Source organism: Coregonus clupeaformis, chromosome 8 (assembly GCF_020615455.1).
Source record: "Coregonus clupeaformis isolate EN_2021a chromosome 8, ASM2061545v1, whole genome shotgun sequence".
Taxonomy (NCBI): domain Eukaryota; kingdom Metazoa; phylum Chordata; class Actinopteri; order Salmoniformes; family Salmonidae; genus Coregonus; species Coregonus clupeaformis.
The window spans coordinates 17591547-17663635 of record NC_059199.1 but is presented as its reverse complement, the minus strand read 5'-3'; the positions used below and the strand labels follow the sequence as shown (position 1 = coordinate 17663635).

The 72089-nt window shown below is 43.6% G+C and overlaps 1 protein-coding gene and 8 non-coding genes across 11 annotated transcripts; 5 read left to right on the top strand and 4 right to left on the bottom strand.

The window, feature by feature from the left end:
* The first annotated feature begins 8226 nt into the window (after window positions 1-8226).
* Window positions 8227-8297, top strand: trnag-gcc. The gene has a single exon. It is a non-coding gene; the product is annotated as a tRNA-Gly (tRNA).
* A 19924-nt stretch (window positions 8298-28221) lies between these two features.
* trnad-guc lies at window positions 28222-28293 on the bottom strand. Its single transcript has one exon. It is a non-coding gene; the product is annotated as a tRNA-Asp (tRNA).
* A 1432-nt stretch (window positions 28294-29725) lies between these two features.
* trnad-guc lies at window positions 29726-29797 on the bottom strand. The gene has a single exon. It is a non-coding gene; the product is annotated as a tRNA-Asp (tRNA).
* Window positions 29798-32001: 2204 nt separating this feature from the next.
* Window positions 32002-32075, top strand: trnan-guu. The gene has a single exon. It is a non-coding gene; the product is annotated as a tRNA-Asn (tRNA).
* A 636-nt stretch (window positions 32076-32711) lies between these two features.
* On the bottom strand, window positions 32712-32785 carry trnan-guu. Its single transcript has one exon. It is a non-coding gene; the product is annotated as a tRNA-Asn (tRNA).
* Window positions 32786-34547: 1762 nt separating this feature from the next.
* trnak-cuu lies at window positions 34548-34620 on the top strand. Its single transcript has one exon. It is a non-coding gene; the product is annotated as a tRNA-Lys (tRNA).
* A 14643-nt stretch (window positions 34621-49263) lies between these two features.
* On the top strand, window positions 49264-52842 carry LOC121572723. 3 transcript variants are annotated; one of them, XM_045222338.1, is made up of 14 exons: window positions 49264-49337; window positions 50116-50162; window positions 50377-50489; window positions 50591-50662; window positions 50754-50837; window positions 50963-51109; window positions 51199-51279; window positions 51387-51536; window positions 51656-51705; window positions 51814-51883; window positions 51984-52070; window positions 52168-52266; window positions 52391-52471; window positions 52562-52842. In XM_045222338.1, exons 1-14 carry the CDS (start codon window positions 49279-49281, stop codon window positions 52760-52762), a joined length of 1341 nt encoding a protein of 446 aa, XP_045078273.1. In that variant the 5' UTR covers window positions 49264-49278; the 3' UTR covers window positions 52763-52842. The 3 variants fall into 3 exon arrangements, with proteins under 3 accessions (XP_045078273.1, XP_041740679.2, XP_041740680.2); XM_041884745.2 differs by lacking the exon at window positions 49264-49337 and having other exon boundaries at window positions 49928-50162; XM_041884746.2 differs by lacking the exons at window positions 49264-49337; window positions 51984-52070 and having other exon boundaries at window positions 49929-50162.
* Window positions 52843-67619: 14777 nt separating this feature from the next.
* trnak-cuu lies at window positions 67620-67692 on the top strand. The gene has a single exon. It is a non-coding gene; the product is annotated as a tRNA-Lys (tRNA).
* Window positions 67693-68122: 430 nt separating this feature from the next.
* On the bottom strand, window positions 68123-68195 carry trnak-cuu. The gene has a single exon. It is a non-coding gene; the product is annotated as a tRNA-Lys (tRNA).
* Window positions 68196-72089: the final 3894 nt, after the last annotated feature.

The window sequence follows — 72089 nt, the reverse complement described above, 5'->3', positions numbered from 1 at the left end:
CGGGTCTCCCTACTGCCCTACAGACCGCCGAGGCCCTATTTACCCACGTGTTCCGGCACTATGAGGTCCCCGAGGATATTGTGTCTGACCGAGGTCCCCAGTTCACCTCCAGAGTCTGGAGGGCGTTCATGGAACGCTTGGGGGTCTCAGTGAGCCTTACCTCGGGGTACCACCCAGAGAGCAATGGGCAGGTTGAACGAGTCAACCAGGATGTGGGTCGTTTTCTGAGGTACTATTGCCGGGACCGGCCGGAGGAGTGGTCTAGGTGTATCCCCTGGGCAGAGATGGCCCAGAACTCTCTCCGCCACTCCTCCACCAATTTAACACCTTTCCAGTGTGTTTTAGGGTATCAGCCGGTCCTGGCACCGTGGCACGAGAGCCAGATCGAGGCCCCTGCGGTGGACGAGTGGATTCGGCGCTCGGAGGAGACGTGGGACGCTGCCCATGTCCATCTGCAGCGGGCCATCCGTCAACAAAAGGCGGCGCCGATCGCCACCGCAGTGAGGGACCGGTGTACGCACCGGGAGATCGAGTCTGGCTCTCGACTCGAAACCTGCCCCTCCGCCTGCCCTGCCGGAAGCTGGGTCGGCGGTTTGTGGGCCCTTTAAAGTCCTGAGAAGATTGAACGAGGTGTGTTACAGGTTACAACTGCCTATTGAGTACAAGAATATTAACCCCTCGTTCCATGTGTCTCTTCTCAGGCCGGTGGTAGCTGGCCCACTCCAAGAAGATGAGATAGGAGAGACCCCTCCGCCCCCTTTGGACATCGAGGGGGCCCCCGGCGTACAGGGTCCGGACCATCTTGGACTCGAGGCGCCGGATGAGTGGTCTCCAGTATCTCGTGGAGTGGGAGGGGTACGGTCCGGAGGAACGGTGCTGGGTGCCTAGGAGGGACATCCTAGATCCATCCCTCCTGACTGAGTTCCACCGTGGGCATCCCACGCGCCCGGGTCCGCGTCCTCCTGGCCGTCCCCGAGGCCGGGTCGGCGCACGGCTGGAGCCGCCGCGTCAAGGGGGGTACTGTCACGGTTTCGGCCGAGACTGCTCCTCCTCCTGGTTCGGGCAGGCTTCGGCGTTCGCCGTCCCCGGAGTACTAGCTGCCACCGTTGAATGTTTCGTGGTGTGATTGCTTTGGTCTGTCTTGTACACCTGTGTCTGTTTGTGTTCTGATTACGTGTCCTATAAGTTCCCTGTTTTGTATAGGTTAGATTGTGTGTTGTTGTCTGCCTGTATTTCGGAGCTGCGTGTTGACGCTCTGTTTGTTTGTTTAGTGTTTACGCATGGTTTACGTATTCACTCGCCTCTGTTTGTTTTCGAGGCCGTGTATTGTATTTTTGCACTTTTGACTAGTAAAGTCTGTTGGACGAAGCCTCTGTGTCCTGCGCCTGACTCCTCCACCACATCCACATCGGTTCTTCTGACAGGATTAGATATTGATATTGATTATTTTGATTGTTATAATAATTGTGATATGGGTAAAAAAGGTTATGTAAGCTAAAGATGTTGACACTATTCTTAACATGTCCTAGATATTATGGTTAAAACAAAGTTGCATTTATTTCTTATATATTTTGATGTGTTAGGATACTACCACGTATATTGTAAATACAACAAAACAAAAAGGGGAGCAATGGTTACAAAGCTCAACAGCAACAATTGGAGGTTAGCTTAGAGGGAAACCTTCAAGACTTGTAACCAATACCTGACTGGGCTCCTTGTCCTCATCAGGATGGGTCAGACAATGAGGAAGATACATTGGTCTGAATATGTATTCTTATAAACATGTAACCACAGATGGCAAGGCTAAGAATAAGTATATGCACATGCTTACACTCATTTTATGTTAACTTTTGTTTTATTGGTTGGGACATAGAAAGTCCCAAAGGGGGGAATATATATAGATGATTTTCAAGTACATATGTTGTAGAATTAAACACCTATATGCCTTAAAATGTTTATGGATTGAGAACCAGTTGAAGGGTTAATACAGAGCAGAGACATTTATGTGTTTTTCATAACTCCCTGCAGCTGGTCTGGGTATGTCAATGACATGTGATGGAGATACAACTCCTCGTGGTGGCTGTGTGGAGATTGGAGTAACAATGGAACTAGTGTTATCATTTGTTTGTGCTTATGACCTGACACATAGCCACATGCACATAATCTCAAGGGCCAGGGAGGATGGTAAATGATAAATGCTTAAATGTATGTGGTTGAGAATGGGTTATGGATGACATGTTTAAACCATGTTTAAGTATTACTTGATATGTTTTATAATGTGTTATGAAATGATAAAGGTAAAACAGAATGAACATGATTGATACTTTGTACTTCAGATATATGTCTGGATAGTGAATATAGTCAATACAGAGTGTGATTGTTCTTTAATGTACGTATGTACATCATTTTTTGAGTCACGCCACTAATAAGATACAGAGGCCCCATTTAGAGAAGCGCAAGTAGCCCTCGTGAGTAGCCAACATGTGATACTAAAATATGTTATTCATTCACATAGAGAGGAGTGACTATGTGTGTTGTATCAATGTGACTATGCATTTGTGTCTGTATAAAAGGACAGCTCCGGTTCAGGGCAAGCAGTTGCTCCATGGAGCAAGCTCGGCTTTGTTATGCAAATAATACAAGTCTAATTTTTGAATTCACAAGTTCCAGTCTCTTGAGAAATATTTTTAAGTTGACTACTTTTTGAGTCAAATATTTCTACGACATATTCTCTGCCTGGCTGGTTCCTGTCTCTCCATTGGGATTCTCTGCCTCTGACCCTATTACGGGGACTGAGTCACTGGCTTACTGGTGCTTTCCATCCCGTCCCTAGGAGGGGTGCGTCACTTGAGTGGGATGAGTCACTGACGTGATCGTCCTGTCCGGTTTGTCGCCCCCTCGGGCTCGTGCAGTGGAGGAGATCTTCGTGGGCTATACTCAGCCTTGTCTCAGGGTAGTAGGTTGGTGGTCTGTTGATATCCCTCTGGTGGTGTGCGGGCTGTGCTTTGGCATAGTGGGTGGGGTTATATCCTGCCTGGTTGGCCCTGTCCAGGGTTATCTTCGGATGGGGCCACAGTGTCTCCCGACCCGCGCTGTCTCAGCCTCCAGTATCTATGCTGCAATAGTCTATGTGCCGGGGGGCTAGGGTCAGTCTGTTATGTCTGGCGTTATTCTCCTGTCTTATCTGGTGTCCTGTGTGAATTTAAGTATGCTCCCTCTAATTCTCTCTCTCTCCCTCTCCTCCCGGAGGACCTGAGCCCTAGGACCATGCCTCAGGACTACCTGGCCTGATGACTCCTTGCTGTCCCCTTTCCACCTGGTTGGGCTGCTGCTTCAGTTTCAACTCATCTGCCTGCGGCTATGGAACCCTGACCTGTTCACCGGACGTGCTACCTTGTCCCAGACCTGCTGTTTTCAACTTTCTCTCTCTACCGCACCTGCTATTTCAGCCTCTAAATGCCTGGCTATGAAAAGACAAGTGACATTTCTTCCTTATGTACTGACCTGTTGCAACCTCTACAACCACTGTGATTATTATTTGACCCTGCTGGTCATCTATGAACGTTTGAACATCTTGGAGAAAAATCTGGCCTTAATGGCCATGTACTGTTATAATCTCTACCCGGCACAGCCAGAAGGGGACTGGCCACCCCTCAGAGCCTGGTTCCTCTCTAGGTTTCTTCCTAGGTTTCTGCCTTTCTAGGGAGTTTTTCCAAGTCAATGTGCTTCTGCATTGCTTGCTGTTTGGGGTTTTAGACTTGGTTTCTGTATAGCACTTTGTGATATCTGCTGATGTAAAAAGGGTGTTTATAAATACATTTGATGGATTGATTGTTTGACCATCAACGAATACAGTGACTCAGTCACCAAGGTCATAAAAAATGCATATATGTTGTGATACCGATGGTGTCTTTCAAAATGTATCCGAATCAAAAACCGTGGATTGATGGCAGCCTTGTCGGGAAACTGAAGGAGAGAGATGCTGCTCATAAACACGGCAAGGTGACCGGGGATAATTGTACAGTTAAACAGTACAAATACGACCTACGCAGATCGATCAAGATGGCAAGACACAAGTATAGGGACAAAGTGGAGGAGCCATTCAGCGGATCGGATACGAGGCATATGTGGCAGGGGCTTCTAACGATCACAGATTACAAAAAGAAAGCCAGGTCTAGGTCCAAAAGGCTTCTTAACAGCTTCTACCCCCCAAGCCATAAGACTCCTGAACAGCTAATCAAATGGCTACCCAGACTATTTGCATTGTCCCCCCCACCCCCACCCCTCTTTTACACTGCTGCTACTCTCTGTTTATTATCTATGCATAGTCACTTTAGCTCTACCTACATGTACATATTACCTCAATTACCTCAACTAACCTGTGCCCCCGCACATTGACTCTGTACCGGTACCCCCTGTATATAGCCTCGCTACTGTTATTTTACTGCTGCTCTTTAACTATTTTTATTTTTTATTTATCTATTTTTTTACTTAATAACTTATTTTTCTTAGAACAGCATTGTTGGTTAAGGGCTTGTAAGTAAGCATTTCACTGTAAGGTCTACACCTGTTGTATTCGGCGCATGTGACAAATAACATTTGATTGGATTTGATTGGGATCTGCAGACCAGCTAGCTGTTGTGTTTTCTGAAATTTATTTTCATAATGACTGTTCAGGACCTTTAAGAATCTAGACAGGTCATTTGATGCCTTATTGACTAGGGCAGGGATCTCTCCTCTAGGTTTTCGTTCCAACCCCAGTTGTAACTAACTTGTTTCAGTTTAACAACCAGCTAATTATTATAATCAGGTGTGCTAGATTAGCGTTGGAGTGAAAACCTACAGGACTGTTGCTCTCCAGGAAGAGGGCTGGAGAGCCCTGGACTAGGGATTAACATTGACCTTTCCGCATCCTTTTGACCATTTCCGATCACTTGAAAATAAGAGATCTCAGCAATGGTAAGTTCTATCCTCATGAAATAAAGTGTTCTGTGTTCCTGAGTAGATTCTCAATAACATGGAATACATAGTATAATACCAGAACCACCATTTCATTTTGTCCCCTAACACCCTACTATGAGTACCGTACATACTTGTGCTGTTTTGCTGCTAATGTTAGGGACTGGGGTGGGTTAACAGCAGCCTAATGGCAAATCAAATCAAATCAAATGTATTGGTCACTTACACATGGTTAGCAGATGTTATTGCGAGTGTAGTGAAACGCTTGTGCTTCTAGTTTCGACACTGCAGCAATATCTAGCAAGTAATATCTAACAGTTCCACAACACAAATCTAAGTAAAGGAATGGAATAAGAATATATACATATATGGATGAGCAATGTCATTATCATTATCAGAGTGGCATAGTCTAAGATGCAATAGATAGTATAGAATACAGTATATACATATGAGATGGGTAATGCAAGATATGTAAACATTAAGTGACATTATTAAAGTGACTAGTGTTCCATTTATTAATGTGGCCAGTGATTTTCAAGTCTGTATGTAGGCAGCAGCCTCTCTGTACTAGTGATGGCTGTTTAACAGTCTGATGGCCTTGAGATAGAAGCTGTTTTCAGTCTCTCGGTCCCAGCTTTGATGCAGCTGTACTGTCCTCGCCTCCTGGATGATAGCGGGGTGAACAGGCAGTGGCTCGGGTGTAGTTCCTGTGACATCGGGTGCTGTAGGTGTCCTGGAGGGCAAGTACTTTGCCCCCGGTGATGCGTTGTGCAGACCGCACCACCCTCTGGAGAGCCCTGCAGTTGTGGGCGGTGCAGCTGCCGTACCAGGCGGTGATACAGCCGATAGGATGCTCTCAATTGTGCATCTGTAAAGGTTTGTGATGATTTTAGGTGACAGGCCAAATTTCTTCAGCCTCCTGAGATTGAAGAGACGCTGTTGCGCCTTCTTCACCACACTGTCTGTGTGGGTGGACCATTTCAGTTTGTCAGTGATATGTACGCCGAGGAACTTAAAACTTTCCACCTTCTCCACTGCTGTCCCGTCAATGGGGATAGGGGGGTACTCCTTCTGCTGTTTCCTGAAGTCCACGATCATTTCTTTTGTTTTTCTGACGTTGAGTGAGAGGTTATTTTCCTGACACCACACTCCGAGAGCCCTCACCTCCTCCCTGTAGGCTGTCTCATCATTGTTGATAATCAAGCCTACTACTGTTGTGTAATCTGCAAAATTGATGATTGAGTTGGAGGCGTGCATGGCTACGCAGTCGTAGGTGAACAGGGAGTACAGGAGGGGCTGAGCAAACACCCTTGTGGAGCCCCAGTGTTGAGGATCAGCGAATTGGAGATGTTGTTTCCTACCTTCACTACCTGGGGGCGGCCCGTCAGGAAGTCCAGGACCCAATTGCACAGGGCGGGGTTGAGACCCAGGGCCTCAAGCTTGATGATGAGCTTGGAGGGTACTATGGTGTTGAATGCTGAGCTATAGTCAATGAACAGCATTCTTACATAGGTATTCCTCTTGTCCAGATGGGATAGGACAGTGTGCAGTGTGATGGCAATTGCATCGTCTGTGGACCTATTGGGGCGGTATGCAAATTGACGTGGGTCTAGGGTGACAGGTAAGGTGGAGGTGATATGATCCTTGACTAGTCTCTCAAAGCACTTCATGATGACAGAAGTGAGTGCTACGGGGCGATAGTCATTTAGTTCAGTACCTTTGCATTCTTGGGTACAGGAACAATGGTGGCCATCTTGAAGCATGTGGGGACAGCAGACTGGGATAGGGAGAGATTGAATATGTCCATAAACACACCAGCCAGCTGGTCTGCGCATGCTCTGAGGACGTGGCTAGGAATGGTGTCTGGGCCGGCAGCCTTGCGAGGGTTAACACGTTTAAATGTCTTACTCACGTCGGCCACTGAGAAGGAGAGCCCACTGTCCTTGGTAGCTGGCCGCGTCGGTGGCACTGTGTTATCCTCAAAGCGGGCAAAGATCTTGTTTAGCTGGTCTGGCAGCAAGACGTCAGTGTCCGCGATGTGGCTGATTTTCCTGTTGTAGTCCATGATTGTCTGTAAACCCTGCCACATACGTCTCGTGTCTGAGCCATTGAATTGCGACTCCACTTTGTCTCCATATTGACGTTTTGCCTGTTTGATTGCCTTGCGGAGGGAACGACCACTTTGTTTGTATTCTGCCATATTCCCCGTCACCTTGCCATGGTTAAATGCGGTGGTTTGTGCTTTCAGTTCTTCGCGAATGCTGCCATCTATCCACGGTTTATGGTTAGGGTAGGTTTTAATAGTCACAGTGGGTACGACATCTCCTATACACTTCCTTATAAACCCACTCACCGAATCAGCGTGTACGTCTATACTATCCCAGTCCGTGTGATCAAAACAATCTTGAAGCGTGGATTCCAATTGGTCAGACCAGCGTTGAATAGTCCTAAGCACAGGTGCTTCCTGTTTGAGTTTCTGCCTATAGGAAGGGAGGAGCTAAATGGAGTCGTGATCAGATTTGCCGAAAGGAGGGCATTGTATGCATAGCGGAAATTAGTTTAACAATGGTCCAGCGTTTTTCCAGCGCTAGTGCTACAGTCAATATGCTGATAGAATTTAGGTAGCCTTTTTCTCAAATTTGCTTTTTTTAAATCCCTAGCTACAATAAATGCAGCCTCAGGATATTAGGTTTCCAGTTTGCATAGTCCAGTGAAGTTCCTTGAGGGCCGTCGTGGTATCAGCTTGAGGGGGGATATACACAGCTGTAACAATAACCTAAGAGAATTCTCTAGGGAGATAATAGGGTCGGCATTTGATTGTGAGGAATTCGAGGTCAGGTGAACAAAATTACTTGAGTTCCTGTATGTTGTTACAATTACACCATGAGTCGTTAGTCATGAAACTCCCTCTTCTTCCCGGAGAGATGTTTATTCCTGTCGGCGCGTTGTATTGAGAACCCAGATGGCTGTATGGACGGGGACAGCATATCCCGAGAGAGCCATGTTTCCGTGAAACAGAGTATGTTACAATCCTTGATGTCTCTCAAAAAAGCAACCCTTGCCCTGATCTCGTCCACATGTGCAGGTGGGGGAGGGTACGGCTGAGAGCGAGAGAGTGTGTTAGCTGGATGAGAAGAATGACTAATCTCCCTACTTCCCTCACTGTTTCCCCTTAAGGCAGTCCTCCCCCCCTCTCTGGCCAACCTTTGTGACGTGACAATGTCTGCACTGTTCAATACCGCAGGACACACCCAGAGCACTATGTAAGCATTGGTGGTTCAGTGGTAGAATTCTCGCCTGCCACGCGGGAGGCCCGGGTTCGATTCCCGGCCAATGCATGATACTTTTTTTGAGTTCCCTCCTTCCTATATACTGTATAAACCAACCATTCAAAGGCATTAAAGGCACTGTAGCTGAAATATCACACACTTATAAAGTTATCATCACTCCAGATTAAACAACATATTTTGGTTCTCAATGTTGTCCTGGGAGTCCTGACTGAGTTTTTGTCAAATACAAATCTTACCAGGCTAAAACTAGAGGCATAATTTTGATTAATGTACTATAGAGCAAGAAAAAAGTAGAAATGGCCACAGATGTGGATATTATTGGGTGCCTGTCTGAACATTATTCACTTGAATCTCTACAAAGAGCACTTTCAACCATAGACATCAGGAAAATAAATACATCTGCATGTAAATATAAAACAAAGACACCACATAACTAATATAAACACATGGAGCAGGATTTGTGCTAGTGTGTATGAGAGTCAGGCATACACAGAAATGCAAATGGACAATGTTTGAGGTGGATGAATGGTCAAAGCGGATGAAATCATCCTATGATGAAACCAATGATATGTACACTACCGTTCAAAAGTTTGGGGTCACTTAGAAACGTCCTTGTTTTCGAAAGAAAATCAAATTTTTGTCCATTAAAATAACAGCAAATTGATCAGAAATACAGTGTGGACATTGATAATGTTGTAAATGGCTATTGTAGCTGGAAAACGGCAGATTTTTAATGGAATATCTACATAGGCGTACAGAGGCCCATTATCAGCAACCATCAATCCTGTGTTCCAATGGCACGTTGTGTTTGCACATATTAAGTATATGTTGTGAAATTATTAGATATTACTGCACTGTCGGAGCTAGAAGCACATGCATTTTGCTACACCTGCTATAACATCTGCTAAACACATGTATGTGACAAATACAATTTGATTTGATTTGATTTGGAATAGACTGACGAGTTTCAGAAGAAAGTTATTTGTTTCTGGCCATTTTGAGCCTGTAATCGAACCCACAATTGCTGATGCTCCAGATACTCAACTAGTCTCAAGAAGGCCAGTTTTATTGCTTCTTTAATCAGCACAACAGTTTTCAGCTGTGCTAACATAATTACAAAAGGGTTTTCTAATGATCAATTAGCCTTTTAAAATGATAAACTTGGATTAGCAAACACAACGTGCCATTGGAACACAGGACTGATGGTTGCTGATAATGGGCCTCTGTACGCCTATGTAGATATTCCATTAAAAATCAGTCGTTTCCAGCTACAATAGCCATTTACAACATTAACAACGTCTACACTGTATTTCGGATCAATTTGATGTTATTTTAATGGACAACAAAATTGCTTTTCTTTCGAAAACAAGGACATTTCTAAGTGACCCCAAACTTTTGAACGGTAGTGTATGTTACCACACACACAAATCCTACACACACAGTAATACCCCAAAAGCATCCATGCATTGGCCGGAAATCAAATCCAGGCCTCCAGAGTGGCGTGGCAGGAAATAATTTTACCACTGAAACACAAATGCTTAGGTGTTAGAAGTAAGGACAGTTGGTCACGCCAAATTGAAGGGGCATGAACGAAGTGGAGGAGATTTCTGGGAATTGTGGAGGAACAGAGTCTAACGATGAGGCCAAAAGGCTTCTGAGCTGTTCACATTCTGCCAGTTCATGTTCGTTATCATTAGCATTCTCATAGAGAATGACTGGTGGTGTTAGCTAGTTAGCTAATTACACTGTATCAAATGCTCCTTATCCATACAGCTTGTATCCCTTTTTAATCAAAGACAGAATATCAATGACAGAAGTCAGAAACTGTGCTGAAATGTTTTATGTAGATAACATTAGGATATTTGAACTTTGAAGAGTGTACAGGACGTAAATATAGGGTGTGTGTCTATGATATTTGTTTCACTAATTGGTCGTTTGACCAATCAGATCAGCTCTAAAAAAAAGTACCAATTAGTGGAAAAAAGATCAGAATTGAGCTGCCTGTGTAGACACAGCCTTTGTCCATCTATAGAGATGCAGGTTAGCATTTTTCGTCATTAATCTTGTTCTGAAGGCAGCTCTGCAGAATTGGCACAGCCGACAAAGTCATAAAATCTGATTTTAAACCTAACCACACTGCTAACCCTAATGCCTAACCCTAAATCTCTTAGTGTGATTGAGACGCCGGGCAACCCGTCCTCAGTAACCGAGCATTCTACTCGCCAATGTTCAATCATTAGTGAATAAACTTGACGAACTCAGAGCGAGGATCTCCTTCCAGAGGGACATCAGGCGGAGGGCTCTGCTTTATGACCGATAACAGTGTAATGGGGGAAATGTACAGGAACTTGTGAGCTTCTGCTCTCCCGACATGGAATACTTGGTCATCAAATGTCGCCCTTTTTACCTTCCGATAGAGTTCTCAGGGATTATTGCCACAGCTGTGTACATCCCGCCCCAAGCCAACACTAAAAATGCTCTCACAGATTTTAATTGGACTTTGAACAAACTGACAAGTATAGGGACAAAGTGGAGGAGCCATTCAGCGGGTCGGATACGAGGCGTATGTGGCAGGGGCTTCTAACGATCACAGATTACAAAAAGAAAGCCAGTCAGGTCGTGGACACCAACGCCGCCCTACCAGACAAGCTAAACACCTTTTTCTCACAATTCAAGGAAAACGACTGAGCTGCCGAGGAGAACCCCTGAGAACAACGAGGGATAGGTGCTTATAGTCTCCACGGAGACTTTAACTCTACCCACATGTACATATTACTTCAACTACCTCAACTAGCCGGTGCCCCCGCACATTGACTCTGCACTGGTACCCCCCAGTGCCCAAGAAAGGGAATGTAACTGAACTGAATGACTACCGACCCGTAGCACTCACTTCCATCATCAAAAAGTGCTACGAGAGGCTAGTCAAAGTAGTGTTGCAGGGTATACCGAAATGTAGGTACTTTACAGATACAAAAAAAAAGTTTGGTACTACAGTTTTTGTACTCACGTGATTGAGAGAATCAAGTCTGTATCAGCCCAGCCCCCTTATAGCGTGACGAGCAAAGTGCATGCTCCACTTACTCATTAATTGTTAGAGCTGTCTGGGCTACATTACCTCCCCAGTACCCACTCATGCTGCACAAAAGTTTACACACTTAAATAATGCAACATGGCATTTAGAAATGTTGAAACTGTTCATTACTGTTTGCAAAACAATTTCCATACAGACTAGAACACTTTTACACAATGCAAGAAGAAGCCGGTAGCCTCCAGCTTTAATTGGAGGCTAACATTCCTTGCTAGCTTACAGCTGAATTCACTACCCTAGTACTTTGTTTGTGATACCATAACATATGCTGATTTCAAAGCTGACGGTCACCTAAAACTTTATTCATTCACTTTGTCTCCCTCGCCACCAAAAACTCATTAACTTCTTCGTCTTTCTTTGCCTCCCGTCTGGTTTCAACTAGATTCCATAGCCACAAAGTCAGATTCCACAGCCACATTCTGCCTGGCGAATGACGTCATTCATTTCTTAAAGAGACGGCGCACACGTTTAGAAAATAAATGATTGCTTCTTCTATGCAAATGTTTTGAATCAGTAACATATTATTTTATTGTATCTTAGCAGTTGCCAATAAAATAAGTCGTAAATGGAAGGGGTTGTTTGTCATCTGTAGCCCCATGAAATCAGCTAAAACAAGCTCAATAACTCAATGCATGCACACACATTCTTATTGAATAATATGCATTCACCTGTATTTATCCGTTTATCAATATATATTTGTCATTCAAATAAATGATTACCATGATGTTGTTTTGTAGTTAGATTGGTAAAAACAAAATCAAATTGATTGATCAAGTGCCATTCTGTGACTTAGGCTAATATTCTTCTTTGTGTGGTATTGTTTTGGTATTTAGTATCGTGATGGTATTGAGTATTGTGATTCTAAACCTGGTATCGGTATCGTGACAACACTAAGTCAAAGACTACATCACCTCCTCCCTCCCGACACACTCAACCTTCTCCAATTCGCCTACCGCCTGACACATCCAAGGACAACGCAATCGCCATCGCACTGCACAGTGCCCTCATCCCCCTGGACAAGAGGAATGCACGTGAGGATGCTATTAATCGAATACAGCTCGGCCTTCAATACCATAGTGCCCTCTAAGCTCACCACAAAGTTTACAGCCCTGGGACTGAACTTCTCCCTATGCAACTGGGTCCTGGACTTCGTGATGGGCCGCCCCCAGGTTGTAAAGGTAGGCAACATTACCTCCTCCACACAGATCCTCAACACGGGGGTCCCACAAGGGTGTGTCCTCGGTCCCCTCCTGCACTCCCTGTATACCCACAACTGCATGGCCTCACACAGTTCCAACTCTATCATCAAGTTCGCTAACGACACGACAGTAGTAGGCCTGATTACCAACAACAACAAGATGGCCCACAGGGAGGAGGTAAGCACTCTCTCTGACGGTGTGGTGCCAGGTAAACAACCTCTCCCTCAACGTAAGCAAAACAAAGGGACTGATTGTGGACTTCAGGAGGAACCAGGCTGGGCACGCCCCCATCCTCATCAACGGTGGCACCGTGGAGACGGTCAAAAACGTCAAGTTCCTCAGCGTACAGATCCCAGAGGAGCTGAAATGGTCAAACTACATGGACACTGTTGTGAAGAAGGCATGACAGCGACTCTTTGGTATTTTATTAGGATCCCCATTAGCTGTTGCAAAAGCAGCAGCTACTCTTCCTTGGGTCCACACAAAACATGAAACATGACATAATACAGAACATTAATAGACAAGAACAGCTCAAGGACAGAACTACATCAATAAATTACAAATCAATACATACACACAAACTATCTAGGTCAGCCTGCAGCAGATCACAGAGAATCTCCGCCAGCTGACGGTCGCCGTGCAGAGCTGGGTGGACACCCGACCAGCACCGGCAGCCGGCGGAGCGGAAGCCGCTGCAGCGGCACTTCCAGTCTCGCCTGCAACATCGCGGGAACCCCGTCTACCGCCTCCGGAGAGGTACGACGGACGTCCAGAGGGCTGCAGGGAATTCCTCACCTAGCGTTCCCTGATATTCAGCCTACAACCCTTCTCCTTCCCGACGGAGCCTCTCAGGTGGTGTCAGGGCATGAGGCCGGGAGGCGGCTCACGGCCTGTCGGCAGGGTGACCGTTCGGTGGCGGACTACTCCGTGGAGTTCCGGACCTGGGCTCGAGAGGCAGGATGGGAGGAGGCCGCCCTGGTCGTCCTTTATGCTCAGGGGCTATCGGAGGGGATGAAGGACGAACTCTCCTTCAGGGAGCTGCCTGAGCGACTGGACGGCCTCGTCGAACTCTCGGTGCGGGTAGACAATCGGCGTCATGAGAGGGCGCACGAGAGAGGCATGACGCAAGGCGCGCCTCCGCGTCCCCCTATCAGCACGGAGGCTTTCCGCCGATTAAGGGAGGAGACGCCTCAGGAGGAGGCTATGCAGCTGGGTGCGGCGCGCTTGTCCAGGATGGAGAGGCAGAGGCTTCTACGCCAGGGACGTTGCCTGTACTGCGGCCAGACAGGTCACCACTGCGAATCATGCCCGGAGAAGCCGGGAAATGGGAGGGCTCGCTAGTATCAGGAGGGGTGCTAGCAAGTCCGGAGACTCCCAGACTTTTCTCCCCATCAGGGTTCAGTGGGCCTGCACTGCGCGTCGGGCGCATGCACTGGTGGATTCTGGGGCCGCGGGAAACTTGATGGACGCGGAGCTGGCCCAAGGGTGGAGCGTTCCGTTACTCTCCCTCTCCGAGCCGGTTCCGGTCATGGGCCTGGACGGCCGTTGGGATTGGGCTTCATCACAGAGCGCACAGTTCCCTTGCGTGTCCGGGTGGTGGGGGGGCTATGGGAGGATATCCAGATTTTCATTGTGGACTCTCAGGAGTGTCCCCTCATCCTCGGGCACCCCTGGCTGGTCGCCCACAAACCCTGGATAGACTGGTCCACGGGGCGGCTCATCCTGGAGGGAGGCACCACCCAGTCCTGTTCCGGTCTCCACCGACCACTCATTAGCCCAAACCACCGTCCCAGACCACCTACCAGTCCTCACCTCTTCCCCAGGTCCCGCTCTCCGAACTGCCTACCGCCCTAGCGGCAGTTGCCACCGGGAGGACGGCGGCTACAGACTCCTTCACCGGCCCAGACCTGGCAGGCATTCCCCGGGAGTATTGGGATCTGGGTGATGTGTTTAGTAAGAGGTGTGCCATGGGCCTACCTCCTCATAGGCCATACGACTGTGCTATCGATCTCCTGCCAGGCGCCATGCCCACACGAGGGAAATTGCTTTCCTTGTCCCGGCCGGAGACGCTGGCCATGAGGGAGTATTACGACGAGGCACTCGTCGAGGGTCACATCCGTTCCTCTACCTCACCCGCGGGCGCGGGCTTCTTCTTCGTGGGGAAAAAGGACAGTGCCTTACACATACTATATGCATGACAAAACATGTGAAGCTTTTATTCATTTTCACATTGACACGGAACTACTAGTGTACTGTAGGTGTACATATGCTTGCAGAACAATTCTACCCTTGTACCATCTATACCCTTGTTTTTTGTGAACAATAACATCACAGACACAGTCAAACACACACACAGATCCTGCATCTCTACCCTTGTAAAGTACAATCAAACTTAGTCACAATATGCTAACTTTAAAATAGATATATATATTATATGGCTGGAGACATGCAAAATGTAACAGCAGAAACTATTCTAAAATTTGAGTGAAACATATGCTAAGAGCATCCGTTTCATTTGGAATGGTCTGTTTTTGAAAGCATTTAAGGAACAATTATCATCTCCATTGTGAGCCATATTTACAGTTATCCAATCACCTCAGCCCAAATCTGACTGATTAGTTATTAGCTGTATCCAAGTGCATTGCTGGATAATTCTCACTGCACAACCATCACCATGAAAAAGCATAATCCTTGCCTACCCCAGTCACAGTTATTCAAGTCTTAATGTGAACGATTGGTCTGGTCACCTCTCTTGGCAAGGGCATCAAAGTCTGGTGTCATCTTTGATGTAGAGATTCTCAGAACAGCTGACAAGTGGTCATTTGTTAAATTTGACCTGTGACGGGATTTGTTGTAATTCATGACTGAGAACGTTTGTTCATACACATATGTGGACCCGAATAAAACAAGCATCCTTTGGGCGTGCTTTTTAATGTTTGGAAACTTTGTTTCATTCAGTGAGCCATAGAACTGGTCTATTGTTGCTGTTTTGTACTTCTCCTTCAAAGCACTGTCACATTGGATGTCGATGAGCTCCAATTGTGTGTCTGGTGGTGCTTTCTCACTGTCGAAAGACACGGGCCATGATACAAGCTCCAGCTCAGTCTCAATCTTGGTGAAGTCTGAGAAGCGGCGGGAAAACTCAGCATGCAGGTCGATCAAAGTGCTACTGTATGTCTCAGTGCGGCTCTGCGATGTGGGCGCGTTCAGTGCGGACAGTTTCGTAAAATGAGCGAGAGACCGGCTGCTCATTTGTCTGGAGAACAACATAAGTTTGGCCTTGAATGCTTTCACGTTGGAATACAGTTCATGCACAAAAACACAATTTCCCTGCAGTTTCACATTTAGATCGTTCAGATGCCCCAATATGTCCACACCGAAAGCAAAGTCGCCCAGCCAGTCTGTGTCTTTCAACTTGGAGAAGACGTCAGCTTTACCAACCGTATCAAGGAACATACCTATCTCCCCTCTCAGTTCCCACACAAGGCAAAATACTTTTCCCAGGCTTAGCCAGCGCACATTTGAATGGTACAACAAGTGCTGGTGCTCTGCCTCTGTGTCAATGAGCATCTGAATGAACTGACGATGGTTAAGCCCCCTTGCCCGTATAAAGTTCACAAGTTTTACAACCACTTTGACAACATTTTCCAGCTTTAACACACTTTTAGCATGCTTGCTTGAAAAATGACGATTGAGATGATATTCCTTAAAAAAGGCAACACTTTCTTGGTATATCAGACATACCACCTTATGTCCAATATTAGTAAAAAACGTATTTTGCTGTCCATTCTTCTTTAAACACACGACATTCAGAGTCCACTTTTCTCATTTTCGCAGCACTCATTTTTCATGTCAAAAGTCGTCAAGCAATGAAGTGGCTATGATGACTGAACGCATTCTGAATCTGACTGTAGGCCCAAATACAGAGCGCGCTGCCAGGCTACAATGCCATCTATTGGAGGTTGTTTGTATATCATGGAATGAGTAATTTTAGGCCAAAAATCGTAACTCAAATACAATAATATTTAATATGTTTAGAAAATGTCTCGCGGGCCGGGTTTTGAAGTGCCTGGCGGGCCAGTAACGGCCTGCGGGCCGTACTTTGCAGCGATTACAGCTGTGAATCTTTCCAGGTAAGTCTCTAAGAGCTTTGCACACCTGGATTGTACAATATTTGCCCATTATTTTCTTATTTATTCAAAGTCTGTCAGATTGGTTGTTTATCATTGCCAGACAACCATTTTCAAGTCTTGCCATAGATTTTCAAACATTCACTGTCTTCTTGGTAAGCAACTTGTTGTGTTTTAGGTTATTGTCCTGCTGAAAGGTGAATTAATCTCCCAGTGTCTGGTGGAAAGCAATCTGAACCAGGTTTTCCTCTAGGATTTTGCCTGTGCTTAGCTCCATTCCATTAATTTTTTATCCTGAAAAACTCCCCAGTCCTTAATGATTACAAGAATACCCATAACATGATGCAGCCACCACTATGCTTTAAAATATGTGTTGTATTGGATTGGCCCCAAACATAACATATTCAGGACAAAAAGTAATTTCTTTGCCACATTTTTTTTTCAGTATTCCTTAAGTGCCTTGTTGCAAACAGGATGCATGTTTTGGAATACATATTTTTTTCTGTACAGGCTTTCGTCTTTTCACTCTGTCAATTAGGTTAGTATTGTGGAGTAACTACACTGTTGTTGATCCATCCTCAGTTTTCTCCTATCACAGCCATTAAACTCTGTAACTGTTTTAAAGGCACCATTGGCCTCATGGTGAAATCCCTGAGCGGCTTTCTTCCTGTTAAGCAACTGAGTTAGGAAGGACGCCTTTGTAGTGACTGGGTGTATTGATACACTGTCCAAAGTGTAATTAATAACTTCACCATGCTCAAAGAGATATTCAATGTTTGCCTTTTTCTACCAATAGGTACCCATCTTAGTGAGGCATTGGAAAACCTCCCTGGTCTTTGTGGTTAAATCTGTGTTTGAAATGCACTGCTCGACTGAGGGACATTACAGATAATTGTATGTGTGGGGTACAGAGATGAGGTAGTCGTTCAAAAATCATGTTAAACACTATTATTGCACAAAGAGTGAGACCATGCAACATATTACAGTGCATTCGGAAAGTATTCAGACCCCTTGACCTTTTCCACATTTTGTTACATTACAGCCTTATTCTAAAATTGACTAAATTAATTTGTTTCCTCATCAATCTACACACAATACCCCATTATGACAAAGCGAAAACAGGTTTGTAGAATATTTTGCTAATTTATTACAAATAAAAAACAGAAATACCTTATATAGACACACCTGTCTATATAAGGTCCCACAGTTGACAGTGCATGTCAGAGCAAAAACCAAGCCATGAGGTCGAAGGAATTGTCCGTAGAGCTCTGAGACAGGATTGTGTCGAGGCACAGATCTGGGGAAGGGTACCAAAACATTTCTGCAGCATTGAAGGTCCCCAAGAACACAGTGGCCTCCATCATTCTTAAATGGAAGAAGTTTGGAACCACCAAGACTCTTCCTAGAGCTGGCCACCCAACCAAACTGAGCAATCGGGGGAGAAGGGCCTTTGTCAGGGAGGTGACGAAGAACCCGATGGTCACTCTGACAGAGCTCCAGAGTTCCTCTGTGGAGATGGGAGAACCTTCCAGAAGGACAACCATCTCTGCAGCACTCCACCAATCAGGCCTTTATGGTAGAGTGATCAGACAGAAGGCACTCCTCAGTAAAAGGCACATGACAGCCCGCTTGGAGTTTGCCAAAAGGCACCTAAAGGAATCTCAGACTATGAGAAACAAGATTCTCTGGTCTGATGAAATCAAGATTGAACTCTTTGGCCTGAATGCCAAGCGTCACGTCTGGAGGAAACCTGGAACCATCCCTACGGTGAAGCATGGTGGTGGCAGCATTATGCTGTGGGGATGTTTTTCAGCGGCAGGGACTGGGAGACTAGTCAGGATCGAGGGAAAGATGAATGGCGCAAAGTGCAGAGAGATCCTTGATGAAAACCTGCTCCAGAGTGCTCAGGACCTCAGACTGGGGCGAAGGTTCACCTTCCAACAGGACAACGACCCTAAGCACACAGTGACTTCGGGGCAAGTCTCTGAATGTCCTTAAGTGGCCCAGCCAGAGTCCGGACTTCTTTGATATAAACAGCGCCGGAGAAGATGGCTGCCGTTTTACAGCCCTCTAACCAATTGTACTATTATGTGTGTTTTTCCGCGTTATTTGTAATTTATTTTGTACATAATGTTTATGCCATCGTCTCTTATAACCAAAAAGAGCTTCTGGATATCAGGACAGCGATTACTCACCTCGCATTGGACGAAGACTTTTTCTTCAACGAGTCGGACGCGAAGGATATTCTACAGACACCCGGCAAGGCCCAGATCCCCGTCATTCGCCTGAGGAAGAGACGGAGATATCGTGGACGTAGGTCGGGGGTGCCTTGTAAGGATCCGACGGCGAGCGAGTAAACTGCCTCTCCCATCAATACTATTAGCCAACGTTCAATCTTTTGAGAATAAAATTGACGATTTAAGATTACGGTTATCCTACCAACGGGACATTAAAAACTGTAATATCTTATGTTTCACGGAGTCGTGGCTGAACGACAACAATGATACCATTCAGCTAGCAGGCTACACGCTACATCGGCAGGACAGAACGGCTGGCTCCGGTAAGACAAAGGGTGGCGGTCTCTGTATATTTGTAAACAACAGCTGGTGTACAAAATCAAATACTAAGGAAGTCTCGAGGTTTTGCTCGCCTGAGGTAGAGTATCTTATGATAAGCTGTAGACCACACTATTTACCAAGAGAGTTTTCAGCTATATTTTTCATAGCTGTCTATTTACCACCACAAACCAATGCTGGCATTAAGATTGCACTGAATGAGTTGTACAAGGCCATTAATCAACAGGAAAACGCTCATCCAGATGCAGCGCTCCTAGTGGCCGGGGACTTTAATGCAGGGAAACTTAAATCCGTTCTACCTAATTTCTACCAGCATGTCAAATGTGCAACCAGAGGGAAAAAAACTCTAGACCACCTTTACTCCACACACAGAGACGCATACAAAGCTCTCCCTCGCCCTCCATTTGGCAAATCTGACCATAACTCTATCCTCCTGATTCCTGCTTATAAGCAAAAACTGAAGCAGGAAGCACCAGTGATTCGGTTAATAAAAAAGTGGTCAGATGACGCAGATGCCAAGCTACAGGACTGTTTTGCTAGCACAGACTGGAACATGTTCCGGGATTCTTCAGACAGCATTGAGGAGTACACCACATCAGTCACTGGCTTCATCAATAAGTGCATCGATGATGTCGTCCCCACAGTGACCGTACGTACATACCCCAACCAGAAGCCATGGATTACAGGCAACATCCGCACTGAGCTAAAGGGTAGAGCTGCCGCTTTCAAGGAACGGGACTCTAACCCGGAAGCTTATAAGAAATCCCGCTATGACCTCCGACGAACCATCAAACAGGCAAAGAGTCAATACAGGTCTAAGATTGAATCATACTACACTGGCTCTGACGCTCGTCGGATGTGGCAGGGCTTGAAAACTATTACAGACTACAAAGGGAAGCACAGCCGCGAGCTGCCCAGTGACACAAGCCTACCAGACGAGCTAAACCACTTCTATGCTCGCTTCGAGGCAAGCAACACTGAAGCATGCATGAGAGCACCAGCTGTTCCGGACGACTATGTGATCACGCTCTCCGTAGCCGATGTGAGTAAGACTTTTAAGCAAGTCAACATTCACAAGGCCGCTGGGCCAGACGGATTACCAGGGCGTGTACTCCGAGCATGTGCTGACCAACTGGCAAGTGTCTTCACTGACATTTTCAACATGTCCCTGACCGAGTCTGTAATACCAACATGTTTCAAGCAGACCACCATAGTCCCCGTGCCCAAGAACTCTAAGATAACCTGCCTAAATGACTACCGACCCGTGGCACTGACGTCTGTAGCCATGAAGTGCTTTGAAAGACTGGTCATGGCTCACATCAACAGCATAATCCCAGAAACCCTAGACCCACTCCAATTTGCATACCGCCCCAACAGATCCACAGATGATGCAATCTCTATCGCACTCCACACTGCCCTTTCCCACCTGGACAAGAGGAACACCTACGTGAGAATGCTATTCATTGACTACAGCTCAGCATTCAACACCATAGTGCCCTCTAAGCTCATCACTAAGCTAAGGATCCTGGGACTAAACACCTCCCTCTGCAACTGGATCCTGGACTTCCTGACGGGCCGCCCCCAGGTGGTAAGGGTAGGTAACAACACATCTGCCACACTGATCCTCAACACGGGGGGCCCCTCAGGGGTGCGTGCTCAGTCCCCTCCTGTACTCTCTGTTCACCCATGACTGCATGGCCAGGCACGACTCCAACACCATCATTAAGTTTGCCGACGACACAACAGTGGTAGGCCTGATCACCGACAACGATGAGACAGCCTATAGGGAGGAGGTCAGAGATCTGGCCGTGTGGTGCCAGGACAACAACCTCTCCCTCAACGTGACCAAGACAAAGGAGATGATTGTGGACTACAGGAAAAAAAAAGAGGACTGAGCACGCCCCCATTCTCATCGACCGGGGCTGTAGTGGAACAGGTTGAGAGCTTCAAGTTCCTTGGTGTCCACATCACCAACGAACTATCATGGTCCAAGCACACCAAGACAGTCGTGAAGAGGGCACGACAAAGCCTATTCCCCTCAGGAGACTAAAAAGATTTGGCATGGGTCCTCAGATCCTCAAAAATTCTACAGCTGCACCATCGAGAGCATCCTGACTGGTTGCATCACCGCCTGGTATGGCAACTGCTTGGCCTCTGACCGCAAGGCACTACAGAGGGTAGTGCGTACGGCCCAGTACATCACTGGGGCAAAGCTCCCTGCCATCCAAGACCTCTATACCAGGCGGTGTCAGAGGAAGGCCCTCAAAATTGTCAAAGACTCCAGCCACCCTAGTCATAGACTGTTCTCTCTGCTACCGCACGGCAAGCGGTACCGGAGTGCCAAGTCTAGGTCCAAAAGACTTCTCAACAGCTTCTACCCACAAGCCATAAGACTCTGAACAGCTAATCATGGCTACCCGGACTATTTGCACTGCCCCCCACCCCATCCTTTTACGCTGCTGCTACTCTGTTAAGTATTTATGCATAGTCACTTTAACTCTACCCACATGTACATATTACCTCAACTACCTCAACTAGCCGGTGCCCCCCGCACATTGACTCTGCACCGTTACCCCCCTGTATATATAGCCTCCCTACTGTCACTTTATTTTACTTCTGCTCTTTGTTTTTCTCAACACTTTTTTTTTTTGTTGTTGTTTTATTCTTACTTTTTTTGTTTAAAATAAACGCACTGTTGGTTAAGGGCTGTAAGTAAGCATTTCACTGTAATGTCTGCACTTGTTGTATTCGGCGCATGTGACCAATAAAATTTGATTTGATTTGATTTGATTTGACTTGAACCCAATCTAACATCTCTGGAGAGACCTGAAAATAGCTTTGCAGCGACGCTCCCCATCCAACCTGACAGCGCTTGAGAGGATCTGCAGAGAAGAATGGGAGAAAGTCCCCAAATACAGGTGTGCCAAGCTTGTAGCGTCATACCCAAGAAGACTCGAGGCTGTAACCGCTGCAAAAAGGTGCTTCAACAAAGTACTGAGTAAAGGGTCTGAATACTTATGTAAATATATATTTTTGATACATTTGCAAAATTTTCTCAAAACCTGTTTTTTCTTTGTCATTATGGGGTATTGTATGTAGATTGATGAGGAAAAAAACTAATTTAATCCATTTTAGAATAAGGCTGTAACGTAACAAAATGTGGAAAATGTCAAGGGGTCTGAATACTTTCTGAATGCACTGTATGTGACATGTTAAGCACATTTTTACTCCTGAACTTATTTAGGCTTGCCATAACAAAGGCGTTGAATAGTTATTGACTCAAGACATTTCAGCTTTTCATTTTTAATTAAATTTTAATTAAATTCAGGCTGTAACACAACAACATGTGGAAAAAGTCATGGGGTGTGAATACTTTCTGAAGCATTGTACAGTGAGGGAAAAAAGTATTTGATCCCCTGCTGATTTGTACGTTTGCCCACTGACAAATAAATGATCAGTCTATAATTTTAATGGTAGGTTTATTTGAAAAGTGAGAGACAGAATAACAACAAAACAATCCTGAAAAACGCATGTCAAAAATGTTATAAATTGATTTGCATTTTAATGAGGGAAATAAGTATTTGACCCCCTCTCAATCAGAAAGATTTCTGGCTCCCAGGTGTCTTTTATACAGGTAACGAGCTGAGATTAGGAGCACACTCTTAAAGGGAGTGCTCCTAATCTCAGTTTGTTACCTGTATAAAAGGCACCTGTCCACAGAAGCAATCAATCAATCAGATTCCAAACTCTCCACCATGGCCAAGACCAAAGAGCTCTCCAAGGATGTCAGGGACAAGATTGTAGACCTACACAAGGCTGGAATGGGCTACAAGACCATCGCCAATCAGCTTGGTGAGAAGGTGACAACAGTTGGTGCGATTATTCGCAAATGGAAGAAACACAAAATAACTGTCAATCTCCCTCGGCCTGGGGCTCCCATGCAAGATCTCACCTCGTGGAGTTGCAATGATCATGAGAACGGTGAGGAATCATCCCAGAACTACACGAGAGGATCTTGTCAATGATCTCAAGGCAGCTGGGACCATAGTCACCAAGAAAACAATTGGTAACACACTACGCTGTGAAGGACTGAAATCCTGCAGCACCCGCAAGGTCCCCCTGCTCAAGAAAGCACATATACATGCCCGTCTGAAGTTTGCCAATGAACATCTGAATGATTCAGAGGAGAACTGGGTGAAAGTGTTGTGGTCAGATGAGACCAAAATGGAGCTCTTTGGCATCAACTCAACTCGCCGTATTTGGAGGAGGAGGAATGCTGCCTATGACCCCAAGAACACCATCCCCACCGTCAAACATGGAGGTGGAAACATTATGCTTTGGGGGTGTTTTTCTGCTAAGGGGACAGGACAACTTCACCACATCAAAGGGACGATGGACGGGGCCATGTACCGTCAAATCTTGGGTGAGAACCTCCTTCCCTCAGCCAGGGCATTGAAAATGGGTCGTGGATGTGTATTCCAGCATGACAATGACCCAAAACACACGGCCAAGGCAACAAAGGAGTGGCTCAAGAAGAAGCACATTAAGGTCCTGGAGTGGCCTAGCCAGTCTCCAGACCTTAATCCCATAGAAAATCTGTGGAGGGAGCTGAAGGTTCGAGTTGCCAAACGTCAGCCTCGAAACCTTAATGACTTGGAGAAGATCTGCAAAGAGGAGTGGGACAAAATCCCTCCTGAGATGTGTGCAAACCTGGTGGCCAACTACAAGAAACGTCTGACCTCTGTGATTGCCAACAAGGGTTTTGCCACCAAGTACTAAGTCATGTTTTGCAGAGGGGTCAAATACTTATTTCCCTCATTAAAATGCAAATCAATTTATAAAATTTTTGACATGCGTTTTTACATTTACATTTTACATTTTAGTCATTTAGCAGACGCTCTTAACCAGAGCGACTTACAGGAGCAATTAAACTGATCATTTATTTGTCAGTGGGCAAACATACAAAATCAGCAGGGTATCAAATACTTTTTTCCCTCACTGTATAACTCAATTTATTTTGTGAATTTGGTTGGGTCACCCAAAAAGTTACATATTGCATCTTTAACTGGGTTGATAATGGTATACCTCTGAAAGGGGGAAATCTATAAATAAATCACATGGAGATCTAGCTTCGGCTTCAAGTCACTTGTAATGAGTGAGCTGGAAAGCCCTGTGCGCCCTTATAGGAATTCCTAGGTATAACCAAACTCAGTTCAGACATCAATAGAGCACACAGATCGTATTATCAACATACAGATAAATTAGTAGCATATTACTTACTGGTACACATTATGATTCTGTATTATTTCATTATTATTAAGGCATGTTTAATTCTATCAAATTAACAGCGTCCACTCCTATTAAATCAATTGCAGCTAGTTGTAAGACAACCCCCCCATGACACAAGTTCACACCCCTCTTGTTGGCGGATACAACATTTAGAAGGTTTTAAACGTATTTCCTGCAATTCTATACATTTTGCCATTCGGTGGAGAGAAGATTTTGCAGTTCTAACGGTCATTTCTTCCAATTCTACACATTTTGCCATGTCTTATGTGTGTTAATGTGAGATCTGATTGACTCAAACATTACAAAAAAATAAATGGGCTAAAAATCTGAACTAAAAAAGGTTAACAGACATGGGCTAGTTTATCTGGACATTTCTGACAAGTTATAAATAGCTCTTTAAAGTCTGTAATGACTAACAGGGCAATAATAAAAATGCTGATGCACTACCCAATTTGGAAATGTACTACTTTCAAGAATAGATTTTTCAATGTATTGTTAATGCCGTGTTACTTTCTAACAGGATAGCCTTCTAAAAAGGCACTTATTTCCATATTTTTCTATTATTGTCAAAATGAAAAAATGATCCATGAGACTACTAACATGCATTGTAATCTGGGCTGCCTGTCAGATGAACAGTTCTAGTGATCTCATTGATGACATGTTATCAAGATGGTGGCACGCAGTAGTCAGATGAGGCAATTTTCAAACGTTTTAACATAAATTAGTTTTTCAGCAGTTTTAAGGGTAGGAACGTGCTTCTTTATCACATTTGGTTATCAAAATCACTTACTAGTGTTTCAGTTCATCGGCACACATTTCTGCAAATAAACACCTGTTTCAAATAAATGGGGGGTCTAAATGAATTGTTTACGAGTGAACTTCAGTGAGTACTGTAAAGATTGCGCAAAGAAGATAAAGGAGAGCAACATAATTGCCAAGGATGAGAGAACAGTGTGGTTTGACATGGTCGGCTCAACTACAGTGGATATAAGAGGTGCAACGAGTGAAAATTGGTGCAGAAGCACAAAATCGGGGGTGTTGATAGGCAGCCTTTGCAAGTTTGAGCTGCAATGGATTTGTTATTATAATGTTTATACTGGTCAAACTGGAGGTCCAAATGACTTATCATTGCCATAAAACTCTTAAAAATGACCCCTTGAGCTCTATTTCAAAATATATACCTTTATGGCAGAAATACCGCGATTCCATGCGCTCCCCACGTGCACTCAAAACACTCAAAGTACAGTTGAAGTCGGAAGTTTACATACACCTTAGCCAAATACATTTAAACTCAGTTTTTCACAATTCCTGACATTTAATCCTAGTAAAAATTCCCTGTCTTTGGTCAGTTAGGATCACCACTTTATTTTAAGAATGTGAAATGTCAGAATAATAGTAGAGAGAATGATTTATTTCAGCTTTTATTTATTTCATCACATTCCCAGTGGGTCAGAAGTTTACATACACTCAATTAGTATTTAGTAGCATTGCCTTGAAATTGTTTACCTTGGGTCAAACGTTTCGGGTAGCCTTTCACAAGCTTCCCACAATAAGTTGGGTGATTTTTGGCCCATTCCTCCTGACAGAGCTGGTGTAACTGAGTCAGGTTTGTAGGCCTCCTTGCTCGCACATGCTTTTTCAGTTCTGCCCACAAATGTTCTATAGGATTGAGGTCAGGGCTTTGTGATGGCCACTCCAATACCTTGACTTTGTTGTCCTTAAGCCATTTTGCCACAACTTTGGAAGTATGCTTGGGGTCATTGTCCATTTGGAAGACCCATTTGTGACCAAGCTTTAACATCCTGACTGATGTCTTGAGATGTTGCTTCAATATATCCACATAATTTTCCTTCCTCATGATGCCATCTATTCTGTGAAGTGCACCAGTCCCTCCTGCAGCAAAGCACCCCCACAGCATGATGCTGCCACCCCCGTGCTTTACGGTTGGAATGGTGTTCTTCGGTTTGCAATCTCCCCCCTTTTTCCTCCAAACATAACGATGGTCATTATGGCCAAACAGTTCTATTTTTGTTTCATCAGACCAGAGGACATTTCTCCAAAAAGTACGATCTTTGTCCCCATGTGCAGTTGCAAACCGTAGTCTGGCTTTTTATGGTGGTTTTGGAGCAGTGGCTTCTTCCTTGCTGAGCGGCCTTTCAGGTTATGTCGATATAGGACTCGTTTTACTATGGATATAGGTACTTTTGTACCTGTTTCCTCCAACATCTCCACAAGGTCCTTTGCTGTTGTTCTGGGATTGATTTGCACTTTTCGCACCAAAGTACGTTCATCTCTAGAAGACAGAACGCGTATCCTTCCTGAGCGGTATGATGGCTGCGTGGTCCCATGGTGTTTATACTTGCATACTATTGTTTGTACAGATGAACGTGGTACCTTCAGGCGTTTGGAAATTGCTCCCAAGGATGAACCAGACTTGTGGAGGTCTACAATTTCTTTTCTGAGGTCTTGGCTGATTTATTTTGATTTTCCCATGATGTCAAGCAAAGAGGCACTGAGTTTGAAGGTAGGCCTTGAAATACATCCACAGGTAAATCTCCAATTGACTCAAATGATGTCAATTAGCCTATCAGAAGCTTCTAAAGCCATGACATCATTTTCTGGAATTTTCCAAGCTTTTTAAAGGCACAGTCAACTTAGTGTATGTAAACTTCTGACCCACTGGAATTGTGATACAGTGAATTATAAGTGAAATAATCTGTCTGTAAACAATTGTTGGAAAAATTACTTGTGTCATGCACAAAGTAGATGTCCTAGCCGACTTGCCAAAACTATAGTTTGTTAACAAGAAATTTGTGGAGTGGTTGAAAAACAAGTTTTAATGACTACAACTTAAGTGTATGTAAACTTCCGACTTCAACTGTATATTTAAAGGGATACATAGATTTGGGCAATGAAGCCCTTTATCTACTTCCCCAGAGTCAGATGAACTTGTGGATACCATCTCTGCGTCCGGTTTGAAGGAAGTTAAAGGTAGTTTCGCATGCCAATGGTAACTAGCATTAGCGCAATAACTGTTCCCATTGACTTCCAGCTAGTTAGCAATTGCGCTAACGCCAGTTAGCAACTTCCTTCAAACCGCATGCAGAAACACAAAAATGGTATCCACGAGTTCATCTGACTCTGGGGAAGTAGATAAAAGGCTTCATTGCAAAAATCCCGAAGTATCCCTTTAGACTTAAAATATGCCATTCTGTTCTTTTGAAATGCATTATCTTCATTTTGAAAAAATTATGAACAAATTATCTTTGTGATGGTGTTTATTTCATGGGATTTTAAAACTAGCATTTTGGTGTTTTTCGTTTGTACATAGGCTATACCCTACAGTTACATAAACTAATGAAAATGCTATTGTGTTCTTTGAAATACATGTTGTTTTGTATTTTAATGTTACCTATGTCCTTCATAAACACAACCAAATGATTATTTTTGTGATAGCATACATTTAATTTATTTATTAGACTGTTAGAATGTTGACATCAAGAAGAAGTATTATTGGCTTAGGTACTGGGGTATTGAGGCCCGGCTTTTCTAGAGTTAAGGAAATAGAGGCCTGGCTTAAATAGAAGCCTGTCTCTAATAAGTGCTGGTTGTGTTCAGCGATTGAAGCAAATAAACGGCCAGGCTATTAATTGTAGTTTTAGGGTAAATAAAAATACAATTAAAAAGTTCCTCCCCGTCGGGGAATTGAACCCCGGTCTCCCGCGTGACAGGCGGGGATACTGACCACTATACTAACGAGGACAGAATGAATCGTGAAATGCTATGTATTATTAAAAACATATTATCTAATGTGTTTCCCTGGAGCCAAAAGCGATGTTGGGCATGAGTCAACAACACAATAAAAGCTAATTCTACTATTAGCGCACATATAGACTAACACAAAACAAGAAACACACACACAACCAACATTTACAATGAGAGTAGGTATAATGAGACAAAATATACCAAGACAAAAATTTTTTTATATGCAGTTGTTTCTGTACATGTGAAAAATATCTAACAAAGGAGTGGATTATAGGTTCTGAATAGATGTCCCTTGAGCCAAATTAATATGTATTAATGATAGGGTGTTAGGTGAGGCGACAAACAATGGGCGCTATGCGAGAATTCTACAAAAAAAACAGTAAACAAATCTGTTTTCACTAAATGTCAATAACGTGGTTGTCAAAATACATAACAAATAATTTGAAAACATGAATGTGGCAGTTGTTACCCATGTCTAAAAATCCCAATACTGTACGTTACTATATTTACCTGATGAGCTCAAATATAAAGCAAGTGCCGTGCTAAGAACGTTCAAATCTGTAGGACAGCCCTTTTTGTAAAACCTGCGAAATCTGTATGTTTACATTTGCTCTTTGCGATGGGTATTCCTCAACCTATCTGAGTAAGATCGACGTGACATTGTATTGCCAAGCAGTATGGGGAAAGTACTGAGGGTGTTTCACGGTCATCTGACGTCTTTTGACTGAAATATAAGGTAAAACGTTTTTCATTTTCAGAGAAAGGAAAAAAACATCGCAGGTTACAAAGTAGAGCTTCATAGCTACGTAGCTACGTTTTGACGTATGGGTTGTCAGGGATATGTCCAAATTCACATTTTGCCACCCCCACTTCTAGTGCTAGCTTGCTACATGTGTGGGAGTGCCTGAAGCCTGTTCACTGAGGCAAGAAGCCGGGCAAGAGGCAAATTTTATGATTGATGGTTTTAGTCTTTCAAGTAATAACTACCAGAATTCAGTGGCTACAGGCACTTACATCTGTTGTCTTGCCCATTCACCCTTAAGAATCCTTCTTTAACCTATCTCCTCCCCTTCATCTACACTGATTGAAGAGGATTTAACAGGTGACATTAATAAGGGATCATAGCTTTCACCTGGTCAGGCTATGCCATGGAAAGAGCAGCTATTCCTAATGTTTTGTACACCCATGCTTCAGATTAACAGTCTAACGCACTAGCCGATTGCGCCACAAGAGACATAATTGCTGGGACCCTGACCCTTGACGTCTGTGATCTCATTCTACAATAAGTTTCATTCTACATCGGGATATTCTACACCATATTCAGGATGTCGTCAAAGTATAACAAAATATAGAGGGGTAACGTACAGAAATACAGGAATACCCGTATACAATGAGGTTTATCTCACAGTCAGAAGTACAAAATGTTATCCTCCCCGTCGGGGAATTGAACCCCGGTCTCCCGCGTGACAGGCGGGGATACTGACCACTATACTAACGAGGACTGATTTTGTAGTGGAATTTTACCTTTAAAAAAAAAACTTACCCGAGGTGCTACGTCTTCCTGGAACCGATTGTGATTTTTAGCCATGAGTTAAAGTTACTGTCCAGTGAAAATCTCACTTTTAAAAGTTGATATTCTGTTAACTCATACCCAAATAATGTTGTTGACTCATCCTATATATGTGTGGCCAAAGCATACGTTTGAGAAAAAAATCCTTCAAAAACCCCACCTCAAACTTGTGTCTCAAACAGACTGTTTAAAAAATGCTTGCTATTTCCTCATAGAGTATGATGTCATACTCCTGAGGAGGATTAACTGGCCAAGCAGCGGCCTACCTGTATGAATATTTTTTATGACCGGTATATGCCCACGCTATTCCAAAACAGAAAATATGCTTTTTAACATAATTACAATTTTTTTGGAAGGAAAACGATTTCACTCATATTGTATTGAATTGGGTCATATTTCATAGAAATCTGGAAACACTGGACAGTTACTTTAACACATTTCTGGAAACACTGGACAGTTACTTTAACAACACAAAAATGTCCTGTTCCACTGGTTGTCCCTTTTCAATTTATGATGCCCCGCCTACTTGACCCTGTTCCTGATCAAGCGATTGATATCCTCCTTCAGGCCCATTCACAAACAAGCTAAACATGGTTAGATATGAATTCAGTGTAAAAACTATTAAATAATGTGCACAGAATTGGGAAGATATGTTAATTCTATGTTAGCTAGTCTGCATATTAGACTGTATTGAATGGTCGTTATCCATAGAGGCTGTATGCCTTTTTAATCAAAGATCAATACTTCAAATGGCACTGTTGTTAGACACAGAATATCAATGACAAAAATGTGTTTTGCAGATAACATTAGATATATATAATTATGTAAATATTTGCAACCTGTTGTGCCACAAAGCTAACTACCAAACACCGCCAGTAATTATCTAAGAGAATGTTAACAAACGTCACTACAGAGTGCTTATACTAAGTGTAAACAAACGTTTTAATTTTTTCAATAATTTTCCTCAACATAGAATGAACATACCTTTCAAATTCTGTGCATGTTATTTAATAGTTTTGACAAATGTAATTCATATTTAACGTTTTGCTTGTTTATGAATTGGCCGGAAAGAGGAATAAAATTGACAAAATTAATATGTATAAATATGGTCCCTTAAACCAGATGTATTTATTTTGATGGTATTTCGAACCAGATTGATATTTATAAATTATATGGTCCTTCGAGACGGATTCATATTTATATAGATTTTATGGTCCTTCGAGACATATTTATTTTATAAACAGAGCAGGCATGATTTTCAGCGATATAACCACAGACCTTTGCTTTATATACATACCAGGCCACCGTCACCCATTTTGCCAGTGGTTTAAATGCCACAAATGCTGTATGTTCAAACACATAAAACACATAGGATTTTTTGGTCATACACAACGGACAAAGTCACAAGGAAGCTAATTGAATTCCCAGGAAGATCTTCTCACGTCTCAGACACTACAAATGAAAAAATCGTCCCGAGTGGGCTCGAAGCACCAACAGTCTAACGCGCTAGCCAATTGCACCACAAAGACAGAATTGCTATTATTTTTAGGTCAAAGTTATTTTGTATCGGAGGTAAGACTATAGTGTTAAAGTAGGAGCAGAGGGGAGCAGCTGGGTTTATATTACATGCTCCCCTCCCCTCTAAAACCTTAAATCATCTTGGATCATTACACCTTGTAGACATGTAGCCTACTGACTGGGTTTTGACAAATGATTTATATATACACAAGATGACTGATAGGGGGCGCTGTTTTGTACCCACCGCGCCTCCATCTTGGCACTCCCCCACCATAATAAAAAAGATTTTAGAAGGTATAGAAATGCATTTATTAATGTCTCGATTTGTTTTTGCCACGTTCATTCTATTACAGACACTTTAATGCAAAATGTAAAACATTTTCCTTAAAGTACAATTGTTTGAAGGTCTTAATGTTACTGTCTCCACTACAACAAAAAGGAGTACCAATATGGCCGACCGGTGGCTTCAAAGCCTCTCATTGGCCAAAACGTGGGGCTCGACCCACGACCCTGAGATTAAGATTCTCATGCTCTATGGTATGAGTTAGCCTACCTCATGACGCTCATGTGCTAACTCAGAAACAAAATGCTTCAGCTCGGGTACAGTTTGCAACTCTGTCTCTGTGGCGCAATCGGCTAGCGCGTTAGACTGTTAATCTAAAGGTTGGTGGTTCGAGCCCACCCAGGGACGCATTCTTTTCATTTTTGCTTTAGGGATTCATATCATTTTAGCATTAGGGATTCATAACAGTTGTTTTGAAGTCATGAAATTATCCTCAGATTTTTTTTTATGTGTAACTAAGTACTCTACTATTTCAGTGTTACCTAGTTAGTGTGTTAGTAAACCATAAAACCATGTTTTTCCCCCTTCCAAAACAATATCTTAAACTCACACTGTTGACTGCACATATTTACAATGTGAGAGACAGGCACAACACAGCGACAAACAAAAGGCAACATTCAAGAAAGCAGGAAGAACCGGGGAGAGTTGCATTTACTGGGGGAGGGGAGGATTGCTAACAGTTTCTCCATGTGCGACAGGCTACAGACCTCTGATACTCAGTACTACCACATTTTATTTACTCTTTAAGAAAATGAAAATTGGGGTGGCTACTGGCTGCATCAAAGAAAACTTGGCTAATTTACTGTAGAACATTTTTACTGTAGAACATTTTTTGCAATATATGTACAACGAATCCTACAATAGTGAGAGAACATTCCCACAATCTCAGCAGAGGCTAATTCTGATTTAAATTAGAAATTCTGAGGATCATTTCCTGACTTCAAAACAACTGTTGATGAATCCACCGCTAAAATGAAAAGTTACCGTCCCTGGGTGGGCTCGAACCACCAACCTTTAGATTAACAGTCTAACGCGCTAGCCGATTGCGCCACAGAGACAGAGTTACAAATAGTCCTGACCTGAAGCGTTTTGTTTCTGAGTTAGCATATGAGCGTCATGAGGTAGGCTAACTCAATCGGTAGAGCATGAGACTCTTAATCTCAGGGTCGTGTGTTCGAGCCCCACGTTGGGTGCTCCCTTTTGAATAGGAAGTGATTTCACAACCTCCCCAGCAGTAATCTGAAAACATTAAAATGTTCACTAAATAATCAAACTTAAATAAACCAAAAAAATACTATTTATAAATTTGATAATACTATTACATATACTATTATATTTATATTTGTATATCATTTACATTAGTAGAGTTTCTCTGAAACAAACAAAACAATTTTTATTTGATGTTTTATTCTAAATTAAATAAATTAAATAAATTAAATAAATTATATAAATTATATAAAATACTGAACACTGAGGTGAGTGCTACAATCAGGAAGGGTACCGGAGCGCCAAGTCTAGGTCCAAAAGGCTTCTTAACAGCTTTTACCCCCAAGCCATAAGACTCCTGAACAGCTAATCAAATGGCTACCTGGACTATTTGCATTGTCCCCTCCCTTTTTTTATGCTGCTGCTACTCTCTGTTTATTATCTATGCATAGTCACTTTACCTCTACCTACATGTACATATTACCTCAATTACCTCGACTAACCTGTGCCCCCGCACATTGACTCTGTACCGGTACCCCCTGTACATAGCCTCGCTACTGTTACAGGCAACATCCGCACTGAGCTAAAGGGTAGAGCTGCCGCTTTCAAGGAGCGGGACTCTAACCCGGACACTTATAAGAAATCCCGCTATGCCCCCCCCCCGACGAACCATCAAACAGGCAAAGAGTCAATACAGGACTAAGATTGAATCGTACTACACCGGCTCTGACGCTCGTCGGATGTGGCAGGGCTTGAAAACTATTACAGACTACAAAAGGAAGCACAAGCCTACCAGACGAGCTAAATCACTTCTATGCTCGCTTCAAGGCAAGCAACACTGAAGCATGCATGAGAGCATCAGCTGTTCCGGATGACTATGTGATCACGCTCTCCGTAGCCGATGTGAGCAAGACTTTTAAGCAGGTCAACATTTCAACTTGTCCCTGACTGAGTCTGTAATACCAACATGTTTCAAGCAGACCACCATAGTCCCTATGCCCAAGGACACTAAGATAACCTGCCTAAATGACTACCGACCCGTAGCCATGAAGTGCTTTGAAAGGCTGGTCATGGCTCACATCAACACCATTATTCCAGAAACCCTAGCCCCACTCCAATTTGTATACCGCCCCAACAGATCCACAGATCATCCAATCTCTACTGCACTCCACACTGCCCTTCCCATCTGGACTTTACTCCCATTCACTCTCCCTTAAGGAGTGAATGGGAGTAAATTGGGCGCTAGCACAAAAACACAAAATTAGCATGAATTTCGTCAACAAGAAGTACAACATTACAAATCTTTTCCGAGATGTGAGATAATGAACTTGTTCTTTGTAATATCGTATAGCCTTGTTATCGTGATATTATGTACTTTCGAGGAAAACAGGCCGGTGTCTCGACTCATACCCTGTCTTTGAGAAGGGATTACGTGACGATTAGTTTAGCAAATGCGTGACGCAACATGACAACGTGAAAGCGATTGGTCAACAGTCTGACGGGTTAAACGTTCCTCCATGCATTGCCCAATGGGATTTCTATCTCCCTTCTTTAAAATCTTTGGTAGGGGGGGTTGCAGGTTTACAAAGGGAGGGGCTGGTCTATTTGTATACAGCCCGGCTAGCTCAGTCGGTAGAGCATGAGACTCTTAATCTCAGGGTCGTGGGTTCGAGCCCCACGTTGGGCGCTGCCTTTTGAATAGTAGGTAGTTCATATTTTATTTGTCAAATGCTCCGAATACAACAGGTGTAGACTTCACCGTGAAATGCTTACATACGAGCCCTTTCCCAACAATGCAGAGTAAAAAAATAAATAAAAGGAAATAGTAACACAATAAAATAACAATAAGGAGGCTATATACAATTAGTAACGATACCGAGTCAGTATACTGAGGTACGAGGTGATTGAGGTAATATGTACATGTAGGTAGGGTGAAAGTGACTTGCCAATCAGGATTGATAAGAAACAGATAATAAACAGAGTAGCAACAGCGTGTGTGAAGAGTGTGAAAGTGTGTATATGTGTGGCGTCTGTGTGTGAGTGTGAGGCGTCAATATGCATGTGTGTGTAGGTTTTGTGTGTGTGTGTGTGTGTATATGTGTGTGTTGAGGTGTCGCTGTAGTATGTGTGAGTGTGTGGGTAGAGACCAGTCAGTGAGTTTGCATAGAGCCAGTGTAACAGTCTTATATAAAAAATATATTGATCCAAAATATACAAAACCTCCCCAGCAGTAATCTGATAACCTTGCAGCTATGGAACTTAATCCCGATTACATTCTTCACTAAATAATAAAAAATATACTTTTATAAATAAATATTATAAAACTATGAAGCCCACAGTATGAGTCATAATACCCATAAAACCATTCATTTGATCCATTGTGGATTTTAGAAACACTTCAGATAAGGGCTGTGTTTCGTGTAGGCTTAAGGCATCAATCAGCATGCTTCAGTTCGGCTAGGCAAACAGAATGAGTGTGCTTGCATAGTCCCTTAAAAGACCTTCATTTGAAAAACGAGAAAGCATTTTGCTACACCCGCAATAACATCTGCTAAATATGTGTATGTGACCAATAGAATTTGATTTTTATTTTGTTGATACCCTGCTACCAACTAGCCAGCTAGCTAGCTAGCTAGGTTGCAACGGAGCCCGCGTCACCTGGAATAGCTAACTGACATTTTCAGTGCTGTAGAAGCTGTGTTTATTACGCTCTTGTCCGGGACAATATTGGCAATCCGGAGTTCCAATGCGGCAATTGTTTGATAGCGGAGGATTACAGGAATGAGGTGGCTATGCTTAGCAAGCAAATCTCAATTCTGCCCGAATTTATGGGGAAAATGCAAATTGGAACTTTCTCGTTCTCAACTCCTATGGCTGAATGCCGCTTGGGCCTGATGGATGTTTCCCCGCCTTGTCATCTGTTCCTGTCCGAATGGCCTGTGCTACCTGGAACTTGCCTGCCAAGGAAGTCATCTCCATCTGCTTCTCCTCCTCCATCCTGTAATAAAGTAGATGGAGAACAGCAAGAAGATTGTTCCAATCAGCGCTGGTCCCATGTCACAGGTCGTGGAAACTGAATGCAGCTGCATGCTGCTAAGCGGACGGGAGTGACTGTGAGAGGTTCGGAGCAGATTGACATAAGGAATAACTTTGCTGCGCTGGTGCCTGATCTACCTGCACCTTCATTGCTGGGATTGCCTGTTTCTGTGACGGCGGTGCTGACTCCAACTACGGTGACTCCAGTAGCGGCTTCTTCGTCGAGTTAGGCTCCTTTCCCTTTCTCTGGATCTGACGGGGCACTGCCTGTTATTGCCGGGAGCAGCGGGCATACGCTATCCTGCTTCTCGTTGTGTGAGTGGTAGGAATGGGCAGATTTCTCCATTCCCTTCTCCGGCCATTGTATTGGGCAGTTCAATGGTGATACATGTCTCAGTCCCTGGAGCAAAAACGTTGTGCTAACGGGAGCACCAGTACAGGACATCAATAAGCTGCCCCCAAACATTTTAAACCAGCATCAGGAAATTGACTCTATCATAGTTCATGTTGGATTCAATTACATTACGAAGGGCAGCTCAGAACAGCTGAAGATGGATTTTAAAGAACTGATTTGGTCACTGCTTGACACCAACAAACGCCCCATAATATCTGGCCCTCTGCCCTGCCTAAATCCTGGCATTGAATGTTTCAGCAGACTTTTAGCCCTCCATAACTGGCTACAAGACTATTGCAGCTCTGTGGGTGTAACATTTATTGACAATTTTGATACCTTCTGGAAGCGAAGCATTTGGGTTCCTGAATCCTTTCACAGCATTATAAGGCTGCGTTGAGACAATGACTTATCAATGACCCAAGCCCAGCTCAGTTAATCCCTACCATTGTGTCGCTGATTTGTCATATTGCTTCAGCAAATGTACATTATCCCAGGGGCGTTGGAAGTCAATGTAAGTAGCCTAATTTATGTCCCTCTTACTGCCCTGAATGCCTCTGCTGATCCCACAGCTATTGTATGTAATAATCATGTGCCTATGAACCAGAGTTATACTCTTAGCACTGAGGCGGTGTGCCCTAGTAGGAAGTCCACTATGTGCAGCTCACCCTGCACTAACATAAATAACATGAGCATGTCTACTTCTGCTAAGCTTCCCAGTAAAGCAATGAAAACAATCAAGCATCCCAGAAAACGTGGGCTATTTTTAGCACTTAACATATGTAGCTTAAGAAACAATAATTTGTTAGTAACAGATGACATTCATATTCTGACAATCTCTGAAACTCACTTAGATAATCAATTTGATGAGACAGTGGTAGCAATACCTGGTTATAAATCTATAGAAAAGACAGAAGTGCCAAAGGTGGAGGTGTTGCTGTTTATATTCAGAACCATAATCCTGTAAAGCTTAGAGAGGTTCTCATGTTAAATACTGTTGAAGTAATATGGCTACAGGTTCATCTGCCTCACCTAAAGCCCATGCTGGTGGGAGGCTGCTATAGTCCACCAAGTGCTAACAGTCAGTATCTGGATAACGTGTGAAATGCTTGATAATGTATGTGATATCAACAGAGAGGTATATTTTCTGGGTGATTTAAATATTGACTGGCTTTCAATAGGCTGCCCACTCAAGAGAAAGCTTCAAACTGTAACTAGTGCCTGCAACCTGGTTCAGGTTATCAGTCAACCTACCAGGGTAGTTACAAACAGCACAGGAATGAAATGTATTGATCACATTTTTACTCATGCTGCAGAAATTTGCTTTAAAGCAGAATCCAAATTCATCGGATGTAGTGATTAGGGCTGTTACGGTGACCGTATTACCGCCACACTGGCGGTCACGAGTCATGAATGCAGTCAAATTCCATGTGACCGTTTAGTCACGGTAATTAGGCTTCTCCGAGCTCTGATGCTGCTGATGGTCATTAGCAGCCTACCAAACTTGCTAACTGCCTGGTACTCAGCACTCTATTGTCCCTCTAATCACTCTGACATCATTGCAAATGTGACCAAAAATCTAATCAAACACTTAATGAAAGCCCATGAGCTCATGTTGCGCAACATTTATATAGGCTATGCAATTGTGTGAGAAAACAGAGTGATGGCTTCTATTAAAAAGAGGAGGATCCCATCAGCTTTATATAGGCCTACTATATTTATATCTCAACTTTCCTAATATTAAGCACATTGTTTGTCTTTACAACAGGAGTATAGCCTACCTGGCTGGCATGAAAATGAACCACGGGAAAAGCGTCCTCCATTTGCTATTTAAGTGCATAGAAGACATGTTTTTTTTCACCTGCCCTCGTTTCGAGACAGGTGCATGATAATGGTTCATTGTAAATCAAAACAAATTTCCCACATTTTATTTAGTATATGTAAAGACAAGATTAAATCAAGAATAGTCTGATGGGTGACAATATTAGCTTATCACTTGTGAATGATATATTACCACTTCTGAATGATGCCCAGCGTAAGGCAAGAAACAATGCATACTTTTTTTGCGACTTTTTTAAATCATAGTCCCACACCACATGTAGCCTAGCCCATAGGACTATATGTTTTGATAAGGTTTGTATCACAACTAAAGTGGCCAAATAACTTCTTAAAATTAAGCACATGAATCCGCACTGGCATACACACGCAGCGCATGAGTTTCAAGTTTGGGGAAGATCATTTTCACCATAAAAATTATAATAAAAGCATTACATGCATAATTTGCGGTCACTTTTGATAATGGTGTTTTCCGCTAATGGAACACTCGCGCTTATAGCCTACTGCCGTGTGCGCATTGCTGCGCTTATAATGTGAAGAAAAAGCCTAATAGTTTATCAACATTATAAGATAAATGTTCTGATCTGTTGCGTCAGCCTCATTGCGTTAAAAATGTTTTTTGGTGCTAGTGGTTGTATTAATTTGGGATCTATTGCATCCCACAACTGTCCCAGACTATTTTTGGAATATTTATTTCTCGCACAGAATAGGTCAACTTTTGTACTATGGGGGATAGTAGATTGACATAGGCTAGTGCTTTTGCTGTTCGTTAGGCCTACTCATCTTGTTGGCTGACGAAAAGTAAATGTGGACAGTTCTTCCAATATCTTCAATATGCACCTTGGAACTGGATAAGGACGCGCGCAGTTGCGTCCCCCACATGTCTGTCTTCACTTGTAGCCTGTGAGAAAGACCCGATCACGTGACGAAGAGCCATGTGAGTGAGAAGTGCTTCGGAGCATGTAGCACAGCAGGGAGAAGGGAATTTAAATTATTATATTAAGCCCAAGGTCACAACGGACACTGGCCGCAAAAGGCATGGATTTTTTTAGGGGGCATTACGGACACACAAAGGGGATGCCGCTGGGAAATTCGAGGCATTATCAAGTGCTTGTCAAATTGTGAATCACAACTAAAGTTACATAACTCTAAGCATATAGGAGTACCTGTTTCTTTGTTAACCGCTCAACACAGAATAGCCGCATATGTGCACTCCCTCAAATCCTTTTGAGAAAATATCCTTTCTATTTTATTTAGCTTTGTTCAATTGTATTCTTCATACTATAAAATACCATAAAATAATGCCACGGAATTCTAAGCAAATCTTGTCTGCTAAATTAGTGTAACCCACAGCCATATGGCATAGCCAGATCAGGACCTAACATCAGAGTATGCTATTCTGTTCTTATGAAATAGACTACATTTTCTTCATATCATGATTCTTTAGACCTGTCTAAAATAAATAATGGATTTATTGTGAAGGTGTAGAATATATTACATGGATTTATTTTAACTTTTTAAAATGTAGATGTTACAAAGGTCTGCAGCATCAGTGGCTTGTAGGCTATGTGTGGAAGCCAGGAGATGCTTAATTAACAGTCAATTACCGTGAGACTGGCAGTTATTTACTTGACAACCACCGGCTGACGAAATTTAGTGACCGCCACAGCAATAGTAGTGATCACAATATAATAGCCATATCAAGGAAAACCAAAGGTCCAAAGGCTGGGCCTAATATAGTATATAAGAGGTCATACAATACGTTTTATAGTGATTCCTATATTGTTGATGTGAATAATATTTGTTGGTCTGTGGTGTGTAATGAGGAGCAACCAGACGCTGCACTTGACACATTTATGAAATTGCTTATCCCAGTTACTAATAAGCATGCACCCATTAAGAAATGACTGTAAAAACTGTTAAATCCCTGTGGCTTGATGAGGAATTGAAAAATTGTATGTTTGATAGGGATGGCAAATAAGTCTGGCTGCACAACTGACTGGCAAACGTCCTACAAATTGAGAAATCCTGTAACTAAACTGAATAAAAATTAAACTACACTATGAAATCAAGATAAATGACAAAGAATGGTAGTAAAAAGCTTTGGAGCACCTTAAATGAAATTATGGGCAATCATTGAATCAGATGGCTCATTCATCACAAAACCCACTAACTACTTTAATGATTTTTTAATTGGCAAGATTATCCAATTTAGGCATGACATGCCAGCAACAAACGCTGACACTACACATCCAAGTATAACTGATACAATTATGAAAGACAAGCATTGTAATATTTGAATTCCGTAAAGTGAGTATAGAAGAAGTTACATTTTTTGCTGTTGTCTATCAACAATGACAAGCTAACAACTTGGATGGAAAATGACTGAGGATAATAGCGGACGATATTGCCACTCCTATTTGCCATATATTCAATCTAAGCCTATTAGAAAGTGAGTGCCCTCAGGTCTGGAGGGAAGCAAAAGTCATTCCGCTACCCAAGAATAGTAAAGCTCCCTTTACTGGCTCAAATAGCCGACCAATCAGCCTGTTACCAATACTTAGAAAACCTTTGGAAAAAATGGTGTTTGACCAGATACAATGTTATTTTACTGTAAACAAATTGACAACAGACTTTCTGCACGCTTAGGGAAAGACATTCAACAAGCACTTACATTTACATTTACATTTACGTCATTTAGCAGACGCTCTTATCCAGAGCGACTTACAAATAGGTGCATTCACCTTATAGCCAGTGGGATAACAACTTTTTGGGGTTGGAGTAAGGGGGGGGGGGGGGTAGAAGGATTACTTTATCCTGTCCCAGGTATTCCTTAAAGAGGTGGGGTTTCAAATGTCTCCGGAAGGTGGTGAGTGACTCCGCTGTCCTGGCGTCGTGAGGGAGCTTGTTCCACCATTGAGGTGCCAGGGCAGCGAACAGTTTTGACTGGGCTGAGCGGGAACTATGCTTCCGCAGAGGTAGGGGAGCCAGCAGGCCAGAGGTGAATGAACGCAGTGCCCTCGTTTGGGTGTAGGGACTGATCAGAGCCTGAAGGTACGGAGGTGCCGTTCCCCTCACAGCTCCGTAGGCAAGCACCATGGTCTTGTAGCAGATGCGAGCTTCAACTGGAAGCCAGTGGAGGAGGAGCGGGGTGACGTGAGAGAACTTGGGAAGGTTGAACACCAGACGGGCTGCGGCATTCTGGATGAGTTGTAGGGGTTTAATGGCACAGGCAGGGAGCCCAGCCAACAGCGAGTTGCAGTAATCCAGACGGGAGATGACAAGTGCCTGGATTAGGACCTGTGCCGCTTCCTGTGTAAGGCAGGGTCGTACTCTCCGAATGTTGTAGAGCATGAACCTACAGGATCGGGTCACCGCCTTGATGTTAGCGGAGAACGACAGGGTGTTGTCCAGGGTCACGCCAAGGCTCTTCACACTCTGGGAGGAGGACACAACGGAGTTGTCAACCGTGATGGCGAGATCATGGAACAGGCAGTCCTTCCCGGGAGGAAGAGCAGCTCCGTCTTGCCAAGGTTCAGCTTGAGGTGGTGATCCGTCATCCATACTGATATGTCTGCCAGACATGCAGAGATGCGATTCGCCACCTGGTTATCAGAAGGGGGAAAGGAGAAGATTAGTTGTGTGTCGTCAGCGTAGCAATGATAGGAGAGGCCATGTGAGGATATGACAGAGCCAAGTGACTTGGTGTATAGCGAGAATAGGAGAGGGCCTAGAAATGAGCCCTGGGGGACACCAGTGGTGAGAGCACGTGGTGCGGAGACAGCTTCTCGCCATGCCACTTGGTAGGAGCGACCGGTCAGGTAGGACGCAATCCAAGAGTGAGCCGCGCCGGAGATGCCCAGCTCGGAGAGGGTGGAGAGGAGGATCTGATGGTTCACAGTATCAAAGGCAGCAGACAGGTCTAGAAGGACAAGAGCAGAGGAGAGAGAGTTAGCTTTAGCAGTGCGGAGAGCCTCCGTGACACAGAGAAGAGCAGTCTCAGTTGAATGACCAGTCTTGAAACCTGACTGGTTTGGATCAAGAAGGTCATTCTGAGAGAGATAGCAAGAGAGTTGGCTAAAGACGGCACGCTCAATAGTTTTGGAGAGAAAAGAAAGAAGGGATACTGGTCTGTAGTTGTTGACATCAGAGGGATCGAGTGTTGGTTTTTTTGAGAAGGGGTGCAACTCTCGCTCTCTTGAAGACGGAAGGGACATAGCCAGCGGTCAAGGATGAGTTGATCAGCGAGGTGAGGTAAGGGAGAAGGTCACCGGAGATGGTCTGGAGAAGAGAGGAGGGGATAGGGTCAAGCAGGCAGGTTGTTGGGCGGCCTGCCATCACAAGTCGCAAGATTTTATCTGGAGAGAGAGGGGAGAAAGAAGTCAAAGCATAGGGTAGGGCAGTGTGAGCAGGACCAGCGGTGTCATTTGACTTAACAAACGAGGATCGGATGTCGTCAACCTTCTTTTCAAAATGGTTGACGAAGTCATCCACAGAGAGGGAGGGGGGTTCAGCAGGGAGGAGAATGTGGCAAAGAGCTTCCTAGGGTTAGAGGCAGATGCTTGGAATTTAGAGTGGTAGAAAGTGGCCTTAGCAGCAGAAACAGATGAAGAAAATGTAGAGAGGAGGGAGTGAAAAGATGCCAGGTCCGCAGGGAGTCTAGTTTTCTTCCATTTCCGCTCAGCTGCCCGGAGCTCTGTTCTGTGAGCTCGCAATGAGTCATCAAGCCACGGAGCTGGAGGGGAGGAACGAGCCGGCCGGGAGGATAGGGGACATAGAGAGTCAAAGGATGCAGAAAGGGAGGAGAGGAGGGTTGAGGAGGCAGAATCAGGAGATTGGAGGGAGAAGGTTTGAGCAGAGGGAAGAGATGATAGGATGGAAGAGGAGAGAGTAGCGGGAGAGAGAGAGCGACGGTTGCGACGGCGCATTACCATCTGTGTAGGGGCAGAGTGAGTAGTGTTGGAGGAGAGGGAGAGAGAAAAGGATACAAAGTAGTGGTCGGAGACTTGGAGGGGAGTTGCACAAATGACTGATGATTGGCTAAGAGAAATTGATGATAAAAAGATTATGGGGCTGTTTTGTTAGAATTCAGTGCGGCTTTTGACATTATCGATCATAGTCTGCTGCTGGAAAAACGTATGCGTTATGGCTTTACACACCCTGCTATATTGTGGATAAAGAATTACCTGTCTAACAGAACACAGAGGGTGTTCTTTAATGGAAGCCTCTCCAACATAATCCAGGTAGAATCAGGAATTCCCCAGGGCAGCTGTTTAGGCCTTTACTTTTTTCAATCTTTACTAACGACATGCCACTGGCTTTGAGTAAAGCCAATGTGTCTATGTATGCGGATGACTCAACACTATACACATCAGCTACTACAGCGACTGAAATGACTGCATCACTTAACAAAGAGCTGCAGTTAGTTTCAGAATAGGTGTCAAGGAATAAGTTAGTCCTAAATATTTCAAAAACTAAAAGCATTGAATTTGGGACAAGTCATTAACTAAACCCTAAACCTCAACTAAATTTTGTAATGAATAATGTGGAAATTGAGCAAGTTGACATGACTAAACTGCTTAGAGTAAACCTGGATTGTAAACTGTCATGGTCAAAACATGTTGATACAACAATAGCTAAGATGGGGAGAAGTCTGTCCATAATAAAGCGCTGCTCTGCCTTCTTGACAACACTGTCAACAAGACAGGTCCTACAGGCCCAAGTTTTATCGCACCTGGACTACTGTTCAGTTGTGTGGTCAGGTGCCACAGAGAGGGACTTAGGACAATTGCAATTGGCTCAGAACAGGGCGGGGCGGCTGGCCCTTAAATGTACACGGAGAGCTAACATTAATGATATGTCAAACTCTCATGGCTCAAAGTGGAGGAGAGATTGACTTCATCACTACTTGTTTTTGTTAGAGGTGTTGACAAGCTGAATGCACTGAGCTGTCTGTTTAAACTGCTAGCACACAGCTCGGACACTCATGCATACCCCACAAGACATGCCACCAGAGGTCTCTTCACAATCCCCAAGTCCAGAACAGACTATGGGAGGCGCACAGTACTACATAGAGCCATGACTACATGGAACTATATTCCAAATCAGGTAACTGATGCAAGCAGTAGAATCAGATTCAAAAAACATAAAAATACACCTTATGGAACAGCGCGGACTGTGAAGAGACACACACACAGTTAGACACACACATACACACACGGGCGCTAGCACACACACTCTACACACACGTACATTGTAATATTGTTGTATAGTGGTATCATACATTTTGTGTTGTGGATACAGTGGGGGGAAAAAGTATTTAGTTAGCCACCAATTGTGCAAGTTCTCCCACTTAAAAAGATGAGAGAGGCCTGTAATTTTCATCATAGGTACACGTCAACTATGACAGACAAAATGAGAAAAGAAATTCCATAAAATCACATTGTAGGATTTTTAATGAATTTATTTGCAAATTATGGTGGAAAATAAGTATTTTGTCAATAACAAAAGTTTCTCAATACTTTGTTATATACCCTTTGTTGGCAATGATACAGGTCAAACGTTTTCTGTAAGTCTTCACAAGGTTTTCACACACTGTTGCTGGTGTAACCCTCTCACCAGGCTCGAATTTGACTCTCACAATATTACCTTATTTAGAATATCTGAACAGCATGGGATATTAGGTGAGAAGGACATCTCCAATAAGAATCCCTATTGTAAACTTGCTAGGGTGAATGACAAATAGGGTATTAACTTCAGATAGAATGATTATAGACTTGGTTATTATTATAAGGATATGCTTTCCCATGCATTAAATAAAACTGAAACAGTAAATGACTCCACCAATACAACAGACATAAGGTTCAATATCTATATTAATCACATTTTCAATGTATCACATCAAAAGAAATAAAAATAATAAACCCCAATGATTTTTCCACAACCCATGTCCAAATTATTTGCAAGCTTGCTTAAACCCTGGGCGCGCGTTGGAGCTCATAAAAAAAATGACGACATACATAAAGTCCCGAAGTCCACCCCACATTTGTAGTTACTCACTACTTGTAGATAATGCCTCAGCAAAATATAGTAGTTCCGTGCAGGTGTCCTCACAAGATCCACAGCGAACACAGCTATCAATGCAGCCAGTACTCCGTAGCAGCAACAGACATCCGTTGGAAACCCGAACTCGTTGATCGTCACAAGCAATTCTCTCCAAGTCTTGCACGATGCTAGGCTAACCTCTAGGATGTCGAATGTCTCCACAATGCGACGGCAGCTTCAGTCTCTACTAGGTCTTTCTTAACGAAATAATAAACACTCTCTTATATAAATAAAATCAGGATTTCCATTTAAAAAAACTCTGTAGGTATGGTTTTGTTCTCTCTTTATCGTTTCCTTTGGTCGTTTTTCCTTCACCAACCCCACTAACGTCTCTCCTCTCTGTTCTTTCAACCTTTCCCTCTCTTTTTCTTTCCCAGCAACCAGTCCACTCTCCCATTGGCCACAACTTAACAAGTTACCTCATTGGTCAAAACTTTAACGAGATACGTGGGAAACTTAAACTTAAAAGTAAACCAACCTATTCACTTGTACATTTTTTTAAAAACATTGCTTCAAAAGAAATGCATTAATGACATTACAAATCAGGAGCTATTCGATCACCTTTTAAATCTAATACCAATGAATTATAACAAATAAACTCTATACTTGGTTTTAGCAAGGTATTACACTGGTATTTTGGCCCATTCCTCCATGCAGATCTCCTCTAGAGCAGTGATGTTTTGGGGCTGTCGCTGGGCAACACGGACTTTCAACTCCCTCCAAAGATTTTCTATGGGGTTGAGACCTGGAGACTGGCTAGGCCACTCCAGGACCTTGAAATGTTTCTTACGAAGCCACTCCTTCGTTGCCCGGGAAGTGTGTTTGGGATCATTGTCATGCTGAAAGACCCAGCCACGTTTCATCTTCAATGCCCTTGCTGATGGAAGGAGGTTTTCACTCAAAATCTCACGATACATGGCCCCATTCATTCTTTCCTTTACACGGATCAGTCGTCCTGGTCCCTTTGCAGAAAAACAGCCCCAAAGCATGATGTTTCCACCCCCATGCTTCACAGTAGGTATGGTGTTCTTTGGATGCAACTCAGCATTCTTTGTCCTCCAAACACGACAAGTTGAGTTTTTACCAAAAAGTTCTATTTTGGTTTCATCTGACCATATGACAGTCTCCCAATCCTCTTCTGGATCATCCAAATGCACTCTAGCAAACTTCAGACGGGCCTGGACATGTACTGGCTTAAGCAGGGGGGACACGTCTTGCACTGCAGGATTTGAGTCCCTGGCGGCGTAGTGTGTTACTGATGGTAGGCTTTGTTACTTTGGTCCCAGCTCTCTGCAGGTCATTCACTAGGTCCCCCCGTGTGGTTCTGGGATTTTTGTTCACCGTTCTTGTGATCATTTTGACCCCACGGGGTGAGATCTTGGCCCCAGATCGAGGGGAGATTATCAGTGGTCTTGTATGTCTTCCATTTCCTAATAATTGCTCCCACAGTTGATTTCTTCAAACCAAGCTGCTTACCTATTGCAGATTCAGTCTTCCCAGCCTGGTGCAGGTCTACAATTTTGTTTCTGGTGTCCTTTGACAGCTCTTTGGTCTTGGCCATAGTGGAGTTTGGAGTGTGACTGTTTGAGGTTGTGGACAGGTGTCTTTTATACTGATAACAAGTTCAAAAGGTGCCATTAATACAGGTAACGAGTGGAGGACAGAGGAGCCTCTTAAAGAAGAAGTTACAGGTCTGTGAGAGCCAGAAATCTTGCTTGTTTGTAGGTGACCAAATACTTATTTTCCACCATAATTTGCAAATAAATTCATTAAAAATCCTACAATGTGATTTTCTGGAGAAAAAAATTCTCAATTTGTCTGTCATAGTTGACTTGTACCTATGATGAAAATTACAGGCCTCTCTCATCTTTTTAAGTGGGAGAACTTGCACAATTGGTGGCTGACTAAATACTTTATTTCCCCACTGTATGCTGGTTAAAAGTATAATTAAAGAAATGCACACATTTTTTTGCCACGCATATATAGTCCATATATTTAGCTTTTTAATTGAACCATGTGTAGTACATCTAATAGAGACAATGAGAAATTCATGGTTCAACAAGACAACATAGCCATCAAAAGGGTAGAAATTTATCATTGCACTTATGTCACAGTACTTTACAGCTTTGATTGGATACATAGAATATATGACAAAGGGTGATGTAATTATCTGATTTACTGTAGATTTGAATAGTTTAATCAGGAGTGAAGTATGGTTATAAGTCCAATGTGAAAATCTCAATTGAGGATTTCTTTATGAAGGAGGTGTTATTCATATACCCTTCTCACACTAAATAATCAATATATTATACTGAACAAAAATATAAATGCAACATGTAAAGTGTTGGTCCCATGTTTCATGAGCTGAAATAAAAGATCCCAGAAATGTTCAGTTCGCACAAAAAGCTTATTTCTCTCAGAATTGGTGCACCAATTTGTTTACATCCCTGTTAGTGAGTATTTCTCCTTTGCCAAGATAATCCATCCACCTGACAGGTGTGGCATATCAAGAAGCTGATTAAACAGCACACCTTGTGCTGGGGACAATAACAGGCCACTTTAAAATGTGCAGTTTTGTCACACGACACAATGTCACAGATGTCTCAAGTTTTGAGGGAGCGTGCAGTTGGCATGCTGACTGCAGGAATGGCCACCAGAGCTGTTGCAAGATAATTTAATGTTCATTTCTCTACCATAAGCCGCCTCCAATGTCGTTTTAGAGAATTTGGCCGTAAGTGCAACTGGCCTCACAACCGCAGACCACGTGTAACCACGCCAGCCCCTCCACATCCGGCCTCTTCACCTGCGGGATCGTCTGAGATCAGACACCTGGATAGCTGATGAAACTGTGGGATTGCACAACTGAAGAATATCTGCACACACTGTAAGAAAAAGTCGCAGGGAAGCCCATCTGCGTGCTCGTTGTACTCACCAAGGTCTTGACCTGACTGCAGTTCGGCATCGTAACTGACTTCAGTGGGCAAATGCTCACCTTCGATGGCCCCTGGCACGCTGAATAAGTGTGCTCTTCACGGATGAATCTCGCGTTGCGTTGCCGAGTGGTTTGCTGATGTCAATGTTGTGAACAGAGTGCCCCATGGTGGCAGTGGGATTACGGTATGGGCAGGCATAAGCTACGGACAACAAACACAATTGTATTTTATCGATGGCAATTTGAATGCACAGAGATACCGTGACGAGATCCTGAGGCCCATTGTTGTGCCATTCAACAGCTGCCATCACCTCATATTTCAGCATGATAATGCACAGTCCCATGTCGCAAGGATCTGTACACAATTCCTGGGAGCTGAAAATGTCACAATTCTTCCATGGCCTGCATATTCACAAGACATCTCACCCATTGAGCATGTTTGGAATGCTCTGGATCGACGTGCATGACAGCGTGTTCCAGTTCCTGCCAGTATCCAGCAACTTCGCAAAACCATCGAAGAGGAGTGGGTCAACATTCTACAGGCCTCAATCAACAGCTTGATCAACTCTATGCTAAGGAGATGTGTCCCGCTGCATGAGGCAAATGGTGGTCACACCAGATACTGACTGGTTTTCTGATCCACGCACCTATCTTTATTTAAAAAGGTATCTGTGACCAACAGATGCACATCTGCATTCCCAGTCATGTTAAATCCATAGATTAGGGCCTAAAGAATATATTTTAATTGACTGATTTCCTTATATGAACTGTAACACAGTAAATCTTTGAAATTGTTTCGTTTATATTTTTGTTCAGTGTAGATACATACTATTTATACACATATTGCCAGATTATTGCTATCAACTGCTGGCTGCAAGGTATATTACCCCGTTTGTATCTTTTGGAACAATGGTAGTCAAGTTTATAAAAATGATGTAGAATATATGGGCTACCACAGGTGTCACAGGCATCCACAGGTCTTGACCACCATGTTACGATGCTTCTTTAGGATCACATTGTTGTTGTCGTCGTAGAAGAGTCCGGAGATGGGACTGAGCTTGGTGGGTGCGCAGCACGCTTTGGGAACCTCGTCCGGCTTCAGAAGGTGAACCTGCCATGAAAAAAGGTCAATCAGACTTATTTATACATGCACTTTTATATAATCAATGATACTATCCTGTTTATAAAAGAGATATGGATTATTATTATGCAGATACTTCAGTGCTCTCCTACCTCAGTGGGCTGTGGCTTTGCCCCCCTTGTCTGAATTTGGTCAATATATTTTAAACCGGGTTGTCTGTGCTCCACAATACTTTATTATCCACTGAGTCAAAGCCTAGACTTTCAGAAGTTCAACAACAACTTCCATGAAACATGCTAAAACATTTCAATGGGCCATTGACCTAGCTAGTGACTTAAAAAGAAAATTTGGTATTTTTGTTTTATATTATACCAACAACATAGGAAATCCTCTGGTGACAAAATAGGGTCAATAGAATTAGAATGATGAGTAGGAATGGACTTTTTATAGAATTCTAATGGTAAGCATAGAGTTCCAAACTCATTTCTATGGCAACACAGCTGTCAATTTTGTAAACAACAATTTTCAAAAATATGTGTTGCCAAGAGACATCTAACCGATAGAACATCTCGGCGTTCTATTGAACGTTTTCTGTTTGAAAACAACAACAACTTCAGTTTGCTGTTCAACAACAACAAACTTGACAGATTTTTGAGACCTGAGACTGAAAGATCGACTGGAAAATGCCTGGGTGCTTTTCAAAATTGGTGGGGAGAGTGCGTGGACGTCGGCGGTCTACTGCGTCAACAGGTTGTTCAAATTCATTTGTGGGTTGTTTTTGTTGTCTTTTTCCGTTTTGCAGGGTTCGCAATCGTCGGGAGGTGGACAGCGACATCGACTTCGAAGAGGGTATGTTGAGTTTAAACTTCTTATTTTACCACATTTAACAATATAAATGTAATTTGTGAAATGTTGTGTATTTCTGTAATCCATACTTGCAAGCTAACGTTGACTTTAGTGACTTTTGCTAAGAGATGCACTTTTGAACTAGTAGTACTAGCTAGCTCGCTACGTTTTACATCCTAACATTTGTTTGTTTGTATTCCAATGTTCCTAATTTTAGAATCAACTGTCCTGGATGAGGTCCAGTTGGTTGTGCCATTGGATGATGTGCCGGATGTACCACTGCTGCCAGCCATCCTTGAGGAGGTGCCAGATGTGCCGACTATCCTTGAGGTACAATTTTCAGAAAGTTTAATGTTTGAAAAGTATCCCAGATATTCAATTTGTGTCACTTTGACATTCTAAAAATCTTTGTTGTCTGCTTTCTGCTTTAGGAGGCCACTGGTAATTGGCAGTTGATACCGATTAGGTTTAGCTCCCTGTACTGTGGGCCTGTTGTGATCAGGGTAAGAGACCCACACACACAGTCACATCACTGTTGCAATGTTTGCTGTTTCTAACCTGAATGTATTGTAATGTCAACCCCCTCTTGTGCAGAACAATGCCGGTCCGGTGGCTAAAGCTTGGAGAACTTTCCAGTTCATCAGCCCCATTATCACCTACATGCGTGGGGGATCCCAGGTATGTGTCTTTGTCACTACCTAATCCTAATCTACATCGTCAGTGTCATGTGATCTTGATGGAAATATGTTACAGCGATGGCTGATGTTGTTTTGTTGATGTTGTCTTGTTGTTTCACTCCACAGCAGGTGGTGGTGAGGATGCACCATGCGAGTAGGGTTCGAGGCCTGGAGACTCAACTGGTGTGGGCCATCTCCAAGGAGACACACAGACTTAGTCCAGAGGGCATCCCCTACTGTGCCACCAAGGTGCAGTCCATCTCTTGGATCCAGGTAAGATGTAAATACTACTGAATTAGTATTAGATTAGGCTTTTCTTCACTTATTCCGTTTGGCCTTAACATGTCGTTTCTCTCTGTCAGTATGTGGCTGGCAGGGTGACCCAGTATGCGTCTCACCTCCGCCACGAGACGTCTGTGGCCGTGACGCATGGCTGCTACCAGGTAAATAAACAATTTCCTATGTATATAGAATAGAAATTACAGGGCATTTTCCATTAGATATGGTCTATTTTCTATTAACGTGTGTTGTGTGTGTGTGTTTTGAGCAGCAAACTGATGTCTCGGTGGTGTACGCCACTCTCCACATGGGGCTGGATGGGCTGCTCTCCTCCTCGGCGTGGTCGGAGGCTGCCTCCGTCTCTACGCCCACCACTCAGCAGTTCACTGAGCCAGAGCCTGAGGGCCACAACTGCTATGAGGTCAGATGTTACACACACACATACTATTGACTAGTAGCATTAAGATCCTTCGATTGACCCATTGTTTGTCATGTCATTACATTGGTCACTGATGTTGAATAATTGTTCTGTTATTGTAGGGCTGGGAGGAGGACCTGCTGCCTGAGGAGAGGGAGGTTCCTCTGCTAAAGTGAGTCCCTCTAAATGTGTGTATAGTCTGAGCTTGTCAGATGCTGAAGGATAGTGGTCACAATGCTGTTATCCCCCATTGACATGCTCCATTCCCTCTCTTCCACAGCCTCTACCTTACCACCAAGAGAGTGGAGGACATCGGCCTGAGGCTCGTCTCCCTGCGCCAGGCCTTTACTGTGAGTGGACCCACTTTTCTTTGACTCTCTGTGTCTTCCTGTTCTGTCTGTCTCCTAGAGTAAGATGGGTGTCTCACCCTAACTCTTCCCTCTTCTCTAGACCCTGCTCGGTTCCACCCTGAGTAGGAACCATCTGTTTGTGGCGGGAAAGGTCCTACTGGGCGCACTGGTTCAGGTCCACCAGATGGTAGCTCACTAACTCATTGTCCTTCAAGGGAAAGAGAGTGTCCTCAGTGGGAAATGTGTTCTGTGCACTAACATCACTGCTCTTTGCTTTGTGATAGGACGAGGCCGAATTCATCCGTGCCTATAACGACTTTGTGGACTACCTGAGTGACCCCTCCAAGCAGATTGACATTGAGAGGGAGCTGGCTGAGGCAAAGGTGAGTTAATTAACTCTTTCAAGTCTCACTTTGAGTTCTTCCACATGCATGTCTTTTATACGGCACAGTAGCTGATCTATTTGAAATCATTCCTATTTTCTCCAAACGTGTTTTCTTGTCCTAGATCCATCATGTTAACCTGATAGATGTCCTTTTTGAGCTGGTGCTGTTTGGGATGATGACAGCTCAGAAATCCCTGATGGTGGTAAGTAGCATCTCGCTGGTAAATGTTTAGATGTCTGTCTATTAGCAATTTCACTTCAATTTCTCTTCTCTCCTCCTCTGTTTACTTTAGCAACCTGGTGGGTTCATGGAGCGTCTGTACGCTCTCCTGTACTCCTTCCTGCCCACTGTTGCCAGCATTGAGCCAAAGGCTGAGAGATACCTGTTGCTGGTCAATGTAAGAGTCAAGAGTTTACTTCCTGTTTTCTTCCTTATTACTAGTTTACTTCCTCTTTACTCGTTCCTGGTTAACAGGGTTTCAATGCCGTTTTAGGGGGAGTAACTCTCATTGTCTCTCTCCTCTTGATAAGCTAGTAGCTCAGAGCCATTTTCTATGTGTTGTGTGGTGTTCCCTTCAGGGGCGGGCTGATGGCTCTGCTAGATGACATGTTTGGGCAGCAGCTGGCCTGGTATTTTAACCGAGAGTCTCTGGTCACTGAGCTCTCCAGCCTCCTGGAGTACCACCTCGAGTACCTCATGGCCAGCATGTAGTCCTACTGCAGAGACCTGAAGGCTCTCTCTCTCTCTCTCTCTCTCTCTCTCTCTCTCTCTCTCTCTCTCTCTCTCTCTCTGCTTCTCTCTCTCTCTCTCTCTCTCTCTCTCTCTCTCTCTCTCTCTCCCTCTCTCTCTCTCTCTCTCTCTCTGGAATTGAGGACTTGAAGTGCTTCGTTGAACCCTGATTAGTTAACACCTATTAAATTCATGTATTCTCTTGTTTTCTCTCCCCACAGGATTCTTGTCACACTTTGCCACCTAACAGTGCTCTAGACACCAGTGCACTACATTACTTTGCTCTGAATTTTACATTTTTTAATAAAATAAATAGTAGTTCAAAAGCATTTGTCTCTGTCTTTTCATTTATTTGATTATTTCATCACTATTTCCTATTCCTGGAGTTGTTATGAGGCTAATATTACATTATTACATGAACAATTATGCTTTATTCTTTGCATATGAAAATAAAAACCAACTTTAAGTTGATTTACTGTCAACGATGTAGTGATGGTGTGGTGGGGAATCAGGCGCAGAAGCAGAGGTACAGTCCAACAAGACTTTACTATGCAAAATAATCCACAAACGGCAGGAGGCCAAACAGACGCGCACAGGCGTCAACACACGATCGCACGAAAACACAGTGCGCAAAACTCTCCTAAACAGAGGAGGACACTACTAACACTGGCGTACTGGAAAAATAACACAGCTACGCAACCATCTGACAAGCGACAATTACACACAACACTATACACACAAACAGGGAACTAAATAGGGTGCATAATGAGACCTAACACAAAACAGGTGTGGCTAACAGACAAAACTAATCAAACAGGAAACACAGAACATAGAACGGTGGCAGCTAGAATTCCGGAGACGACGAACGCCGAAGCCTGCCCGAACAAGGGAGAGAGGCAGCCTCGGCTCGAAACCGTGACAGTACCCCCTCCCCTTGACGCGCGGCTCCAGACGCGCGCGACTCGGCCTTGGGGACGACCCGGAGGCCGCGGCGCAGGCGCGTCGGATACCCCCGATGGAATTCCGTCCAGGAGCGACGGGTCCAAAATGTCTCTCCTCGGCACCCAGCACCGCTCCTCCGGACCGTACCCCTCCCACTCCACTAGATACTGAAGACCCCCCTCCGACGTCTAGAATCCAAGATGGATCTCACGGTGTACGCCGGTGCCCCTCGATGTCCAACGGGGCGGAGGAGTCTCCAAGATCTCATGTTCTTGGAGTGGGCCCGCTACCACCCGGCCTGAGAAGGGACACATGGAACGAGGGGTTAATACACTTATACTCCACTGGTAACTGTAATCTATAACATACCTCGTTCAACCTTCTCAGGACTTTAAATGGCCCTACAAACCGCCGACCCAGTTTCCGACAGGGCAGGCGGAGGGGCAGGTTTCTGGCAGAGAGCCAGACTCGATCTCCAGGTGCGTACACAGGCCCCTCACTGCGGTGTAGGTCAGCGCTCGTCTTCTGTCGACGTATGGCACGCTGCAGATGGACGTGTGCAGCGTTCCACGTCTCCTCCGAGCGCCGCACCCACTCATCCACAGCGGGGGCCTCGATCTGGCTCTCATGCCATGGTGCCAGAACCGGCTGGTACCCTAAAACACACTGAAAAGGGGTTAGTTGGGTGGAGGAGTGGCGGAGAGAGTTCTGTGCCATCTCGGCCCAGGGCACATATCTCGCCCACTCCTCCGGCCGGTCCCGAGTGCGGGAATCCCCAGTGCGGGACCTGTCGTCATCTCCCCGAGGAGGCCATCCCCAGCACCTAGCCGCGGTGTGTCCTCCCCGACCACAGTTGGTGCAGTGGATGGACCCCCTCACCTGCCGACTCCTCCTATCTCTAGCGCCAGCGCCCCCGAGCTCCATAGGACACGGCTCGGATGCGCTGGAGGGTGAAATGGACGGACCCCCCTCAGGACATCCGCGGGTGGCCAATAGGTTATCTAACCTGATTGACATGTCGACCAGCTGGTCGAAAGAGAGACTGGTGTCCCTACAGGCCAGCTCCCTACGGACGTCCTCTCTTAGGCTACATCGATATATATCGACGAGGGCCCGCTCATTCCACCCTGCATCAGCCGCTAGAGTACGGAATTCAAGCGCGAATTCCTGAGCACTCCTCCTCCCCTGCCGGAGGAAGACCAGACGCTCCCCGCCGCTTTCCCCTCCGGGGATGGTCGAACACCGCCCTAAAGCGGCGGGAGAACTCGTCGTAGGTGATACTCGCGGCGTCGATCTTCCTCCACTCCGCGTTGGCCCATTCCAATGCCTTCCCGGACAGGCAGGATATCAGGGCAGACACGCTCTCATGCCCCGAGGGTGCCGGGTGTACGGTGGCCAGGTACAACTCCACCTGGAGGAGGAATCCCTGACACCCAGCCGCGGTTCCGTCGTAGGCCCTCGGGAGAGCGAGTCGGATCCCTCGGTGTTCTGGCGCTGGAATGGGCAGGCTGGCCGATGGTGCTGGCTGGGCTGGCGGTGAGGAAGGTGTTGGAGGTGCGCCCCAGCCTCGGAGCGTGGTGATTACCTCCTGCAGGGGCGGTTCCCATCTGGAGGATCTGTTCCTGTTGCTCCCGAACCTGGACCTCCAGTCTCGTCGGGCGCTGCTTCGGCTCCCGCTGATTCCATGTTTAAGGTGTGTAATTCTGTCAACGATGTAGTGATGGTGTGGTGGGGAATCAGGCGCAGAAGCAGAGGTACAGTCCAACAAGACTTTACTATGCAAAATAATCCACAAACGGCAGGAGGCCAAACAGACGCGCACAGGCGTCAACACACGATCGCACGAAAACACAGTGCGCAAAACTCTCCTAAACAGAGGAGGACACTACTAACACTGGCGTACTGGAAAAATAACACAGCTACGCAACCATCTGACAAGCGACAATTACACACAACACTATACACACAAACAGGGAACTAAATAGGGTGCATAATGAGACCTAACACAAAACAGGTGTGGCTAACAGACAAAACTAATCAAACAGGAAACACAGAACATAGAACGGTGGCAGCTAGAATTCCGGAGACGACGAACGCCGAAGCCTGCCCGAACAAGGGAGAGAGGCAGCCTCGGCCGAAACCGTGACATTTACATGTACTACAGGCCCACGCTTTATGGCATTGTACTGTGATGTGTGATACTGTACTATTTAAAAACATGGAGGCCTACATACACTGAGTGTACAAAACATTAAGAACACCTTGCTAATATTGAGTTGCACCCCCTGTTGCTCAGAACAGCCTCAATTTGTCGGGGCATGGACTCTATAAGGTGTCGAAAGCATTCCAAAGGGATTCTGGCCCATGTTGACTCCAATGCTTCCCACAGTTGTGTCAAGTTGGCTGAATGACCTTTGGGTGGTGGACCATTCTTGATACACCTACTACCATACCCCGTTCAAAGGATCATAGCTTTCACCTGAATTTACCTGGTCAGTCTATGTCATGGAAAGAGCAGGTGTTCCTAATGTTTTGTACACTCAGTGTATGTTAGTTGTGTAGTAACCTGGTACAGTATAATAAAGTCCACCACTATAGGGCACAATTGCTTCAGTCTTGAAAGTTACTTCTCACTATCTGTACTCTATTTTAAGACTGCCATTGTAGACTCAGGTAAATTGGTTATTTTAGTTTCAGTTTGCCATAAATGTCTGAGCCATTTACCGTCATTCCCATTGAAACCAATGTTAGAGTTCATGTATAGCCCCTGGTTCACCCCAGACTTGACTGCCCTTGACCAGCACAAAAACATCCTGTGGCGTACTGCATTAGCATCGAACAACTTTTCAGGGAAGTCAGGAACCAATATACACAATCAGTTAGGAAAGCAAAGGCTAGCTTTTTCAAACAGAAATGTGCATCCTGTAGCACTAACTCCAAAACGTTTTGGGACACTGTAAAGTCCATGGAGAATAAGAGCACCTCCTCCCAGCTACCCACTGCACTGAGGCTAGGAAACACTGTCACCGCCGATAAATCTACGATAATCGAGAATATCAATAAGCATTTTGCTACGGCTGGCCATGCTTTCCACTTGGCTACCCCTACCCCGGCCACCAGCTCTGCACCCTCCGCTGCAACTTGCCCATGCCCCCCCCCCCCCGCCCCCACATCTCCTTCACCAAAATACAGATAGCTGATGTCCTGAAAGAGCTGCTAAATCTGGACCCCGCCGAAATTGTCGCAACCCCTATTACTAGCCTGTTCAATCTGTCTTTCGTATCGTCTGAGATCCCCAGAGATTTGGAAAGCTGCCGCGGTCATCCCCCTCTTCGAGCTGGTCATGGGTGCACCTCAGCCAAGCTCAATGTCCTAAACGATATGATAACCGCGATCGATAAAAGACAGTAATGTGCAGCCGTCTTCATCGACCTGGCCAAGGCTTTTGACTGTCAATCACTGCATTCTTATTGGCAGACTAAATAGCCTTGGTTTCTCAAATGACTGCCTCACCTGGTTCACCAACTACTTCTCAGATAGAGTTCAATGTGTCAAATTGGAGGGCCTGTTGTCTGGACCTCTAGCAGTCTCTAAGGGGGTGCCACAGGGTTCAAATCTCAGGCCGACTCTATTCTCTGTGTATATCAATGATGTCGCTCTTGCTGCTGGTGACTCTCAGATCTACCTCTATGCAGACGACACCATTTTGTATACATCTGGCCCTTCACTGGACACTGTGTTAACAAACCTCCAAACGAGCTTCAATGCCATACAACACTCCTTCCGTGGCCTCCAACTGCTCTTAAACGCTAGTAAAACTAAATGCATGCTCTTCAATCGAACGCTGCTTGCACCCGCCCGCCCGATTAGAATCACTACTCTCGAGCGGGTCTGACTTAGAATATGTGGACAACTACAAATACCTAGGTGTCTGGTTAGACCGTAAACTCTCCTTCCAGACTCACATTAAGCATCTCCAATCCAAAGTTAAATCTAGAATCGGCTTCCTATTTCGCAACAAAGCCTCCTTCACTCATGCTGCTAAACATGCCCTCGTAAAACTGACTATCCTACCGATCCTTGACTTCGGCGATGTCATTTACAAAATAGCTTCCAACACTCTACTCAGCAAATTGGATGTAGTCTATCACAGTGCCATCTGTTTTGTCACCAAAGCCCCATATACTACCCACCATTGTGACCTGTACACTCTCGTTGGCTGGCCCTCACTACATATTCGTCGCCAAACCCACTGGCTCCAGGTCATCTATAAATCACTTCTAGGCAAATCCCCGCCTTATCTTAGATCATTGGTCACCATAGCAACACCCACCCGTAGTATGCGTTCCAGCAGGTATATCTCACTGGTCATCCCCAAAGCCAACACCTCCTTTGGCCACCATTCCTTCCAGTTCTCTGCTGCATATAGCTGGAACGGACTGCAAACATCTCTGAAGCTGGAGACACTTATCCCCCTCACTAACTTTAAGCATCAGTTGTCAGAGCAGCTTACCGATCACCTGTACACAGCCCATCTGTAATTAGCCCACCCAAATACCTCATCCCCATATTGTGATTTACATTGTTATTTATTTTGCTAATTGTGTGTTACAGCAAATAAGGTGATACAATGTTGGATCATGATATTATCTATTCAGTAGATTGAGTAGTTAAGGGAGACAGAAGCTCACCTTCCAGCCTAGGTCACTAAAGCTCACATATAATTCATGTCTCTTACAAGCCTGACGCCCACTGTTGACGTGGCTGTGATCTGAAAGGGATCAAAAAAGATTTTATGAAACAGGACAGACTGTCAAGCATGCTTTGGATGCATTGGATTTAAAATAAAGACACAATTTAATGTAAACGCAAGTTAAGTAATTTTGTAATTTGGATGAACTATCCCTTTAAACTCTGCAAAAACAAGCTTAACAACAACACCAAAAACCAGTGTTGTCCCCTGACCTTGTATGACCTCACCATGTATACTGGGCAGGGGACGGTCATATTTGGGCTTCTTCTTGCGGGGGGTTGGGATTCAGGGGTGCGACAGGGGGGCCTGGCTGGCCCTGAAGAAGGTCACCATGAAGGGCTGTTTGGAGCAGGGGCCCCTTCGACCCACCAAGCCTACCCACCCAGCTGACAAGGACTGGTCTGATAGAGAGAAAACAATGTGTGTGTGTGTTTGTGTGTGTGTGCGTGTGCGTGTGCGTGTGTGTGTGTGTGTGTGTGTGTGTGTGTGTGAGAGAGAGAGTGATACAATCTTGAGGTACACCAAAACAGCATATCTCCATTTCTATGTATTTACTAAACAATTACAAATACTATATGACATTACATTGCTACTGCACAGGTATTGGTGTAGTATTCTGAGTTAACTTGCCTCTATATTCAATGGTATAATAATCAAGAAATCCACTTTGTGGGAAATACCCTCCCCATCTGCAGAGCATTTCCTGACCCTGACCATAGTATTAACTCTTTGAGGCTCACCCTCCTCTGTGTCCACATAGAGACTGCAGGGGTGCAGGACGTGACAAATAAACTCGAAACTGGGAATGTTTACTGGTTGCTCATGAGGTCAAGGGGAAGTCAATGTGTGGAATAAATGTAACTAGTTGTGGAAAATATTCTAGATCAAGAAAAATAAGGTAAGGAGCAAGCGCTGCATGCATATTATGTGTGCCAAACAGGTGCTGCGTAGATTACAATATAATTTTCTGACCTTTTGGAACAACGTAAACAACAATAACTACATTATAAGCGTACCAGAGAGTTTGTTGTAACGTTTTTTTGCTAAGCCTTTATTACAGCAAAGACTAAAAACAGTCACATTCATTTGTGAATGCAATTTCCGAAATGTAACGGCTTATTGTTTAAGCTAATTATTCTAAGCTCGCTTTATTTTATTTTAAAACTAACATGCTTGATTGCATTTCAAATCATGAATGACTCATATGCTGTGTGATGACATGAACGAATGAAAGATTGATTGATACAGTAGCCTATATAAGCATTGAAATATAGGCCTAAATAAGTTACAGTATTAAGACTAAACAGGATATGCTCTTAGGCCTACAGCTCGGGCTGCTATACTAAGCCTACTAATGATAATGGCAATACTTATTATAATGATGATCATAATAATATTAGTAATAATAACAATAAGAAGGATATCAAGAAAAAGCAGGGTTATTATTATTATCATTATTATTAATTCTGACACTTTGGAACAATGTAAACAACACTAAATTAATTATAAAGATACCAGAGAGGCTGTTCTAACGAAAAAAAAGTGTAAAGCCTTTATTACAGCAAAGCAAAGATTAAAAACAGCCGAATTTGTGAAATCGTTTACTTGACATGTTGTTGTGTGAGCCTTGGTGCTCACCGAACCAGTAGGCTATTAAACAAACACTCAAACAGGCAACAGAAGCAGGATCTGACTTATTTCTGTAGATATACAGTTGAAGTCAGAAGTTTACATACACTTAGGTTGGAGTCATTAAAACTCGTTTTTCAACCACTCCACAAATTTCTTGTTAACAAACTATAGTTTTGGCAAGTTGGTTAGGACATCTACTTTGTGCATGACACAAGTAATCTTTCCAACAATTGTTTACAGACAGATTATTTCACTTATAATTCACTGTATCACAATTCCAGTGGGTCAGAAGTTTACATACACTAAGTTGACTGTGCCTTTAAACAGCTTGGAAAATTCCAGAAAATGATGTCATGGCTTTAGAAGCTTCTGATAGGCTAATTGACATAATTTGAGTCAATTGGAGGTGTACCTGTGGATGTATTTCAAAGCCTACCTTCAAACTCAGTGCCTCTTTGCTTGACATCATGTGAAAATCAAAATAAATCAGCCAAGACCTCAGAAAATGTTCTTTAGACCTCCACAAGTCTGGTTCATTCTTGGAAGCAATTTCCAAACGCCTGAAGGTACCACGTTCATCTGTACAAACAATAGTACACAAGTATAAACACCATGGGACCACGCAGCCATCATACCGTACATGAAGGAGGCGCGTTCTGTCTCCTAGAGATGAACGTACTTTGGTGCGAAAAGTGCAAATCAATCCCAGAACAACAGCAAAGGACCTTGTGAAGATGCTGGAGGAAACAGGTACAAAGGTATATATATCCACAGTAAAACGAGTCCTATATCGACATAACCTGAAAGGCCGCTCAGCAAGGAAGAAGCCACTGCTCCAAAACCGCCATAAAAATGCCAGACTACGGTTTGCAACTGCACATGGGGACAAAGACTGTACTTTTTTGGAGAAATGTCCTCTGGTCTGATGAAACAAAAATAGAACTGTTTGGCCATAATGACCATCGTTATGTTTGGAGGAAAAGGGGGGGTCTTGCAAGCCGAAGAACACCATCCCAACCGTGAAGCACGGGGGTGGCAGCATCATGCTGTGGGGGTACTTTGCTGCAGGAGGGACTGGTGCACTTCACAAAATAGATGGCATCATGAGGAAGGAAAATTATGTGGATATATTGAAGCAACATCTCAAGACATCAGTCAGGAAGTTAAAGCTTGGTCGCAAATGGGTCTTCCAAATGGACAATGACCCCAAGCATACTTCCAAAGTTGTGGCAAAATGGCTTAAGAACAACAAAGTCAAGGTAATGGAGTGGCCATCACAAAGCCCTGACCTCAAACCTATAGAACATTTGTTGGCAGAACTGAAAAAGCGTGTGTGAGCAAGGAGGCCTACAAACCTGACTCAATTACACCAGCTCTGTCAGGAGGAATGGGCCAAAATTCAACCAACTTATTGTGGGAAGCTTGTGGAAGGCTACCCGAAATGTTTGACCCAAGTTAAACAATTTAAAGGCAATGCTACCAAATACTAATTGAGTGTATGTAAACTTCTGACCCATTGGGAATGTGATGAAATAAATAAAAGCAGAAATAAATCATTCTCTCTACTATTATTCTGACATTTCACATTCTTAAAATAAAGTGGTGATCCTAACTGACCTAAGACAGGGAATTTATACTAGGATTAAATGTTAGTAATGGTGAAAAACTGAGTTTAAATGTATTTGCTAATGTGTATGTTAACTTCCGACTTCAAATTTATAAAGCCAGGCACATTTAACAGTTAAGCTATTGATTATTGACCTAATTAAGTCGGGGTTTCCTCTCCTCACTTTTCTTAGACAATAAGGCAAGGGCTGTTTTCTCATCTCTTCATTCTGCTGCTGCCTCCGCCACATTGTTCTCAACAACAATACGCAGATTAAATGTGCTATTATGCACATAGCAACATGGTCTAGGAAAAGGCACCAATTCAACAGAGCACTGATGTGTTTCAGAACTGCAGACAGTGACCACTATCCAACGCGGGAGAAAGTGCATTTGTTATAAAATGATATTATTTTTATTCTTGCACCATTGTTCTTATGTAATATAACCATATGCAATTTCAGTAACACGTCTTAGAGTGATGGACTGTGCCATCCCCACGGCCTCCACAATGGATTAGTCCACTCAGACTGGCGCGAATCAGACAGGTGTTTTGTACACCATGATATTTGTACATTAATTTTTTGCTACTGCTCCGCTAAAGAAATATTGGTCGACCAACAGCCTATCGACCAAACAATCGACCAGTCGAATAAATGGGGTCAACCCTACTAGTTATATAATCTTCCAGAACGATGAGTAGGTGTGTCCAAACTTTTGACTGTTACTGTACATACAGTATATCTATATTGCATAGTTATAACCCTTAACTAATACTGTTTACATGTGTGCATATCTTTGTATTATAGAACCACAACAATAAGATTCCAAGTTATTCGGATTACCACAATCATATAAACATCCTCAAATACAAACAGCTGTGTCTGCATGTGTGCGTGTGGTGGTGACCAAGTGTTTAGTATGGGCCTCAACATCATGTTCTAACCGGACAGCACTATAGTGCGCAGAACCAAACCAATCAGTTATAAGTATATAGCGGGTGAGGGCATTCACAGCCAACCGCTCAGACGGGTGAGGGCATACTAGCCAGCTGTTTTACGTGGTCTTTCTAGCTGGATTTAGTGACTAACAGTATTTTACATGGTCTGTCATTTCTTTAGCGACCAATAGTTTTTACAGTCATTGTGATAACTATAAACTTTTATACTAACATCACCAATCTGAGGTAAAATGGATGTGTAATTCCACTACATTTTATGGGGTGAAAATGCAGGCTTGTAGTAACACAAACTGTCCACAGTCCACATTCGGGAAATTAGCGGAATATACAATAATTTACTATGCCAAAATAATTCAACATGTCAACTTAAGAAGATAGTATACAGTATGTTGCCCACTCACAAACTATTGCAACAATGACATCTATTTCTCACTCATTTAACCATTTGGAGAGTAAAATAATGCTCTCAAACACAATTTAACTGGTCGCTGTAGACTAGAGCCTCCATAGTCTGTGCAGCAGCCTGAACGTTTGACGTCCCTACCTTTTTAGGTTTCTTTTCATGTCTAGTCCATTGTACTGGCCTGTGTGAGGTGTAGTAGTTTGATGCATCTTCTTGCTTTGCTTATTTTTTGTCATCTGAAAATTCAGTCTCAGCCAACAATTGTTGATATCCTTCATTCCTTACCTGACCCTTACAGACACAGATACCGGACCCAAAGACATTCAAGCAGCACTTTGACAGCAAGCATCCCAAGTCCCCAATACCTCCAGAGCTGGTTGCTGTTGAGGCTTAAAAGACCACACACACACAATGGACCTACAGCTGGGATAAGATGCTCTCATCATTCAGACTCACAGTATACATGTTAGCAGCAAATTATTGCCCTATGCTTCAACTGTATTTCATATGGCTCAATATGTGGAAATGTTGTCACTCATCGCCTTTCATGTTGTGATTCACAGACACACGATGACCACGATTTGAGCGCTGCAACTGGGACTGAATGGCGTCAAGGGACAAAACACTGAGACCCCTGGACATGGGTGGGGGAATATTTGTGTTACAATGACCTAAAAGGGGGGGCAGAAGCACACCAGCACACCATCTTATATGTCCAACCACCCCTCAACTTCAGACTCTATTGAAGCACCCATCTTACTTCTATGAGCCCACTCTACCTACATCCCTTTTCCCTATGCCGCTTCCTTCATTCATTCCTGATTCAATACCATCTAGACCAGGGGTGTCAAACGTCCGGCCCGCGGGCCGGATCAGGCCCGCAAACGGGTTTAATCCGGCCCGCGAGATGATTTTGTAAAGTATATAAATGAGCTGCAATTTTTCAATAAAAGAAACTGCTGTTCCAATTGTGTCCACTGGATGGCGCAATAACAATTGTGTTAAGCAAGCAAACTGTTTATACCGGGGCAGAGCAAATAGGTCAAGCAAGTGCAGCCAGTCCGGATGAGCTACTTTGTTTTGCCCGCGATATTTATTACGGCTTCTACTTTTAACATTATGTGCTTTGGCACCCTCATTGCCCCAATATGTCTCTGTCAAAAAAGAGAAAAGTGGACGCAGAATGCAGAGTGTTCCAAGAAAAATTGTCATCCTTCTATTTATTCATGGAATTGAATGGGAAAGCTGTATGTTTGGTGTGTTCACAGCATGTTGCAGTGCTGAAAGAATATAACCTTCGTCGCCACTATGTGAGTCTTCATGCCGACAAATATGACAACTTTCAAGGACAGCGGAGAAGAGAGAAGGTGAATGAACTGTTGGTGGGTCTGAAGAAACAGCAGTCTGTGTTTACTCACAGCCGAGACATCAGTGACGCTGCAGTGAAAGCTAGCTACGTCATTGCTAATGAAATCGCAGTGGCTTCAAAACCATTTAGTGAGGGTGAATTTGTAAAAACATGCATGATGAAGGCAGCAGAGATTGTGTGCCCTGAAAAGCACCAGGCTTTTGCAAATATCAGCCTGACAAGAAACACAGTTGCAGACAGGATTTCCGATCTTTCAGTGGATTTGGACAGCCAGTTGAAGCAAAAAGTAAAGTCATTTATTGCGTTTTGGTTGCAATTGATGAAAGCACGGACATTACAGATGTTGCACAACTGGCCATTTTCATCCGCGGAGTTGATGACACATTGACCGTCACCGAGAAGTTCGTGGAGTTGGTGCCGATGACAGATACAACGACAGCAGCTGATATTTTCACTGCACTCGTCGGCGCGCTGGACAGGGTCGGAGTGGACTGGTCCCGCGCTGTCAGCCTGGCTACAGATGGTGCGCCCTCAATTATCGGGAAAAAAGCAGGCGTTGTGACAAAGTTCAGAGAGAAAGTGCAATCTGCAAATGGAGGACGTGATTTTCAAATGGAGGACTTTTCACTGTATTTTGCACCAGGAGGCTTTGTGTTGCAAGTCATTAAAGATGGATAACGTCATGAATAAAACAAAGCTGCGCTCAAGGCTCACACACAAGCACTTGAATCACATCCTGAAGTTGGCTGCCACTCAGGATGTGACGCCTGATATTGATACGCTGGTGAAAGCTAAAAGATGCCAGGTATCAGGAGTCAAATAAACTATGCAACCCCACTTAAAGTGCTGCATGGGACACCCTGATATAGTTCTGTGATCTGTGATATACTTCTGTGAATCACTGAGGCATTGTGTGTTTGTGTGTTGTTTGTCCTCAGAATTTCAAATAACTTGAGGTGTTTTATGATTAATAGTGATGTTGTGCTTTTGGACACACTGTCCTCAGGCTCCAGCTTTATGTTTATATGTTTTTATGTTGATGAGCTATTGTTTTTAATTACTTTTATTTTATTTGTATATTTAACCTATTCTTGACTCTGTGGTTCTTGCACTTGTTTGTGGAACAGGATTTCAGTATTTGTATCTACATTTCTGCCTGAGAAATGACACCCTGATATAGTTCTGTGATCTGTGAAACAGTTATGTGAATCACTGAGGCATTGTGTGTTTGTGTGTTCTTTTTCTTTAGAATTTTCAAATAAACTTCAGGTGTTTTATGATTAATAGTGATGTTGTGCTTGTACTATTTTGGACACACTGTCCTCAGGCTCCAGCTTTATGTTTTATGTTGATAGTATTAAAACAAAGAAAACAATCTGAAGTTGTTGTTTTTAAGTTATATATACCATGATTTTACCGGTCCGGCCCACCTGGGAATAGATTTTCCTCCATGTGGCCCCTGAGCTAAAATGAGTTTGACACCCCTGGTCTAGATGTTATCAAATCAGGAGAAGAACAAGTGCAGGAAGCAGCATAGCTTCCTTCACTTGTTCTTCTCCTGATTTGATAACATCTAGCCTCAGTAACATATTTAAAAGTGTTGTAGTGTACAGTTTTTGCTACCTTTTTTCCACCTGTGTAAGGCTGTCCTGCTTATTCTGGGGTTCAGACTGAATGCAGTGGTAAATGTGCTGCTCACAATTGACAGCAGCAACATTGACAAGAAGGGTGTTGATATAGCTGCGTTTAGACATGGCTTCCTTGTTTTGAGTCTGTTAGGTGTGTTTCTCATTCTGCTGGAGTTTACCTAGTATTTTATATAAACCTACCTTATGCATCCAGTTTTTCCATTTGTAACTCACCCACCAAAATCACAATATACTGTTTTACATTTTGTGTTATTTGTGCTGGTCTAATTCCTAAAATGGAAAAGCAGAAGAATCTATGCGCTCTTGGATAGTAATAATTGTTAATATGGTGCTCTTCCATGTCCCAGGTGTGTGGCATTGATTAATAAATCATTTAATGTTAACTTAAATTCAGATGTTTAGATGTTATGTATAATGGGCATTGTTTACTATTTGATTTCTTTAAAACAATGTAATTGTTGGAGTTCAGACTGAAGGAGAAGAGGATCTGGTAAAATAGGTTGCTAATATCATCTAAGTAGGTAGCTAGCTATATAGCTTATTTGCAGAAAACTATCCTAGTATTCATAGCACATTATATATATCTGACTGATACTAGTATAGTATTCTGTTCAAGACACAAGACCAAATGCATAAATAAGACAATTATGAGTTAAATAAAATATGTAACAGTAAATGTAAATGTTCAATGTACATTTTGTTTTGGATCAAGGTAGCTAGTAGATAGCTAGCTGACAACAAAGGTGTCAAATAGAGAGGACGTGTAGGAGCTCACAGGGATTTGTAGTCTTGTAGTCTTAATGCTAATTAGCATTTTCGAATCTGAGTGTAAATAGAGCCGATTATATTGATAAAAGTCACCTTGTCCAAGAGAGATTTACATGGTTATCAAAACGTCATGACAGGGTAAGCCTACGCAAAACACAGACATTATTTGAAGTGTTTCTAAAATCCACAATGGATAAAATTAATGGTTGAAAAACGATTGGAACCATTTCCGTGCCCGCAAGGTTTTATGGGTATTATGAGGTGTCCACTGTGGGGCTCAATTACAAATATGATAACATTTACATATCATTTATAATATTTGATTAGTTTCAAGTTAGTCGCCTCTCTAACTTCAAAACGTCTAAAATAATTGAGGAAAATGAAACCAACTAATATAAGAAAGACTTAATTTAATGTTTTATTTCAAATTTAATAAATAAAATACTGAACAATGAGGTGAGTGCTTCAATCAGAGGGGTTTGGGGAAGGGTACTATGTTGAAGAATTTACAAAGGGAGGAGCTACATCTAACATAAACCGCCCGGCTAGCTCAGTCGGTAGAGCATGAGACTCTTAATCTCAGGGTCGTGGGTTCGAGCCCCACGTTGGGCGCTATCTTTTTTTTATCTTTTTTTTTCACAAAGTGATTTCACAACCTCCCCCACAGTAATCTGAAAACCTTCAACAATGGAATTGAATCACTATTATCTTTTTCAGTATATAATCTATCTTTAATAAGGTGAATTTCTTATATAATCTCTCTTTAATGAGGTGAATTTCATAAAGTAAATATTATAACCCTGTTACAAATACTAACACTAATATTTTTATAGTATTTATATATTTTATTAGTAGGATTTCTTCAACTTCAAAAACGTCTAAAATAATTGAGTAAAATGAAACCAACTATAAAACTAAAATACTATATTAAAATGTTGTATATAAAAAATAAATTAAAATATAATAAAGAACACAGATGAGTGCTAAAATCTTGTCTTTACGTCTTTGAGCACAGCAAGGTTAGAGGTGCGAAAACAATGTGCGCCCAACGTGGGGCTCGAACCCACGACCCTGAGATTAAGAGTCTCATGCTCTACCGACTGAGCTAGCCGGGCAACTTTAAGAACGAAGGAAGGAGCCCACTAAGAACATAACATGGAAACTCCCCCTCATCAATGGTGTGTGTGTGTGTTTCTCGAGGCTTGGGCTAGGGTTCAACTGGAATGTGCTTATGCCCTGAGACAAGTGAGTAAGTGTGTGTCTATCTAGGTAAATGAGAGCAGAGGAAGAGCGGCTTGTTCTAATACAATCGTTGCAGCAGGCTCAACCACTACCCCGCCGCTCGTTTCTTTACAGACAGAAGAACTAGGCAATAGTTGTTTAGAGCACGCAGCACTTCACTGTTTGAGCGAAAGATACATGCGTGCTGGCAGCTACAAATGTATTTATCCGATCACAGATCATAAAAAAATACTTGTTATACTCTTATTCGGAAAATTCTCGATATCCGTTACAATATTCGTTTTGTCAGAGTACTCGGCACACCCCTAGTTGCTAGTTAGTTAACTAACGTTAGCTAGCTGGCTAGTGTTTGTCTGGGAGTTCCATTTGTTGCAGAAGCTAGCTACAGCTCCTCTCCACAGATAAGGTTAGTTGTAAAAAAATCTCTGTACTCTTTGCTGGTGGTGGCTTGTTCTCTGTTGTCTAGCTAACGAGCTAGCTGGCTAACGTTCGTCAGGCAGCTGTATTGTAGCCAGCCAGTAGTAGGCGACCAGCAGTAGTGTTGTCATGATACCAGAATTTTGACTTCAATACCGATACAAGGTTTAGTATCACGATACGCGTTACCATCACAATACTCTGTTCCAAAACGATACCACAACAAATCGGCATATTTGCCAAAGTCACAGAATGGCACTTGATCCAGACAGATGTAAACTTTTTATTGGGTATTTGGGAATCTAGTTAATAGCTACGAAGATGATACCGGTGGCTTACAGCTTTATTTGTAGGCTAACTTTCCTCGCTAGCTTACAGCTGAAGCAATATCAATTCACTACCATAGTACTTTGTTTGTGATCATATGCAAATCATATTGCAAAATATGCTGATTTCAAAGCTGACTGTCACCAAAAACGTTATTAATTCACTTCGTCTCCATCGACACCAAAAACGAATTCACTTCTTCACCTCCAGTGTAGTTTCCACTAGATTCCATAACAAACCAAATCAGATTCCACAGCCACATTCTTCCTCACATGGCAGTGTGGGTGGAATGAGCGAGCTCGCCTGGCAACCACAGCGCGAAACACTCGAGGAAATAAAACTCGGGTAGTCTGCCTGGAAATTAATTCGCAAGACCAGTACATTTTTCTAATATTTTTTATAAACATATTTGATAGTTATCTGTTCTACTCTCATTTTAATTCAAGAACTTTTCAAGTACCAACTTCAGAAAATTTCTGATTTTCAAGGTATTCCAGTACTTGAATTTCAGAGTGCCAAATTCATGTACTTTAAGCACCTCAAGCACCTTGTGCGAACCCTGGCTAGCTATTGAATTCATGAATTCATGTTTAGTTCCTTGACTCTTGTTGACCTTGATTGACATTAATGTGTGTTTAGTGACATCTTATGGTTGGTTGACAGTATTGCACCCCTTTGTTTTAGCCACCCAATTGTTGCATTTTCTCCTCACTGTTTTATGTTGCTGGAGAGAATGTGAGGAGTGAGAGAGTCCTTCAAGTCAACTAACACTACTGCTATGTTATGTGCTTGTCATTACCCATAGAATAAAACAAATTGAATAAGCTACATCACATGCTTGCTGTGCTGTTGCCTTCAGTGGGAAGAACTAGGCAGTTACACCAGCAAATGGACATATGAATTGGAGGAAAAAGGCACAGTGGGGTAAGTTATATCATCATGTTTTGTCTCTCATTCCCTTTCTCTTGTTTCCTCAGGTCTTAGGTTCCCTTTCTTTTGCTCAGTAACGTAAGGTAAGTTATTCAACTGATAGTGTTGACTAAGCACAAACGGGTTGGGTAAGTTGACATGAACTTGTAATGTGTACTTTTTTGTTGACAAAATTGTCAGATTTAGATAAATATGCTAATAGTGTTATAAATGTGCTTTTATCAGGTGCTTCAGACGTGTCCATTCATCATGAAGGGATATTGCCTTTAGCTGGCTTTGAAGTCGAGGGAAGGATCAGGATCAATTGAGTCTTTCCTCTCTTCACATTACTGCTTCATATCAAGAAGTCTATGCATTTTCTACCACATTGTTTTATTCCCTATCCACACTTACTCTGCAGCAATAGATTGTAAGTTAAAACCAAGGTTCTTCAACTCTGGTCCTGGAGAGCTACTGTCTGTTTGCAGGCTTTTGCTCCGGCCCATCACTAATAATAATTTGCCATTTAACAGACACTTTTATCCAAAGCTACTTACAGTCATGCATGCATACATTATAATTTTTTTGTGTATGGGTGGTCCCGGGGATTGATCCCACTACCCTGGCGTTACAAGCGCCGTGCTCTACCAGCTGAGCTACAGAGGACCACTAATCACTAACACACATTCAAAGAATCATGGTCGTAGGTCTGGTCTATGATTAGCTGAATTAAGTGTGTCACTGCAGGGCTGGAAAGAAAGCCTACACATTGAGTTGCTTTCCAAGATCAGAGTTTGATACCCCTGGCTTACCCAATGTTAACACTGTGCTTTACACTGACAGATGATGACCAGAAGCTGAGAAAGAGAAAAATATGTCTGAAGATAAACCTGGCCTGGAAGACTCCATATCTTGGCGTTACTAAGGATTAAAGCATTACTTTGTTTAACTGCTTGAGCTAGACCAGAGTTGATGCATTTCCATTTAAACGTTAAGACTATATTGCCCTTTCAGAGCTCTTGAATACGGGGGTGGAACAGAAACTATTTTCATGGTGACAGTGATGAACACCGTTAATTTAAAGCTGCAATATGTAACTTTTTGGGCGACCTGACATAATTCACATAGAACTGTTAGTTATAGATCTGTCATTCTCATTGAAAGTACACTTTATATACAAATGTATGTGGACACTCCTTCAAATTAGTGGATTCGGCTATTTCAGCCACACCCGTTGCTGACAGGTGTATAAAATCGAGCGCATAGCCATGCAATCTCCATAGACAAACATTGGTAGTAGAATGGCCTTACTGAAGAGCTCAGTGACTTTCAACGTGGCACCGTCATAGGATGCCACCTTTCCAACAAGTCAGTTCGTCAAATGTCTGCCCTGCTAGAGCTGCCCCGGTCAACTGTAAGTGCTGTTATTGTTAAGTGGAAACGTCTAGGAGCAACAACGGCTCAGCCGCGAAGTGGTAGGCCACACAAGTTCACAGAGCGGGACCGCAGAGTACTAAATATTGTCTGACCTCGGTTGCAACACTCACTACCGAGTTCCAAACTGCCTCTGGAAGCAACATCAGCACAATAACTGTTCGTCGAGAGCTTAATGAAGGGTTTCCATGGCCGAGCAGCCGCACACAAGCCTAAGATCACCATGCGCAATGCCAAGCGTGGAGTGGTGTAAAGCTCGCCGCTATTGACAAATCTGGGTTTGGCGGATGCCGGGAGAACGCTACCTGCCCCAATGCATAATGCCAACTGTAAAGTTTGGTGGAGGAGGAATAATGGTCTGGGGGAGTTTTTCATGGTTTGGGCTAGGCCCCTTAGTTCCAGCATACAGCATACAATAACATTCTAGACGATTCTGTGCTTCCAACTTTGTGGCAACAGTTTAGGAAAGACCCTTTCCTGTTTCAGCATGACAATGCCCCCGTGCACAGATTGAGGAATACAGAAATGGTTTGTCGAAATCAGTGTGGAAGAACTTGACTGGCCTGTACAGAGCCCTGACCTCAACCCCATCGAACACCTTTGGGATGAATTGGAACACCGACTGCGAGCCAGGCCTAATCGCCCAACATCAGTGCCCGACCTCACTAATGCGCTTGTGG

Bases quoted from the DNA above. Each gene is read 5' to 3' on its own strand.
- LOC121572723 (XM_041884745.2), top strand. From the start codon at position 49,997: ATGCCTGGGTGCTTTTCAAAATTGGTGGGGAGAGTGCGTGGACGTCGG. The intron at 50,838-50,962 runs GTATGTGTCTTT...TTCACTCCACAG, and splicing joins ACATGCGTGGGGGATCCCAG to CAGGTGGTGGTGAGGATGCA. The intron at 52,071-52,167 runs GTAGCTCACTAA...GCTTTGTGATAG, and splicing joins TGGTTCAGGTCCACCAGATG to GACGAGGCCGAATTCATCCG.